The sequence below is a fragment of the Danio aesculapii genome, chromosome 10, assembly GCF_903798145.1.
Source record: "Danio aesculapii chromosome 10, fDanAes4.1, whole genome shotgun sequence".
Classification (NCBI taxonomy): domain Eukaryota; kingdom Metazoa; phylum Chordata; class Actinopteri; order Cypriniformes; family Danionidae; genus Danio; species Danio aesculapii.
The window spans coordinates 22,949,382-23,002,253 of NC_079444.1; the positions used below are offsets into that span (position 1 = coordinate 22,949,382).

The 52,872-nt window shown below is 35.8% G+C and overlaps 4 protein-coding genes and 5 non-coding genes across 11 annotated transcripts; 4 read left to right on the forward strand and 5 right to left on the reverse strand.

The window, feature by feature from the left end:
* Nucleotides 1-789: 789 nt before the first annotated feature.
* per1a (period circadian clock 1a) lies at nucleotides 790-19,312 on the reverse strand. Of its 3 annotated transcripts, none has more exons than XM_056466724.1 (20): nucleotides 19,160-19,312; nucleotides 16,696-17,128; nucleotides 12,302-12,555; nucleotides 12,079-12,200; nucleotides 10,849-11,050; nucleotides 9,710-9,901; nucleotides 8,038-8,116; nucleotides 7,852-7,958; nucleotides 7,617-7,770; nucleotides 6,242-6,485; nucleotides 5,041-5,149; nucleotides 4,812-4,950; nucleotides 4,471-4,589; nucleotides 4,118-4,288; nucleotides 3,707-4,027; nucleotides 2,536-3,476; nucleotides 2,287-2,455; nucleotides 1,986-2,169; nucleotides 1,542-1,692; nucleotides 790-1,173 (listed from the first exon to the last, which is right to left on the reverse strand). In XM_056466724.1, the coding sequence occupies exons 2-20, from the start codon at nucleotides 17,004-17,006 to the stop codon at nucleotides 976-978; spliced, it is 4,167 nt and encodes a 1,388-aa protein (XP_056322699.1). In that variant the 5' UTR covers nucleotides 17,007-17,128; nucleotides 19,160-19,312; the 3' UTR covers nucleotides 790-975. The 3 variants fall into 3 exon arrangements, with proteins under 3 accessions (XP_056322699.1, XP_056322700.1, XP_056322698.1); XM_056466725.1 differs by having other exon boundaries at nucleotides 4,118-4,285; nucleotides 4,812-4,953; XM_056466723.1 differs by having other exon boundaries at nucleotides 4,812-4,953.
* Nucleotides 19,313-22,147: 2,835 nt separating this feature from the next.
* vamp2 (vesicle-associated membrane protein 2) lies at nucleotides 22,148-32,351 on the reverse strand. The gene is made up of 5 exons (XM_056467011.1): nucleotides 32,076-32,351; nucleotides 28,700-28,802; nucleotides 28,441-28,599; nucleotides 28,184-28,235; nucleotides 22,148-26,472 (listed from the first exon to the last, which is right to left on the reverse strand). Coding segments are annotated over exons 1-5 (333 nt in total). The 5' UTR covers nucleotides 32,078-32,351; the 3' UTR covers nucleotides 22,148-26,455.
* Nucleotides 32,352-32,910: 559 nt separating this feature from the next.
* Nucleotides 32,911-32,992, reverse strand: trnal-aag (transfer RNA leucine (anticodon AAG)). Its single transcript has one exon. It is a non-coding gene; the product is annotated as a tRNA-Leu (tRNA).
* A 1,128-nt stretch (nucleotides 32,993-34,120) lies between these two features.
* On the forward strand, nucleotides 34,121-34,253 carry LOC130236867 (U8 small nucleolar RNA). Its single transcript, XR_008838491.1, has one exon. It is a non-coding gene; the product is annotated as a U8 small nucleolar RNA (small nucleolar RNA).
* A 228-nt stretch (nucleotides 34,254-34,481) lies between these two features.
* trnas-gcu (transfer RNA serine (anticodon GCU)) lies at nucleotides 34,482-34,563 on the forward strand. The gene has a single exon. It is a non-coding gene; the product is annotated as a tRNA-Ser (tRNA).
* A 224-nt stretch (nucleotides 34,564-34,787) lies between these two features.
* Nucleotides 34,788-34,861, forward strand: trnat-agu (transfer RNA threonine (anticodon AGU)). The gene has a single exon. It is a non-coding gene; the product is annotated as a tRNA-Thr (tRNA).
* A 164-nt stretch (nucleotides 34,862-35,025) lies between these two features.
* Nucleotides 35,026-35,107, reverse strand: trnal-uag (transfer RNA leucine (anticodon UAG)). Its single transcript has one exon. It is a non-coding gene; the product is annotated as a tRNA-Leu (tRNA).
* Nucleotides 35,108-35,349: 242 nt separating this feature from the next.
* Nucleotides 35,350-37,707, reverse strand: and3 (actinodin3). Its single transcript, XM_056466994.1, has 5 exons — nucleotides 37,664-37,707; nucleotides 37,442-37,496; nucleotides 37,303-37,344; nucleotides 37,036-37,190; nucleotides 35,350-36,136 (listed from the first exon to the last, which is right to left on the reverse strand). Exons 1-5 carry the CDS (start codon nucleotides 37,673-37,675, stop codon nucleotides 35,522-35,524), a joined length of 879 nt encoding a protein of 292 aa, XP_056322969.1. The 5' UTR covers nucleotides 37,676-37,707; the 3' UTR covers nucleotides 35,350-35,521.
* A 4,384-nt stretch (nucleotides 37,708-42,091) lies between these two features.
* ap4m1 (adaptor related protein complex 4 subunit mu 1) lies at nucleotides 42,092-48,869 on the forward strand. The gene is made up of 15 exons (XM_056466727.1): nucleotides 42,092-42,368; nucleotides 42,534-42,619; nucleotides 42,721-42,827; nucleotides 42,927-43,023; nucleotides 43,132-43,242; nucleotides 43,440-43,520; nucleotides 44,513-44,575; nucleotides 44,658-44,724; nucleotides 44,802-44,855; nucleotides 44,952-45,058; nucleotides 45,127-45,218; nucleotides 46,019-46,063; nucleotides 46,146-46,196; nucleotides 46,278-46,395; nucleotides 48,379-48,869. Exons 1-15 carry the CDS (start codon nucleotides 42,311-42,313, stop codon nucleotides 48,568-48,570), a joined length of 1,329 nt encoding a protein of 442 aa, XP_056322702.1. The 5' UTR covers nucleotides 42,092-42,310; the 3' UTR covers nucleotides 48,571-48,869.
* The last annotated feature ends 4,003 nt before the right edge of the window (nucleotides 48,870-52,872 follow it).

The window sequence follows — 52,872 nt, forward strand, 5'->3', positions numbered from 1 at the left end:
AGTACTGGGGTAGTTACTTTCAGAATAATGCAAAAATACAAATATGTGAGTACATGATTGCAATGCATCAGCAGCTTAGCTAGAAAATGTAAAAAAAAAAAAAAAAAAAAACACTAATTTTATATATATATATATATAAAACATTCCCTGCATAATTGAATTCCAGGATAGAGGCATAATGTGGTTGCCGGTAACTGGTAAGAGAAACTGGCATTTTTTTTTATAATAATAATAATAATAATAATAATGCATTTTATTTAAAGGTGCCTTTCTTGACACAGGACAGGTTCCCATACACTTGGCGTGAAAAGGTTGGAAAATTGGCAAAGGAACAGTGTCTGTTAAATAAGTGTCACACTTATGTTTTCGTTTCTTAATACTAAACTAAAAAACATCACAGTTTGAAGAACTGCCTAAAACACAAAACAGTCACATGGCGTCATGAATAATTATGAAACAGCACCTTTCATTGGATAAGGCCAGGCAGGCTCATGAATAATTATGAGAACCTGGGAGCATAATATAGTACAACACTATTCCTTAAACAGTCACATTGTCCAACAAATGAACAACTCAAAGGTGTCCCCAACCAGAAATCTGGTTATGAAGCTACACATTATTTATACCTTCAAGGAAGGATGTGAAAATATGCCCTTGATACCGTTGAACCTGAGCGAATTAAACATCATAAACTTCTCAAACTCAACAATGTTGAAAAAAGAAACAGCAAATAATTGTTGGGTAGCTTTCTTGTTGGTCATGTGCTGGTTCTTTGCTGCTTAAGACCAGTAAAGCACCAGCTAATACCATCCACATTGGTTCAAAACCATCTAACCAGAAAATGCTGGAGGGTTTTTCAACAGGGTACTTGGTCCTAAAACCAATGAGGCAGAAACATAACCAATCATTGTCCAGCAGTCTGTGGTCCTGCTTCACCTTTGCTTGTGATGTTGCATTCACCTCAGTAATGGTCCACTATGTGCTCAGGTTGGCCTGGTTGTCTCTTTGTTCATTATCAGATGATGGGGGGCTCAAGGGAAAGGCTGTTTCTGCAAGTTTATCTTCTTGTTTGGCCTCTTCTCTCAAAACTACATTGAGATCCATTTCATGGAATTCCAAATCAAATGGAGGAAGAGTGGAGGAATCTGGGGATGATTCACATCCTGTGCAAGACTGTGAAAGAAGAAACAACTTTTAACTTACAAGCAAGGTACGCAAAATTACACTTTTTGTGCGAAGTAGTGTTAACATGTTTATAGGCTAACGAAATACTCTTAGAAGCATAAACAAGCACACAATTTCTTCAATCAATATTCAGTGTTGAACACAACATAACTGAGAGTTAATTTCATCCACCATCTTGGATTAATACAGTGAATGATATTATTGTATATAATTACGGGTAATACCTCATTTTTAAATTATATACACATTAAGAACTGCATCAGAACTACATCTAATCAATCGAACTGCACTAGAAAGCAGAAAATAATTGATCTACTTTTAAATGCAGACTTTGTGTAATTCGAATAGCTACTCACAGTAACGTTGATGGCTTTGGGTAGGCAGCCAGTTTGAATCCACGGGTGAACCTGAGTTAATTCTTTCCTCTGGTCCTCAGTAAAGTGAGGCTGATGCTTCTGAGCTGCTTTCAGGGCATCTCTGTCTTCTTTCAGCACAGAATCTCTGTCTCTGTAAATACACAAATTAATGTAGTCTATCTTCCAGCAACAGTGTATACTCTCCTAAAGTCTACCAAAATCCCACTAAAATCACATTGTAATATTTACAAACCAGACTTCAGAATCAGCTTCGCCTCAATCACAAAAACCAGCTTATTACACGTTGCGGAGCAAGGTTTTGGTTATTTGTAATTAACCAGCAAGGGTGTCAGAACATGACCGGATCTGTACTCTGCAGTTGTAGTCAAAAAGCTAGACTTGTAAGACTGACTAACAAGTTTAACTTTGTTAAAATGGCCTTACTTGATAGGAATCTGGTATGTCATCATGATCTTGTCATCCGTGTTGGCCATGAGGAGCCAGATGGGGTCCTGCAGGACAAATTTGATAAACTGTTCCCCTCCCAGGTCTCCAGATGCTGGCTTGTGAGTGTGATCATTCTCTGAGGAGTCAATGCTTCCAAAGTACTTGCTAGTATTACTGCTCCCTAAGATTAGCATTTATAAAGGGGAAAAATGGAATTGCATGAGTGACCAGTATAACTGACAAGAAAGCTTAGTATTGGTGACTTTAAGAGCTTAGCATACAGGAACAAATTACTCACTAGTGCCACTTCCAGATGTGCTACATCCATTTGATCCAGAAGCAAAGGACCCAGACCCTGACCCGGACCCTGACGACCCAGTGCCCGAGCGGGAGTCCTCTTGCAGGAGTAGGTCCAGCATGTCACTGGATGTTGACAGCGCATCCTGGTTGGACTCACTGACTTCAGGCTAAAGTAAATTAGCTTAAATTAGCCAAGAAGCAAGGTATTGGAAAAACCAAAGAGTTTAAAATGGTCCTTAATACTTACATGGTCATTTAGTTTGGGATCTTGGGTGTTGCTGCGACTGCTGGAATTTTGCACCACTACCCCGCCCCCTTGTATTGCCCCACCCCCTGGAGGTGGAGTCTGTTGTGTAGCATCCGTTCTGTTGCTTGGCAATTCCTCAAGTTGTAAAAGATTAAGTGGGGAAGAGCATCGGGACTGAAACAAAGGAGATCCAGCCCCGTCCCTCTCACCAGCTTGTGGCCCAGTGGACTGGGGTGTGCTGGAGCGAGACTGTCCATGTGGTGTAGTGCTGACATTCGCAGCAGGCATTGATGGAGAGTTGGAAAAATTGAACTGAGGATTTGGGTTGTAGAACTGCTGGGGAATTATTGCAGGCATGGCAGGGTTCATTTGGGAGCCCAATGGATAAAATTGCCCCATTGCAGGATTGAACATTGGTACACTCATTTGAACAACAGAGGGAGGGAACTGGCCCAAGGAGTTCATTTGGGCGTTGAGCTGCGAGTTGGCTGGGTTCAACTGTGGTCCTGTATTAGAGAGTTGTGGAAACATGTAGTTGGGCATCATGAATGTCATGACTGGTGGCATCACTGAAGGAAAGCCTTGCGCTGGAAATCTAGGGACTCCTGTTTGCAGGAAAGGATCAGTTCCCATCTGAGTTACTGAGAATGGTGAGGAAGTTGGGAACATGGTCATGTAGCTTGGAGAAAAAGATGTCACCCCTGGAGCACCGCTGGTTTGGGATGCAGCAGATGGGGCCCAAGAGTTGGAAGAGTGCTGGACAGAGGGGAAGTTGGGTCTGATCTGAGCAGGACTGGGTCCTCTATAGGGGCCAGATGCAGAAATTGGGGGATTGTCTGGAATGTTGCCTTCTACTTGATGTTTCTGTCTTTTTCCACCCCTGCCATGCCGACGACTGCTGGTGTTGCCTACAGAAGGATAATTTTGGGAGCTGTTCACTCCTAAAATAAAAAAAAAAGGAAGTTAGGGATAGGCAATTTCAGTCCTGGAGGGCTAATACCCTACATCTCTATTCTTAATCAAACACACCTACCAATGATATTCAGGCAATCCTAAAAACATTGGTTCTGTCTTTTAAGGTGAGTTTTATTAGGGATGTAGCTAAACAGAGTTTTTCATCTTGTGCATTGGTCAAAATAACAAATTCTTGAAAACTACACAATTCGGGTACCTTTTGTTCCAGGTATAGATGTGCTTCTGCGTGGTGGTGGCGGCCCACAAGGTTGGACCATCCGCAGCTGGCTGAGGTCTCTGAAGCGGTTGAGGAAGGCTTGCTCTTCTTGTTGAGTATGTGCAGATAACACTGCTTTCGTGAGACCCTTCCCTGCGCTTCCTCCACTTCTCCTCTCTTTCTCCTTTTCTTTCTCAGGCACAGGTGCAGTGGGGGAAGTCATTGGTTGGAGATTAACAGGTATGGGAGAGGCAACAGAGGTGGCGGGAGCTGACATGGAAGCTGTTGGGGTGGTTGGCGGCTCCTCCATCATAACAATGTCTGGATGTAGATCAAACAGAAAAGATAGCTTCTTTGAGAATAGCACTTAATAGAATACAAGACCACAATACCATAGGTCATTGTCCAGACCTGATTCGGGTGGCTTCTTGTCACCAACGTGAACAATAGTACTGCTGAAACTGCACTGCGAAGTGGCTGAGACAACGCTTTCGGCCTTACAGTGTAGAGCAAGAGGGGTTAGAGGGTGTGCCGGTGCTGCAGGAACGACCTTTGACCCCTCGGTCACCACAAGTGTCTCTGCTATGTTTGAAGGGAAGAGTGAACTGAAGAGTGAATTCTGCACATCTTCACAAAGAACATTCATAAATAGATACTAAAAGAATGCCTAAATTTATTGGTTTAATGATTCTGCTCTGGCTCTGACTTTCTGAATACTTATAGGTAGTGTTGGGTGAATATTCCATTAGTAATTCTTTACTAACCTTGAGTTGCTCCAGCTCCTTCCCTTTGTTTATCATCATCAGAGGTAGAAGAGGTTGTACAAGAGGAAGAGCCACACTTCCTCTTCACTGTGCCAGGGACATTAAAGCTCTCCAAATATCTGAACAACACAGTGATGTACATAAGATCACTACATATTCAATGCACATACCAAACATACAACCTAAAAAGTTATTCAACATACTTTGTCTCTTAAAACGAGCATTTAAAAAATCTAAATGAAAAAAAGTAATTAAAAATAAATAAATGAAATAATAATAACAACATCAAAAATCACACAAGTTAAACTGTTTCTCAGCACTAATACAGACAAGAGACTCACCGTACAATGCCGTCCAGACAGTTGATCTGCTGGTATGAGTAGATCATAGGCAGCTCCTTCCTGGGTGGACTGGACAGTGCTAAACTTGCCAGACCATCCCTAGCAGAGGCCTCTGCTGTATCTGCTGCCTTTGCCAGTGCTTCTGAAAAATTATAGCAGTAACGTCACTCAAAATTTGACCTCAGGCTAAAGAGATAAAGTGAGGTGATTAACGATTGAAACTTTTTACCCAAGCTGCCCTGTTTGAGAGCTGTTGGTCGGTTTCGTGATTCAATGAAAACTTGCTGTCCGTTGGTCTTTACCATGTGCATGTCTTGACAAATCTGCTCAAATGTCATCTAGACAAGAGTGAATGAAGTAAAGGTTAGCACATTGCACAATTTTTACATAGGTGGTTGACATCTCTGCCTTTGGAAAGCTGACACATTCAGCATTGCAATAGTAAAAAACTGTTTTTTTTTTATGTTGATCGTGCATATAAAGATTCAATCAGGCCACAATTAATATTTATCATTTTTAAATATGTCCAGCATAACAGAACTATTACTGCTTACTGTATGTAGACTAGCATTCTAAAATTGGGGTAAATGTTTTATGAATAAATACATTCTTACATCATCAGGAATATAATAAATTGATCAAAAGTGACAGTGAACACTTAATAAATGAAATAATAATCCTGAAAAAAGTATAACATTTCGCATGTAAAACTTTAGCAGCTTTAGAATTATTTCTCATGTGACACTAAAACTGAAGTAATGGCTACTAATAATGTGTAATCATAGTAATACATTATAAAATATGGTAAATCCACAAATAGTCCTTTAAAGTTTTTGTAATAATATTTCACAACATTATTATTTTAACTTTTTTGATGAATAAATTCATCCTTGGTGAAACTTTTTTTTACGCAAGTATTTCATTATACAGTGCTCAGCATATATGAGTACACCCCTCACAAATCTATCTTTTAAATTCATATTTTTAATGGGAAGCTATACAATATTATATTGGTACATATGAATTAGATTAGTCAGTACTGAAGCGAAATCTGGAGCTTATCTAACAAAATAACTTATGATAACGGTCCAAAAATGAATACACCCAAATTTATGTTATAGAAAATTATTAAATTTAGTTAAACTTTTAAAAATTAAACTTTTTTTTTTATATATATTTTGCTTGAATTTAATCGTACTATCTTTCAATTTCTGAATGTGTTTGTTGACTAAAATATTACTTTAATAAATATATCTGTTTAATAAATCTGTTTTGTTTAAATGCACCAAAATACATTGCCTATATTCACTGATAAATGGATACAAATATTCATTTTCAAAATGGGGTGTACTCAATTTTGCTGAGCAATGTATAAATTCAAACGCTTTCATGTGTACACGATGTGGACTGATCAATATAAATGTGCTCACTGGTTTCCTGGGCTTGATCTGGTCCTCAGATGTATGTCCATTACTCTCAGAGGAGGAAGTGGCACTTTGCTGGTGCTCATGTGAGCCACTACTGCCCAGGCTGCCGTACCCCTGTGAGCTGCCACCGTGAACGGGCTGAACCAAGAACCTGTGGATCAGTTCATTCAGCTGCGGTACATCTGGAGACACGGTTTTCATCTCTCCACCCTCAGGAGCAGTGAACACGTCCTCATTCAGCGGACTCCTATGGGACGAAAGTGAGTTTTGTTACACCGCTTACCACTAGATCTCAGTTTTGGCCAAGGCTATTAGAGTTTTATATTTTTATTAGTTATCATTCATTCATTCATTTTCTGCTGCTTTTCTGGGGCCGGGTCGCGGGGGCAGCAGTCTTAGGAGAGAACCCCAGACTTCCCTCTCCCCAGACACATCCTCCAGCTCCTCCGGGGGATCCCAAGGCGTTTCCAGGCCAGCCGAGAGACATAGTCCCTCCAGCATGTCCTGGGTCTTCCCCGAGACCTCCTCCCGGTGGGACATGCTTGGAACACCTCCCTATGTAGGCGTGCAGGAGGCATCCGAAACAGATGCCCGAGCCACCTCAGCTGACTTATGAGTTGACTTTATTTGTTATTTTAAATTGATTTATTTACGTTTTTTTGCCTTGATTATGATAGGAGGTGACACTGTGGCTTAGTGGTTAGCAATGTTGCCTCACAGCAAGTAGGTCGCTGGTTTGAGTCCTGGCAGGGCCAGTTGGCATTTTTGTGTGGAGTTTGCATGTTCTCCCTGTGTTGGCATGGGTTTCCTCCGGGTGCTCCGGTTTCCCCCACAGTCCAAAGACATGTGCTATAGCTGAATTGAATAAACTAAATTGACTGTAGTGTATGAGTGTGAATGTAAGTGTATGGATGTTTCCCAGTACTGGGTTACAGCTGGAAGGGCATCCACTGCTTAAAACATATGCTGGATAGATGTCGGTTCATTCCGCTGTGGTGACCCAGATTAATAAAGGCAATAACGGCTTTTAATCTTTAATTGACAGGACAGTGGAGAGTGGAAACAGGAATGTGGAAGAATCGACAAAAATTCTCAAACTGTGAATTGAACTCCGGTCACCATGAACACCAGTGAACTTAACCACTAAGGCTATTGGTGCCAACAGGATGAATGTTTATTATAATATTTAAAAAAAATCTTTCATTTTCTTTACAATTAAGCATTTTTTTAAATTTCAGTTTTTCCTTCAGTAGGAAATTTACATTTGTTTTCCGTATACGAAAATGTCTTGACCAATAGTTTTAGCCTTCGTCTTAGTTTTATTTTAGGAAAATAACTTCGTTTTAGCTCATGAATATTTTTTATGACTGTCACTTACGTTCGAACTTTGTGGCGTCCCACTATGAAAGCCACCTTCCTGCTCCATGGGTTGATAAAGGAAGACCAGCTGGTATCAATGGTCAGATATTCACCACTTCTTGCACGCATACGCAGGGGCGAGTGATCAAAAGGTTGTCCGGCAAACTTAAGAACTAATGAAGAGAAGATGAAAATTTGATTAACAAGTCTTCCTTTGCAAACATTCACCACTGAATTCAGAATGAACGACTCACTTTTCTTGTGAATGGCCACCATGAGCAGTCTGTCTTCTGGATGCAGGTAAACAAGCACGGGTTTCCCAACCAAGTCTTGAGGCAGATAACCTAATAATGGCACTGCCCTGCAAACGATAGTGGAGTACATTATTGCAACTACTCCAAAATAGACGTGGATGGTTAAATTGTGACAAAACTGCGAACCTTTCATCAATCTCCTGGAAGAGACAGTTCGGGGTGTGACTAGTGGTAAATATTCTCTTGTCAGCTGGGATACGAGGCGCTGTTATAAAAAAGCAAAACACATCAGAACAGAGACACAGACAACGATAACCGAGAGTAAGGTGTGTTTAATTAGGTGTCAATATTACATAAGGGTGATTGTTCAATTAAGGGGACATTTGGCTAATAATAAGATGTAGTTAGAGTAATTAAAGTGATACTAGAACAATGTTTAAATCCATTATAATCTATAATAGACTGTATGGGAAGTTTCTTGTATTATTTAAGTGTGGAGATTATGCCTTCATGACAGCGAGTCTGGCTTTCAGTTAGCCAACAAAACAAGTATCTTAACAAATAGTCTTCTATGTTATGCTCAAAGCATTTATTACATTAAAAGAACAGTAAGAATAGTAATGCTGCGAACAACTGTTAGAATTTAAATGAAGTGTTTCCTATTATAATATATTTTATAATGAAACAAACTATTGTGCTCGTCCCACATTACACCACTTTTGAGGGATTCAATCCTTCAGAAATCATTCAAATATGTTAATTTGGTCTTTTTTTTTATGTATAGGCTTTAACATATATTTTCAGGCTCATTAGTGAGGGTGTCATGTTGCTCCAAACATGTAGTCTATTTCAGAACATTTCAGACTTCATTTTGGACATCCACTGAAGTCATGCCACCAACAATTCTGATGCTTCCATTCAAAACAAGAGGTTTAATCCAAGTCTTCCTAGGAGACAACATCGCTTTTTACGTTTCACTTTTGGATTTTATCTGATCTGTAAGTATTAACAGAAGCTCATAAGTGTCATACAATAATAAACCAAATTGGTTCCCACTTATCAAGCAAACAGGACTGACCTTCCCTGACCCAATCTGAATGCTGTAAAGCAGTGATCTCAAACTCAATTTCTGAAGGGTCACAGCTCAGCACAAATGATTAGACATTTTAAAAAGCGAGCGATTGGTCCATATTTTACATTTCTCTCCAGAGAGGTCATGTTATGATCTTCGATTGGTCTCACGCAATCATATGATGCAATTTCGCAGATCTTGCGTTTCCAGTCTGACGCTTTTGCGTGCACATGAATGGAAGTCTACGGGGAGAAAAATGCAGTGTGTCCTCAGCTTTAATAGTCTCTAGTAGTCTTGAACACCTTGATTGGTTGAATCAGCTGTGTTTGATTAGAGTTGGAGCAAAACTGTGCAGAGCTGCTGCCCTTCAGGAATTGAGTTTGAGACCTAGGTTTTAAAGATTGTTTGTTGATGGATGTATATTGACATCGATGTTTAAGTTTTGGATGGAGGGACAGAAATCACTCAAATTTTCTTAAAATAACCTGATCCCTTTTTTTTATTCTTAAAATTTTTGATCCACATTTGACCAAACATCTTGGGGATTTGACTTTAATATTTAAAATATAATATCTTTCATATTTTTTTACTTTAATATTTTTCTGGAAACCATGACATTTGATGAATATGAAGTACACAACAGCAGAATTGTTTTGTACCAGTATAATTGTCTTTAATGCCCTTGCTTAATAACATTATAATGCTGAATAAAAATTATAATCTGCCTGACCACAAAAATTTGAATGGTAATGTATGTGCCGTGTACATGCATGTGTCTCGTCTTACCCTCGTATCCGGAATGAACTCTCTCTGCGATGAGCAGGCAGCAGGGCTCAGGCTGGGACGTGTCTGAGTCTCTTAGGGTGAGCTGATATGGTGTGAGACGGAAGGGGTGATACTTCACCTCTCCATTGCTGTCTCTGCCTCTGCTGATCCGGCAAAACATAGACTTTTCCTCTGCACAGTCCACCTGTGAGCCTGAACACAAATGGTGCTTTAATACATACCGAATTTTTACTGCACAGTTTTGGACAACCTTTACAAAATAACAAAATATTACAATTCAAATTACAATTTGTTGTTGTTGTATTACCTCCTAACATACTTACATTATTTTCAAGCTCATAAGAGTTACATTCACATAAGTAATATCAGAAAATATCAGAAAAAAAGAAATTTAAATTCTCAAAATGTACATTTTTTTAATGGATTGCGTTTTCTCAGATACATTTTTTTCAGGGTTTCATTAAATCTGAATGAAATAAATGAAAGTCTAGCATGTTTTAAACATACAAATGATGAGCAAATGCAAACTAATCTTTTAACTAAACTGAAATGCAGTATGATGTATGTAATCAACAACCAATGAGAAAGGACAAAAACATCTGCAATATGATTGTGTCAGCAGCAGTGATATTTCAGTATCTTTTAGTATTATGGTTTAATTTATATCAATATTATGTTATATTAAAGATATTACATTTATATTATTGACACTATTACACAGTATGAATTATATTAATATTATGAAAGAGAATTCATTAAAAAAATGGCAAATATGAAAATAAAAACTTTTTTGTTTTTGTCAATTTCATCAATTTAATTTTTATAGAATTTAGACATTCATGTTAAATCTTTTTCTATTTATATCATCAATAACCGATTCCATTTGGGGGCATTTTCTTACCAATAATAATACAGAATCACATAATTTAACATAAAAAACAGGTTAGTGGAGCACAATCTTAACCCAAATTTCACTAGTGTACCCATAGGATATTATGCCTAAAAATACTATATTAGTGTGCCAATATTACCAGTTAAGGCACATGAAAACATGTGCACAGTTGCTTAATGCATTTATGGTAAAATCAACATATGCTTGTAATAATAAAATATATTTAAAAAAATTTAAGCCCACTCACTAGTTCCAGCACAGGAGGACCAAGGCGGCAGACGGCAGGGAGCAGTGCTGCTGTAAAAGGTGCTGACATCCTGAGGCGCGAGCAGCTCTGAAAACAGCGCCCCCTGCAGCCTCTCAGCTTTACAGCGCAACAGAGAGGCCGCCTGGGATGAGATGTACACCACTTTACCAGAGAGAAATGACACCGCCACCGAGAACGTGTCCTAAGGAGAAATAGAGGAAGAAATGAGAGGAATTCATGCGTTAGACTAAAATCTGAGACCCTTTTTGTCTATCTGGAAATAAATGTAAAGTTAATTAAGTATGTCATAGTTTATTCTCCCTCCACTTGTTACAAACACATGATATGAGTTTCTTTCTTCTGTTGAGCACAAAAGAAGACATTTTAAAGAATGTTGGATACCATAACGTGTAGTACACAGTTAACCTGCAGTTATATAGTACATAGGTAATGTCTATGTACACGTTCAATTAACTGTTTGTGTATTAAGTGTATGTCTTGCCCTTGAAGTCTCCGATGATTGACATAATCTCTTCAAAGTGTCTTCTTTTTTGAATAGACTTTGAAATGGTCTTTGATATGATGAAAATGTAATTACCACCTCCACAGTATTTACTTCAGAAGAAAAATATGATATTGATGCAAGCTTTAACTACTTCTGTTTTCCCACTTCAAACCAGACAGGAACTATTTTATATTAACCATTTTATTTTATAACATTTAGCTTATAATTTCCAAACAAGCCTGACAAAAAAAAGTTTAAAGAGTATTAAGTGTAAATGTTGTCCTTGAAGTCTTTGATGGTTGGTTTCATCTCTTCTCAGGTTTCTAACATTCTTCACAGTGTCTTCTTTTGTGTTCAATGAAAAAAAGAAACGCATGATGGTTTGAAACCACTTGAGGGTGAGTAAAAAGTGAATAACTTTCCATTTTTTGGATAAACTATACTTTTAACAGGCAATTTCAGTGGTGTGATCATAAATGATGGTCAAACAAGAGGTATTACCTTTCTGCCATGTATTAACAATTGTTTAAAAATGTCTTATGTGACCAAGATAGTATTCAGATTTAAATGAGACTCTTCCATATTATCTTGCCACACTCTATTTACACTACTAAAGCAATCTGATCAAATGTCTGACCAAAACTACCTCTAAGTGATCAAATACGGGCAAGCTTGCCAGCTGTAAACAATATTGTAGGTGTACAAGGTAACCTGTCTGGGCGTACCGTGTTTTGAAGGGTGTACTCTGACGTAACATTGTCTAGCTCTTCAATAGTAAACGATGACAGGTCCAAACAGCACCCATGGCTTTCTTCCACACTCCACTGATGGTAGTACTCTTGATTAGCTGCAAAACAACAAAACACACCCTTTTAATACACACTCAAACAAGGAAACGTAATCTTGAAGTTGTTTTATTTGGGGCGGGGTATTAGTTTTTTCATGTACCTCTGACTTGTTTAACACAGCTAAGTGCATACTGCAGAGATGCTAATGTGCTAGATCGGCCTTTCCTGCGCCGTTCTGCTGGCATGTGGATCTTCAGCTCACGCAGGACTTTTAGCAGCTCCCTCTGGGTCTGAAGTCGGGCTGGTTGGTCACTGTTGGATGCTTGGGACGTTGAATGATCCCGCTCTGAACTTCCGCTCAAAAGACTGAATGACACGGAGCTGCTCGGGGGAGACGGACTGTTTCCATTTGAGCTGAGGAAAGAGAGTTTAATAGTTGAATTTTGCCAATATTTTTAATACAGGAAAACATTTCATATATACAAAAATAGGACACTACGGCTGCACGATATTAGGGAAAACGTTTAGATTTTCTGCAACATACAATGGATATGAAACCAATTTCATTAGATAATTGAATAGCTCTATTTGTGAAAGAATTAATTACTTTTTTGGATGACTTTGTAAGGGAGTGTACTTGCATAAATGGAAGGGCTGGGTAATATTATGATAGCGCTAATTATAAAAATAGAATTCTCCCACGATAAAATAAAACATATGGTCTATAAATGGTCGATGCAATGTTTATGATTCATACCGTGCTATGCAAAGAGTGTTTTTCAGTTAGCATAGAAACAACACAGAGTTACAATTCAACATAGTATTGAGGCAATATATTCAAGCTTTTACATTTTGATAATATAGAAGATAATGTTCCATTTTAATAAAATTACAGCCAGAATATTTACATTTTTACAAATTACTGTGTTACTATAAAGTTACTCTGTTACTGAATATAGATTTGCAATGTGTCAGGGAACAAGATTTGATATCATTAGTTAATTTCTCTGTTAACATACTTTGTTAACATAAAAGGCTGCCCAAAGTTTACTCAGTGCAAGTTTCATAAATATATAACAGTGCTCAGCATATACGAGTACACCCCTCACAAATTAATCTTTTAAATGAATATTTTTCTAATAGGAAGCAATACAATATTATATTTGTGCATATACATTAGATTAGTCAGTACTGAAGCTTATCTAACAAAGCAGTTCTGGAGCTTATCTAACAAAATAACTTACAATAATGGTCCAAAAACTAGTACACCCAAATTTATATGTTATAAAACAATATATTAAATACAAATTTTAAAAAGAATTTAAAATAATTTGTATAATATTATTATTAGTATTATTATTATTATTATTATTATTATTATATGCATATTTAAATTTGTTTTAATAAAAACAAGTTTAGATTTGTCCATTTGTCGGGTTTTGGAGACACATGCATCCCCATATGGGCCATAAGAACAGGACGCGTGTTTGGATAAAACTCCACACTTCGTTATTATTGTTCATTTAGTTGTTTGCTGGAAATTAGAACTGAATTTAGAAATAGTTTTGAAACAAATCTTTGTGCGTAACAAACCAAAATAAATATGTACGCTAATGGATGTCTTTAGTGGAGTGTGTACAACACCGTTTCCTTACTCCACTAAAGTACAGGAGGCCGAATGGAGTAGGCTTGTTTTTTATTCTCGTGGTGCAGATGTTCTGTTTGACTGTTTTCTCGCTAGTGAAGCATTCAGTTTTTCCACGTACAAAGTCCCCCATGTAAATAGCAAATGCGGCGTGGTGCGACGCAACTGACTCTTAAAAGGAATGGGAGATGAGACTTTGATTGGTTTAATGTACATAACACTAAAAATACACTGCAAAAAATGGAAAATTTTAGTTGAAATTTTTTAGGTTGTAATTCTTTTTGCAATATTTTGCTTGAATTTAATTGTATTATCTTTCAATTTCTAATTGTGTTTGTTGACTAAAATATTATTTTAATAAATATATCTGTTTAATAAACCTGTTTTGTTTAAATGGACCAAAATACATTGCCTATGTTCACTAAGAAATTGATAAAATAATCATTTTTAAAATGGGGTGTACTCAATTATGCTGAGCACTGTATAATGATCAGTTTTGTACCTCAGATCTGTGAATCTAAGATCCTCTGATCTGAGATCTGGTTGATGTGTTTGCCATGTTTAAACAATAAAAAACTTTAACAACTGTGGTTTCTTCAACTTTCATTATGCATGTTAAAAACTATTTGGAATAAATATAAAGTAATTGAATGTAAACTATATGATGTGGTGCAGCATGATTGTGAATTTGTTCACTTAAATCATTTTAAAGACATGGCTACCAATTGAATAGACTTTAAAATGGACTTTGATATGATGAAAATTAAATTACCACCTCCAGAATATTTACTTCAGAAAAAACAAACATGATATTGGATGCAAGCTTTAACTACTTCTGTTTTCACACTTCAAACCAGGAACTATTTTAGCTTATAATTTTCAAACAAGCCTGACAAAAAAAAAAATGTTTAAAACTAAAAACAGTGCCTGTATAATTACAAATAGTTTTAATTTGCCATAAGAGGTTCATCATTGTGCCAACGCCTCAACAAGTCCTAAATGAAAACCTTTTCCAGGAAAGAAAATTGTACCAGGTTAAACCAAACTCCTGCAATTGGGTTATTAAAATTAAATATGTGAGCTATTTATATGTCAGACCTCCTCCCTATACACATTGTTTTTATCTTTTAGCTGACTAAAGTGGTTCAAAGGTAATACAGAATTATACTTACAGATTAAGATGCTGTGTGACTTATAATAGCATTCAAGCTATTTTTATCTTCGTACAAGTCAAACAAGTTTCCAGCACCAAAACAATAATAGTGTAATACAGCTTTGTTCTTAGTTTATCCTGGGTATATTCAAATGTGTCCAGCTTAATTTTTAATTCTGAGAGAGAGAGAAAAATTAACATTTCGACCATGATTTTCAGGCACTAACATGTTACTCAGTGTAACAGTAGTGATACTGAAAGTCTTGTTTTACATATTTCGAAAATGATTTTTTGACATTTTAATAAACTCTAATTAAGGATCACCGTGCAGAAACCAAAATCCTAAATAACTGCTTTATTTATACTTCCTTCAACTGTGCTCCTGAGGTGAGGTGTTTAGTCACCATAAAAGATTTCAAATTTCTTATTCTCTTATATAAAAGATATATGTAATAGATACATAATCCCTTATATAATTAAAGTACAGGTCAGAACAAGCATGTGGTTTTATATTTTGATATTTGGAGCCAAGTTAGGAGCTAATCTAACAAAATAACTTAGAATAACGGTCCAAAAATTAGTAGCCCAATTTTATTACTTGCGGGATAGGTTTTGGGGCCATTTGACTTATTTCTATTTATTTCTTTCATATTTTTAGACTGTTGGTTTAATTAGTCTTTTTTCATTATAGATGAAAAGAGGTCAATGTGCGCACATACCAAAGAAAATTACTTTAAGTAGATGCTTGAGCAAATGAAATAAAATAGTAAAAATAAATAAATAAATAAATTACAAATGAGTCTGAATCCCACCTGAAACTACTATCTATCCTAATTAGACAGTCAACCAATAAAGTGAGAAAAATAATACTTAAAACAAACAATAAGAATTATAATAAAAAACATAAAATAAATATTTTGCATAAATTTAAATGTATTATCTGTCTATTTCTAAATAAATATATTCGGTGACTAAAATTCTATTTTAATATACATGTATACACTACCAGTCAAAAGTTTAAAGTCATTTTTTTTCTTTAAATATTATTCTAATTAAATTATTCTGTTTATCAAGGCAGCATTTATTAAATGTTAATTTGTTAAATACTTATTTATTAAATATTTATTTATTACTTATTGTATGTAGTTTCAACTAAAATTATTACTCCAGTCATTATTGTTTTTTATTACTATTACCATTAATAACAATATAATTAATAATAACAATAATAATTAATATTGCAGTGATTTCTCAAGGATCATGTGACTCTGAAGACAAAAAATATCATCTTTAAAATCACTGGACTAAATTATTAAATTAAATAATAAACTACTTTTAAACAGTTTTTATAGCGCAATGTCATTTCACAATTTTCCAATTTGTATTGTATTTCTGATTAAATAAATGCAGCCTTGGTGAGCAGGATAGGCTTATTTCAAAACATTTAAAGATCCTACAGACCCCAAACTTTTGGTAGTATATCTGTTCAATAAATCTGTTTTTGGTCAAATGCACCAAAATATATTACCTATATTCACTGAGAAATGGATAAACATATTTTTATTCAAATGGGGTGTACTCAATTATGCTGGGCACTTTACATATTTATTTATATTATATCATATATATTATTTGTGAAGCTGCAGTAGATCATTTCCTGAATTCCTTAAACAGATAGTTCACCCCAAAAATGAAATTTTTAGTTGAGGATGAACAATCCCTCTAATGAAAATATTTCAACATAAACATTCCATACCTCTTGCTTTCCGTCGTCTCTGTGGTTGAGCCTTTTCCGTGCAGTGAGCTACAGGTTGAGGTTCCATGTCCCAAACGTACATCGTTCTCCCTCTCCGTTGAATCGATCCCGCTGGACTGGGCATCGGTGTCACCTGAATGTGTTTGCTGAAGTGCAGTCGTGATGTTCAGCTGACTGTCAATGTTCAGAGACTGGCTGTCGGTCATTGGAGGTGAAATGTCGTTTTGCCTTTCTTCTTCATCCATCTCCATTGCTGCTTTCTCTGCGAAACCGCCACAGCTCACAGGTGCTTGAAAGTTGTTATTACTCATAATGAGTTATCTATCACATATGTCTTGCACATGTGAACTACTAGGTCATCTTAATTGTTTGTTGAGCTGAAACAAGAGCGTTGCTGTTCATCCGTTTAGTTGTCTTTAAAGTTGCAAACCATCTGGTGGGAAATAATAATAAATAGAATAAGCAACAACAGAGATGTGATAAAAATAGTGAATACAGCACAGGACTTTAGCATGGAGTGAGTATTGAGTTTATTGCCATATCAACATCTTTGGCTATTTGATGGCAAATACAGATCAAAATTACAAACATTTAAAAAAAAAAACACTTTCCTATAATAAAAAAAATAAATAATACATAAAATAAAATAACAATGATTTAAACACCCATTTTGAACGGATATTTTCAACATTACACATTAAAGGGTTATTTCAGACATTACACATAAAAGTAAACCCTTCATCTGCACATAATACATTTTAAGGATTTTGATTTTAATTTTAATAAAACATTTAACTAAACTTAAACTCCATACTGCACTTTACATGACGCATTATATTGCAAATGGCATACTTTCTGAATCCTAGAAAGCAAATAGCATATTTGTTCATGAGAGGGAGCGTAACGTTGAAATATGCACTCACCAATTAATTACCAATTAATATGTACACACCAATGGAAAAAACTTAGCATTTAAATTATTATTTAAAACACAATTTTAGATGACTATTTTTAAAGTTAAAATTAAATAAAGATTTTTCTCACTGATTAATAATCAATTGTTCCCTATAGATCCAGAAAGTAACAATAAGAGAACCCACTCAAAAAATGTTGTCCAGAGTAGTCCGAATTTCCGCCCTTGATGATCTGAATCATTGGACTAAAAGTATTCTAACAATGAAACTGCTATATGATCCAACAGAAAGATCAAAATTCAGACATAGCTTTATGCATAATCTAAAAATACTGTGTATAGAAACATGCTTGTTTGCTTAGCATGAAACTGTAACATTGATTGAGATTTTCCATTACTAGTTTCCTGCACTTCCATTACTTCCAGCAGGATAACGTGCCATGTCATAAAGCGTAAATCAACAAGTGCAAAGTGAAAACAGTATCGCAAACTCAAGGTTGAATATATGCAAATTTTTTTTTTTAATTGCACTGCTTGATTTTTATTTGCAGTTCTTTTTTATGTTTTTTAAATTTTATTTTTATTTCTCAAAACTTAATTTTCCCTTAGCAGTTTTTAAAAAAAATAAATTTTCGCTTTGCGATTTTTGGAGATTTATTTATTTATTTATTTATTTATTTATTTATTTATTTATTTTTGCTCAATACTGTATTTTTTTGTTTGCTAAACTTTCTTTTATTTTGCAAGTATATATGGCTCTAGATTGACTCCATATCTTTCGAAGAAAAAACTTGTTTGACTGAAGTAAACGCGCTTGAGTTAAACTGAATGTGAGCCCTCTATCTGTAGACCTGTGTAATTAATGACATCATACATAAACACTTAATGAAACTACGACATTTTAACTGACAGGCATGCACTTTAACAGCATGCACATTAGGCTACATCTTACAAAAATCAGGTTGTTATAATTAAAGTTAAAAGGTCCTGCAACAAGCCATAAAAGCCATGGCCATACCAAAAACACATAGCAAAACGACCATAATTTTCTTACGACTGATCAGAGACGCGAAACGTTAGTGGCAGCAGGAATGTCCATAATAATGACATACTAACTTAAATATCTTATATTTCATACTCTGAATGAAAGGAACATTATTTAAACACCAATTTTGACTTGATGTTTTTCACAATTGTTTTTCCGGCATTATTTGTTAAATTAAACTCTACACATTAATATAATTAATAAGTGACAGGCTAAATTAAACAGATTTAAATGAACTTTAACTACATACCGCACTACACATTTTTTGCACATGGTATAAAGTACTTTCTGAATCCCACAAATAAAATAGCACGTGTTAAATAGAGGTACGGAAATAATAAACTACCAAAATTCTCATAAAAATAAGAGTTAACAGTTAGGCGTTTTTTCTCTGTCGAACGCAGATTCAGCTGTCACTTAACGTTAACGTTATAACTGTTACACATACGACGCAAGACTATCCAAACAATGCACAACATATCATCATAACACGCAGATTTTCTTACCTCATAGAAGTATTTTAAACACATGTGAAGTGTAGTTTAGGCAGCTTTTTGGAGGTTGTATCCGGATAAATGCCTGTGCAGTACAGTACTTCAGTACTGTAACTCCCGTATTGTCGAATATCATCAACCCGTGCACGGACACCACCATCATTCCTGTTTGCTTGAGAACAAAATTCACGTGTAGCAAGCAACTCTCTAAACCATCTCTCATTGGCTGATAACTTATCATAACCCCGCCTGTAGCGTGTAAAATCCACCCAGTAACGAAAAACTCGCGCTGCTATTGGTCGAGAGGGCGTGGCTGTTAATGTTCGCGTTTCCCTCTCAGCTGTACGGACGCGAGGAAACGCCAAGACCTAATTCCCCTCAACCGTACTAACTAATATAGAGGCGCAATTGGAGTTTCTGTTAAGGTGATACAAAACTAGTAAAAGGTCAAATTTAGTAAAAGTCAGGTAAATAAAATATTTTACTGTAGTAAATATCATAATAAGGACATATGTTTCGCTGTATCTTTTTCAACGGTTCTGGCGTTTGTTGTTGCGCGTCTTTTAGAATGATTACAACATAAACACTTGCTCTGAGTCGTGCGCTCGGTTCCTCGTGCCTGTGCCCGTGTCTGTCCACCTGCCGCCGACACATGTGGGTGTGTGAGGGCAATGCCAGCTACTACTGTGCAAAATCTCCGTGTCATGACAGCCCTCCCCTCTATACTGCTCCAATAGGCGGTTTGAGTAAGTAAATCGCAGCTGGACACACGTTTTGTGGCCTTTGAACAAACAGCAACAACATGGCAGTGTGATATGTAGATGAAAATGCCCAAATAATTGTGCTAAGTATTATCATTAATAATTGAATAATTTCACATTTGACCATTGTTTTGGGCGACGTCGCTTTCTTCTGGAATGTACTAGGGGGCAGTGCCGTAGTTTGTTGTGTGGGTGATAATAGCATAGTTCAGAATAGTGTACAGTCAGCTAGTTGTTATTATAGCATAATAAAGCATGGCTGGGTGATAAGAACAGCCGGCATCTTTATCGCCACCAGTTTAGCGCAGTCATGGATTTTCACATTTAAATCTTAAATAGGCCTACTTACATGTGTTTTCCATGGTGATAGGTGGAAGGGTTAGTCTTTATTATCTACATATCAGCATTTTTATTAAATAGATAGACAGTTGATTGGTAGACACTTCAATCAACTTGTTTATATTTATCCAGTTTTTGCTTTCCCTCCCTGCTGAATAAAACAGAGTTAAACCAGCCTAGGCTGGCTGGCTGGTTTTAGCTGGTTGATCAGCCTGGTTTTAGATGGGTTTTGACCATATCCAGGCTGGAAACCAGCTGGTTAGCTGGTCAGGCTGGGAGATGACCATAGGCTAAAAGATGAGATGACCAGTTAAAACCAGCTTGACCAGCCTAGCCTGGCTGGGAGCTCAGCCAAAACCAGCTATGTCCAACTTCAACCAGGCTGGTCAAGCTGGTTTCAGCTGGTAATTTTTCAGCCTAAGCAGCTAAGAAATATAAAAAATATTGATGTCCAATGGGCTATATGCACAGCTAGTACTTTTCAGCCAATGATAAACTTCTGGTGAAAGGTTTCTGTGACTATTTGAAATTTTATAAGGTTCCTTTTACAGCTTAGACATTAAAATGTAATTAAAATACAATCAGTTATATAAACCTAAGCATTCATTAAGTTGTTCAAGCATAAAAACCAAGATGATAGAGCATTGTAACTGCTAGCACAGTCAGTACCAGCAGGCTAGCGCTAAACTGATACTAAGGTAAAATAAATGTACTAAGGTAAATAAAATACTAAGGTAAAATAAATGTACCTTATTAAAATACTAGGTAAAATAATAAGGTAAAATAAATGTTCATATTTAAAGAGATGGCAGGAAAAAAATCTAATTTAATGTAGTGCTTCTTGTCTGGTCTGAGATCCACTTTATATCAAATATCTATCAGTTAGTGAAGATCCCCTTTTTTTTATAATGGAAAGACAGTTCACCTGAAGAGGTCGGGAATTGCTGGCTGAAAATTAAAAGTCTGTGTGCATATACCCTGATGTATTATTTGAGCTAACGTTACTGGAAAGCATCGAAGATTTGTATAAATCAAAGCTAGTCAAAGCTACTGTACTAGTCAAAGCTATTCCTCAGTCTTGAAAAGGTTGGCATCCACTTTTTTTCTTGATTGTTCTGATGAACATCATCACATCCTGCAAAATTTCTATATTTATTTTATTGACTGATGGCACAAAGGAGAAATTCCAGAACAGACCAGGAGAAACATTAAAAGTGATATTCTTTTGATTAAAATTGTTCATCTTTTTGATGCTGAGCCTGGTGGTTGCTCTTTTGCACTTCTGAAAGGTAGACCAAATTGTCTGGATACTTTTTTGTGTAAAAATCTCTAAAGTATTTGCTTGTAGCTTATGTGCAACAAAAACTACACAGTAAAAATCACCCTTTCTTCTTCAATATTATACAGTGGGCAAAGAACATGCTGAGTAGTATTACTGAATTCATAGTTGGCAAAAGTATGTGTATGAACAGCTGCTTGAAGTGAGCTTCCACTAGAGGTCATGGGAGAGGATTTGTGAATGACAGTGAAGTGACGCAGTTAGTATCTCATAATTATCAATTTTAATCATGATTTACCAAAGCATACACAACTATAAGAGTCAATGAGGTGTACAGAAAATAAAATTATTTAGTTTTTTATTTATTTTTAGAAAAGCTAATTTATACTGCAAATCATACATATTATTATACTTGCATTATATTACAGTTATACCAAAGTACTGTTACTTTTTATTAGTGCTGATAGCTGCTTACAGATTTTAGGTAAAATATCTTCGTTGAATGCTTTGAAGATGAAAAGTCAATCACTAAAATCACAGAGCATGTTTTTAATGACTAGAAACCATGCAGAAATAACATTTCAAAAGCATTTTAATTTAAATAAATGCAAACAACACAGGTTCATTTTTATTATATATTTATTTTATGTTGTCATTGTTTTCAAACACACACACATTTTAATTTCTAACTCGGAACAATAAACACAGGTCATCATAACTGTCTTTTTTTGCAATATATATATGTATATTTATATATATATATATTTCCCAAGATGTTGATCCATATAATAGACATTGACAGATTTACTCTACAATTGGTTTCATGTATGTCTGGTTGCCAAATGATTCCCTGTTACAATGTACTTCATTCTGTGTAATATGTAGTCCACTATAACTTATGACAAATAAATAAAAGTAATAAAATAACAACAACATAAATTCAGATTGTGAAGATCGCATTACCCGTGATCCTCCAGCCTAGTCCCTCCAAAGAGGCCAGACAAACAGGGGTAATACCAATCTAAATCCGTTCCTCTTCAAACAAAACTCTATTAATCAAATAAATAAACATAAACTGTTATCAATACAGCAAGTTGGCTGTTGGTTCAATGCGTTTCTAGACCTCCACGAAGCAAACCCCTGGAATTCTCCTTGCTTATACTCTTTATTCAGTCCACAAATCCTTCAAAAATGATTTATACTTTTGTAAAAGGTTTCTATGAACTAACAGATTAAAGTTGATATTTCAGTCTGTACAAGCTTTCTGAAAAAAATCTCTTGACACACTAACCTTTAATAAGGCAGGGTTCAGTTTCCAGTATTACTCTGATAATCTTAGGTCACCTTCTTATATTTAAACTTAAATTATAGAACAAAACTTTACCCTCTCCTGGCTAAGCACATTGAAGCTGTGCCACAGAGCACCACTGTAAAGCCTTATCTAATTTCTGCTTCGAATAAAGTAAACAACTAAAGACTGAACAACTGTATGATGTGAGTAATGGAGAAATCACTGTGGCTTTTGAGTCAGTCTGATAAAGTTCTGCATCTTCATTGGTTCCCTCCGAATAAAGAAGATGCAGCATCTTTAACAAGCTGGCATGACAAATCTACTCCCACCATCCCTCTCAAACCCACATGGTTTTAAACAAAACATACAGTGCGTGCCAAGACAAAAGAAAATGTCTTTACACGCGCACACAAAGAAAAACAAAATAGCACATACATTATTTTGTAGTCGTTCCCTATTAGAATCCTTTTAAAATGCTTTGAATAATTAGTCCAATTTGAATCCTACCCCAGTGCGTATTATTATTTTTATAGACCCCTTTAAAATGTTGACAACCTTGGGAGAAAAAATCAGATAGCCTAATATAATATAGTTTCTCTATTATTATATAACACTTTAGAATAATTCCAGATTGTTTATGCCTTAAATGTAAAATAAAATTAAAAAGGACCCCCTTCCCCCAGATGAAGCCCACACTACAACACAAAACGATACAGATTTTTTTTTGTTTGTTTGTTTTTTGTTTTCTTTAAACAGCTACAAAGAAATAGTTTCATACTCAGCATTACAGATAATGGAGAAGTTGTGCTATCGTTGTTTCAGATATAAGACCTGGGGTACATCCGTCAAATTGAGGTTTCCAATTGCTTTACCTCAGTGTTTCTCGACCACGTTCCTGGAGGACCACCAACACTACATGTTTTGGATGTCTCCTATGTCTGTCACACCCATCCTTTCAGTGTCTGCTAATGAGCAGATGATCTGAATCAGGTGTGTTTGGTTAAGGAGACATGGAATATGTGCAGAGCTGGTGGTCCTCCAGGAACATGGTTGAGAAACATTGCTTTTCTTGACGTCAGTCACTGCTGCTTGTTTACAAGTACATAATATTCAAGTAAAATAAACTTACACCTGAAAAATGCAAGGGATTTCTAATTTCTGTTTGCTGGATGAGAGCTTTTAAAAACCAGAGATTTGGGGAAATGTTGTCCCTTTACCTGTTTTGGATGGCAATTGGCAGTATAAGCAAGATATAACATGGTCTTTGGTCATTTTTTTAATATAATAGCTCAATGTGAATGGGGCTCGAAGTGAATGGAAGAAAAAAATGAACTAAGGCTATCTCCTTTTAAAGAAGAACAAATGAAAAATAAACAAGCAGCTTGCTTGTTTAGAAATACTAATAAAAATCTTTAAAGTAAACTTCAAGCTGTTTCACTACACTCTAGTGGAATAACAAATCTAGCCCCGCCCCCTCGACCAAATGGCTCCGCCTTATGTCACAATCAATTAGCTAATCTGTCCCCTCCCCCCTGTTTAAGCAAGCCTGTCTCCATGGGTACAGCCTTTCTTTACCTCCATAGGCTAAGCAGCCTAATCTGTCAGGACGGAGCCAAACTACTCCTAACACACACACAACCTCTACCTACAGCGACGGCTGGCTAGAGGCATAATCAAAGTGAAAAAAGCTAATGGCGCTAACTGGGAAATGAGAAAGGGAGGGGGTGCTCACGTGCAGACGCACACTTCACGCCTGGCTCGCTTCTTGTCGACAGATTGGGCGGATGAGTCTGAAGGGTGATGCTGATGGAGGCGTATAAATATATGCGTGAAAGCAAACCAGGAAGGGCACGGCAACAACAAAAAAACGAGAAGCAAAACACAAAAGGAGACAAGCATCCCCTCAGGTGCTCGGCAGTGTGTAAACTACAGCTGAACTCAACAGACAGGCACACAGAGAGCTGGATAATAGCAAGGGACACAAAAGGTGCTCGCTGTGCAAGCGGCAACAGCATCAAGTCCTGAAACAATGTGATCCCTTTCCTGCATGCTTCACACACAAAAATATACATTAATCTATTTGTAAAATTAAAAGAAAGGGTAAAGGCAGTATCTAGATATAAGAGAGAGAACCACAGCTGTGGAAACTAGCTCACGTTGAATAGTAAGATTAATCTGTGTGCTTTCTGACGGATGAAATCTTGTATGGGTTTGGCAGTAGTTCTGCTATGAGAAAGTAACACAGCGTTTGGTTCTCTCTCAGTTGCACCTGCAGAGTAACTATTTATTAAGCGCCATCGAAAACAAGCTTTTTGTGCATGATACGATTTCCCCTTATCGGATGACCTCCCCCACACTTTGTATGGAGACTCTCTGGCCTTGAAAATCTTTACCAGCAGAATGAATTTGTCGAAAGCAGGGGTGCCCAAACTCGTCCTGGAGGGCCAGTGTCCTTCATATTTTAGTTTCAACCCCAATTAAACACACCTGAAACAGCTCTTTCCCCGTATACTAGAAACATTTAGGCAGGTGTGTTGAAGGAAGTTGGAGCTAAACTATGCAGGACACTGGCCCTCCAGGACACGCCTGGACATCCCTTGTCTAAAGTCCCAATTTTTCACCTGCGGCACAATTGATTAATGACATTAATTGCTTTGCCACCCAAGTCAAAACATAGTTCGACTGTGTTACAAGTACTTAAGGTAGTTTAAGACCTATTTTTGGAATTCTTAAATACACTTTGTTTGATAGACAGCATAAATCTACACTGCTATTAAGGAATGTTTAAGAGATAAGACACTAAAGACATCAACTTAAGTTAAACATCTACAGTCATTGGTCCAGTCTGTTGTGGCAGTTCACTAATAGAGTAAGTACTGTTGGTGAGAAAGAAAGAAAGAAAGAAAGAAAGAAAGAAAGAAAGAAAGAAAGAAAGAAAGAAAGAAAGAAAGAAAGAAAGGGGTTTGAGGGGGCAATATGTAGGTCTGAGATAGAGTGCATGTGACAGGAAAATTTGGGAATATTGATTCAGTACCTCACTTAAGGGAGTCTATCGCTTGTGCAAAAATACACCAATACTCAAGAAAGAGTGAAATAGAGCGTGCAAGATACAAACACCCAGATTAAGAGGCAGTAGTTTAAACCTGAAGCAAAAATAAGTTTTACAAAACTTAAAAAAATATACAAATGCACACTCACACACAAACTACAAAAAACCATTATATCAGAATAAAACTCTACAAAGAACATTTGGAATATATACTGTATCATCTTATTGTACTCTAAGGGTTGTGATGTCTTTTTCTTTCTTTTTTTTTTTTAAATCGGTCATCATTGTCACAAGTAATCAGGAGTTTGGAGTATGAACAGTATTTCAGAAAAGCTGGAGGTATTTACATAGGAGACATGGCCACACACTCACGGACAGGACGAACGAGGAGTGACAGGGGCCCAGCTGGGAGGCAGTGGAGGCAGGGGACAGGGGGGGCTCAGGATTGGGGCGGATTTATACTCTTTGAGGGCAAATAAATTGATTCTTGTGAGAAGTCATTGTTCTCATCTTTTTTTTCGGGGAAGGATTTCTCTGTGGCTTGGAATTGGGCGTTCGTGAGCTCAGAGTGGGGTAGGAATGTTGCGCTTTAGGTGCTGAAGTACACTGTGAAGAGAAGCAGATGATTTATGGTCAATATTTGGAAAACATGTTGCATTACTCTTAGTAGAGTATTATTATGTTGTTAGGTTAGTACAATAAATTGAATTGTTGCGAAGTCAATTTTAGACAGGAAAATGTTTGTCGAGGACAATCAAAATAAAGTATTGGCAGATATTAAGTACACAGTTTGCTAATATTCTATCGACTCCTAGTTGACATATTGTTGCAAAGTTACTTACAGACTCTGTAAGGAGACCATGTTTTATTTCATACTCAGTCCATTTTTAATCATCATCTCTGACAAAGCCATTCATTTTCATTGGAGAATAGTATGCACTTTGCAGACTGCGACCAAATGCATATGTAACGTTTCAGTTCAATTTGAGCTTGAATGAATTAAAATATTTTCATTTTGAAAGGGTGTTTGATATTGGTAAAAATATATATTTGAATAGTTTGATCATACCTGCCAACATTTGTCTCTGAATATCCGGGAGGGGGGTTTTCGGGGATGAGGTCTCTGAATAACACCGGGTTAGTAACTGTACTGTGGTGTTAGTAAGTTAACTGTACTATGCAGGGGGTTTCAGATGGCCGCTACGAATGGATCCTATATCAAAGTTGGTGACCCGGGGGTGTTACAGGCAATACCAAAAATATGAGGACTGAGGGGTGGGGGGCTGCGGGGTGAAATTACGGGTATTTTCTGGGAGAAATAACAAAACCGTAGGATGGCGGGAGATGAGTCTGAAATACAGGAGACTCCCGGGAAATCTGGAGTGTTGGCAGGTATGTGTTTGATGGACTTTTTACAGTACTGATCATTAAACAAAATGTGTCGAGTGTGCCTTTGTACGGAAACCTCGGTGGGTTTTGCCTATAAGAGATGAATAAATATGACACTAAAGCTGTATGTAGGCAATGGTGATGAATTAATTATTCATATTTAAATGATTTTTTAAAAAGACTGATTCATTTGGAAATTAAGCAGTAGATTGTCTTTATGAATAGATCACTGAATCTTTGACTTAATTGAATCATTCAGAAGACGAATGTTCACCAAGGCAGAAAAAACAGACAGTATTGGATCAACAATAATGTAACTCACTCCATATTAACTCTGTGTTGAATTGAATTCACGTTTGTGATCACGGTCGAGTGCTGATAAACAGCATTTATGATTTATGTATATATAGCGGTGTTTGTAAAGAGAGATTTGAACTGCATTCTAATAATGGCATACTCGATGATAGCTCGCACATCGTTAAAACAACAATTACTGTGTTATCATAGATGATAAATATAGCACCCCTAATAGTATCCCAAACAGAATTATGATAATAATGAGGAAAAAACAAGGTGGAACGTGTGACAAGTATATCAAAGATAGTGGAAAGGTGGCTTTAATCATTAAGGATTATTCAATGTGTAATTCAATATCTAGCTTTGTATTGCTACTATCTCCAGATCATATTTCCGTATTTTCATAACTCCGACCAGTGACAATCAAATCAGGTATTTAATTTTGACAAAATGGAACAACACTTTTGCTTCTTTTCTCTAGTCGTGTAGCTCTGGTTTAACAACAAACTTTGCTTGCACAGATAATGAAATCAAAACTTAAATATTTATATTATTTCACCTTTTACCATCAAAATAATTGCCTTAATCTCAGAACATTCATTTAAAAATGATCCAAATTTTCATTGCTTACCAATGATTATAATGAGGACAATCACGCATATCACCCCCAGGATAATCATCATCTAAAGAAAATAGGTAAAATGGAAAGAGAATTGGTTAATAAGACAAGAAAAATGTAGACCATTTAACATTCAATCCACAATATATCATCTACTCATAAACTATCATTCATTCAGGCACTCTATTTTGAGCTTCACTGTTTGCTTTATTTAGATTTGTTGTCATGAAATTTTCAGCCTTACTCGAGGCACTTAGTGTGTTGTTTACCTTGGCATTCTTCCACCAGTATTTATTCTTGAGCTTGGCGGCGCTGGTCTCGAACTGTGAGGCTCCAGCCTGCAGGGCATCAGCCCGATCATCCAGTTCTGAAAGCTTCTGGTCCCTTTCCAGAACCTTGTCTACGTTTACACGCATAATATCCACGACCTGAGAAACAGTGAAGGTGACTCTTGGTAAACTGTGTCACACGTCAGTTCTGGAGATGCACTTAACATTAAAGGAAGACACAGAGATGGGGTTCACTCACCTCATCCACCTGAGCCTGTGTCTGCTGCAAACGACGATTGCTGGTGAGGTTTGGAGGAGCTTGGTTACCTCCTTCTGGGGCAGGGGCTCCGGCTGGGGCAGACCTGCAAACCAACACACAGTCAATACTACTACTAGTGGGATTTGTAACGGCAAGATCACATGAAAATCACTTATATTTTATTAAGGATGCACAAAAAGAAACTCTTACATTTAGTTAAATGTTCTGTACATTCTTAAAAATAAAGGATCTTTATTGGTTCTGTGAAGGAACTTTAACATCTATGAAGATTTTCCATGTAAAGTGTCTTTTAACCCTTGATGCACAAAATAGGTCTGAAGTGACCCGGATGAGTTTTTATGTTCCATCTTTGCAAAAAATTATTATCATTACTCATTATACCATAGTCAATACTTAATTGTTCCTTTTATACCTTTTGAATTATACATTACTTGCAAAATGACCAAATATTAAAGAATTCTATAAGAGTTTCTTTTACCCATATGTGGAAAATTGATAATAAAGTAAGAAAAGAAAAAAAGGTTATATGATTTGTGGAAATAAAATACATATACATGTGATTCAGATTCAGCAAAGAAACGTTCAGCTATTATAGAAATAACAGAATAAATATTGGTTGTTTTAGACCCATTTTGTGCATTAAGAAAGATTGCACATAGCTTGCACATCAAAGGGTTAAGAACAGCAAAAGGCCCCTTGAGTCCCTTGATTTTTTTTTTGCCAATTATGAGTTTATATGGTGTAATTCTGTCTTTATTTAATGTATATCTCAGAATTCATACACTCTCAGAAATAAAGGTACAAGAGCTGTCACTGGGGTGGCACCTTTTAAAAAGGTTCACATTTGACATTAAAAGGTCCATAATGGGAGCTCAAAAGCTTATATTTGTACCTAAACATTTTAAGAGGTAGACTTTTGTACTTTTTAGGTACTAATATGTACCCTTGAGGTATTAATAGGGACCCTTTGTGTACAAATGTGTAGCTTTTAAAAAGGTACCACCCCCAGTGACAGCTTTTGTACCTTTATTTCTGAGAGTGCACTTCATTAATACATATAGAAGCAATCCAAAACCGCAAAAGTCACAAAGTCACAATTGCCCAAATGTCACAATTGTGAAAAAATTTAATTCCGAAAATTACAATAGCAAGAAATCAACTTACTATTATGAGTTTGCAATAATAATATCTGTCAATTCTGATCTGTGCTAATTCAGAAACATAAACGTCGGTCACTATTGTTAGATATTTTTTTCCACATAAAAACAAGCTTACATATGATGAGTGTAAGTAAACAGGGATTTCTGAAAAGTCTTCTTGCTAATGCCAATCTCAGCCACCAGAGGAAGACAAAACTCTGTATAAAGGTCACCTCTGAAAGATCCCTGGATCTAATCCGTTTGCTTTCCTTACAGGCAAAAAATACTTTTCTTATAAAATAACTTCCCCTTGTCTTACACATATAAAAAGAGTGAGTCTGCTGGGAGTCAAACTGACCACGGATTTAATCTCGTTTAAAAGCCATATTTCTTCTTTTCATTTCACTTCCGCTCCTCATTTACAGTAATCTATATTTAGACATTATTCTTGGCTCCTGTAACCTTTACTGACAAGAAAAGATTTAATAGTTTAATAGTTCTTTTGGTCACAATTATTTAATTCATTTATATAATGTATCTGTCAATGGTCTGTCTATCTATGAGTTGAAACCAAATCTTTACAATCAAATAGCCTGCAATTTGATGATAAATGAGCAGTAGTCAGTGACAAGTATTCAGTGTGGGTGTAGCCAAAATCTCTTGTACTTTCATTATGATCAGTGTGGCTGTGAATATGCAAAAGGTCTCATTTAAAACAAAATGTGTTACATGTCATCACTGAGATTGGTGAAATTCTGACATTTCTAATGTGCCTCAACAGCATGATTATGCAAAGCCATTTTTTTCTGATGCTCACTGACAATTTTTAAATATGCAAGCGAGAAGGCGGTGTACATTTAGGCTACTATAGTTTTACACTAATAAGGGCTTAATAAATATCCTGTTTCTAGGCTCTTCATTACAGTCGAATGGTAAAGGCAGGGTCATATGAATGATGGGGACAACATCCCCACCCCCACACAAGGCCTTCATTAAGAGTGTGCGTGTGTCTCTGTCATTGTTGCGTCACAATCAACATACATTCTGTCAAATAGCTGGGCCAGCTGTTCAGACTCCACTAAACAATATGCATCTATTTGTACATTATGTAGACAAACGGTATAACATATAAACAACATATATTGGGAAATCAAAATACTACGCTATAGGCCCAATGATTGCCAAATAACAGATAACAGTAGGAAAGATGACATGGACATAGTATTGAAAGTGTGTGCCATTTACAGCCACGACGATTTAAACCAGATAAACGAGCGTGCCTGGAAAATACTAGTATACACGGCCATCTTCCGAGGAACACCTGCGCCCTTTGTGACAACCATTTGGGCTTCATTCTAGCCTACAATAAATTAATATCAGGGTCTGGTTGAATTAAAACATGCTGAACGGTTTAAAGAAGAATATAATTAGATATTAGGATAAAGCATGTTTTGCTGGAAAAAAAGCGAGCATAGCCTACGACCGTCCTCTTACCAACCCCCACGACTCGCGTGGATATCACGCCCCTAGTTTATCATATGTAAAGTGATGTTTTATGAAGTAACCTATATTTTCATTATATTCATCTAAATGTCATCTGTAGCTGATTTCAGGATAGGTGAGAACGGGCCTTGGGCTATTTGTGATAAATTCCCTTGGGTTTTATAATTGACTTAGAAATGATCGTCAAGACAGCAGTATTGGTGAGCAAGTATATTAATGCGCAAATAATAATGTCAATTCATAAATTATTTTCATTTTAAAAGCGCGCGACCAATTCCAGCCAAACCAGTCCAATCCGGTGTCTAGGCGTGATTCTATCACTCGCTTATTCCAAACGCCATAATAAACCGAAAAACCTCGGCGTTACAAATAAACTACGTCCGAGACAACAATTAACAATATACAGTCAGATTTTATGTCAGTAGTGGCATTAAATAGAAAAACACAAGGCATTAGGAGCCTATTTATAGATTATACAACTCGAATTCGGCGCGTCTAATGAAAAACGCAAAGATGTACAATAGTGCGAGTGTAAAATGAAATATAAACATTTAATAATAATAAATAAATATATTTTGTGCCTATATATGTTTATATGTGTAAATATTTATATGTTCTGTTACCAAACAATATATATAGTGTTCGTAATCAAGCAAATATGTGTTGCTAAAATGTCATTCGCAGCCAGATATAGAAATGTAAACCGTACTCACATTTTTAACCGGGTTTTATGTGCGTCTACAAGAAGTGTGTGGATGAACGCTCTGCTTCAGGCGTTTCTCCCCGTCTCCGGGATAAATAATGCGCTCTCCAGGTTATTCCAGTGAAGCGATAGTCCTTGTGTTTTTTAAGGTTTGTTTTTATTCTTTTCCGCCGGTGTGCCGCGCCTCTCGTTTATATTCCCTTAATAATAGGGCGCTCTACAGCTACTAGCTTCTGTCACTATGTACACATAAAAAATAGATGCTCGGATTAAGGGAACAAAGATGGCTCGTTGACGTCACTCGTCATCCGGGGAGCTGCAGGTTGGAAGCGGTGACCGTGAGAGACAGGAGATGGAGGATGCTTTGCTTGTTGACAGTTTCTTTAGACGGGACTGCGCGTGTTTAGGCTATCCGCGAGGAACGCTTTCAGCTGTATATGTAAGAGGACGTGGGTTTATTTGCATGGGATGTATTCACCCAACATGCATCGTGGTTAATTTATTTAGAATTCAAATAACTGATGAGACAAACAAAATGGCGGTCTGGATGAGTGGGCTAGGCTGCGTATGATTACTTTTACCTTAAATTGAAGATGGAAAAAATGGATATGCTGTTATTAAAATATCTGGCGCGACATTTAACTACTATAATAACGTTATGTTTATATAGCACATGCGGCACTCAGTGTCATAGATTATATAGATTAGTGGATTCACATTACTCTCTATAAATAATGATCGTAAATAGAGCGATTCTACTCATTTCGGCTTCTATTACTACCTTCTGTGTGGTTTGTATAACATTAGAAACCGTATTAAACAGATAAAATAAAATAAAACATTCTTGGCAGCGGTGGGATTCGAACCCACGCCCCCGAAGAGACTGGAGCCTTAATCCAGCGCCTTAGACCGCTCGGCCACGCTACCGATGAATGTAGGTTGTGCACCATCTCTTTAAAAGGGGTTACAGCCAAAGGAAAAAGTTTATTTCAAACAATCAAACAATATAACTACATATAATTAAACATTAAAACATGTTGACACCGATTTCAATTTGAATCTAAAAGTAAATCAAAAAGTCAAATCTAATAGCGCGTTCGATTTATAAGCTTCAACCAATAGATGGCGCTAAATTCATGTGGTATTTGTCATGATTTTAAACATTCTGATAACATTAATGCAACGTGTAATAACACTACTAGTCACCTTATACATAAGAAAATTAATGCAACGTTATAATAATAGTCAATACAGAGTAATACAAATAGAGTAAAACATAGTGTATTATCTAAATTACTTTACATACTCAATTAAAATATCAGTTTTAACAAAAAGTTGCTGATAAAATTATATTTTGAAAGATATATAAAATATATTTACATTTTTTAAAACTCATTTAGACTAGTCTAAATGTGTGTGAAATTAGGAATTCGTTCATAAATAGATACTCTTTTCTTCTGATAACTACTTAATTGATACTTTTAAATTAAAGTTTAAAAAGAAGACTTGAGTGATATTTTATTATGGTATCTAAACTTTTTTACGAGTCACCCTGCTTGTTCATACTTTAACATTTTAGTAGGGATGTATGCTGTTTCTGGTGCAGTTTCCCGTCTGTGTGCCACCAATGGCGGACATCCAGAGCTCCTCCTTCACACGCATGTGCTGTGCTTTTTAAAGTTAAATTACAGATAACTTCAGAGTTATGTAACTTATGTTGAATGATAATTATAAATATGTGTTATGTATCATAGAAATTTAAGAGTTACTCAAAAGAATTTGCGAAAAAATAAGGAAAAGAGAGGCACTTTCCAATCCGACCAATGGGATCGCAGGAAACGCCAGTATGTTAATATGACAACACAAAGCAACTCACTTTAAAATCTATAGTTTACCCGACATTTGATCTTTGAAACGTCTGTCTCCTCCACATAATGAAATATAAGACTAAGTACCTCATTAAAACGTGAAAACATTTAAACGGATAGGAAATCACTACCGTCGTTTAAAAAGCATGCGTGGTTTACAAATGAATTTGGAGGACAGTGGTTAGGCACATCAGTGAGGTACATCCTTACCTGTTACCTTAGCAATAAGGTTACAGAACATGATGATTGGGTTCTATGAATACGTGATTATAAACCGTATTTGTTCAGGGACTGCAACCCCTTTACGAATCCTGTCTGATACTTTTAATATGTGCAGCAAGAGTAGAACATAATAAGATGGCAGCTAGGATTGGGAATTGAGGTTGCTTTCATTCTGTCGATAAATGGAAGACGCTGGTCTAAGAATTAACTAGAAAGTTAATGTGTGTTTATTTAGCTACATAGTAAATCCACATCAACAATAGTTCCTTTTCAGATTTAAAATGAATATGATTTAAAAAAATATGATGGAAAATCGCCGGCGTGAGGACGAGGTGGCCGAGTGGTTAAGGCGATGGACTGCTAATCCATTGTGCTCTGCACGCGTGGGTTCGAATCCCATCCTCGTCGCATTCTTTTCAAGTTGTTGCCTTGTTACATGCATATATCAGGTAATACGGTGAAATGTCTTCCGCAGGAATTTCACGCAATTGGTTTTCAACCTAGAGCCATTCATGCCATTTATAAATCTGCAAATGAAGACATGAGAAATCTTTGTTTGAAAAAACCCGAATACAAATCTATAATCACTGTTGCGTTTATTCAAAAATAAATATTTTGAACAAGCGCATGGTGGCGCCGTGGCTTAGTTGGTTAAAGCGCCTGTCTAGTAAACAGGAGATCCTGGGTTCGAATCCCAGCGGTGCCTTTTGTAAAGAGACACGTCTAGAAAAAAGAAGCCATATTGCTATTTTTGCCTTCGTTTATATTGTAACATTTGCACTGTATCAATAGTTTTAACTTACCAATGGTTACCAAACTGATTATATATATATATTATAATATAATTTAAAATATATATAAAAACGTGTTTGGCAGCGGTGGGATTCGAACCCACGCCTCCAGAGAGACTGGAGCCTAAATCCAGCGCCTTAGACCGCTCGGCCACGCTACCATACCACCACTCTAGAAAACTCGCATACAAATGGATGCCCATATACGTGACACATATATTAATGTCAACGATCAATTGCTTTTCTATAACATTTACTCCCCATAACCTTATGGTGTCAGTGTGCCCACATAATTTTATTTGGGTTGAAACAAATATGACACAAATAGCTAAATGTATTGAGGCCACAATAAATGGAGTACATCAAAGTTGTTCTTGTGATAATAAAAGATGGAAGCATGTAATAACTGTGCCCATGTTCTTTATTCTTGTCTCTATGTTTGTTTCAATTAGAGACCATAAATCTTACATCAGCTATATAATATAAATAAGGCCATGGCTTAATTAATGTTTACTTTATATTACAACATCAATGTAGAGGAGATTTATTAAAATGCATATTTCCATCTAAATTAATTAGTGAGCTGGAGCAGCATGGCGAAAGGGGTCATACAGGTCTTGATTGAAGTCATATGGATCATAGGTTGGCACTGAATCGACTGGAATTTCCTTTTTCACCTTCTCATCTGGGAGCACTGATGACGGTTCAACCATCTTTACTGGCCTGGGAGGATTATCGATCAGGCAGTCGGGGTCCCAGTAAGGATCACAGTCATACTCCATTCCTTTGACAACCATTAGAGGAGGAGGAGGTGGTGGTGGAGTGGATTTATGTGTTGGTGGAGGAGGGACAGTTGTCACTGGTTCTGGGACAATTACAGGTGGCGAGGGAGAATTCTGGGCAGGACTTAGTTTACAGTTTGGGTGGTAACGTGGATCGCAAAGTACAGGCACCCCACCGGCAGGCAGGTAGACAATATGTGGCTTGCACTGGGGGTCTTTTGAATTACACAGGTATATAACATTCATCTTGGAGACAGGTGGTAAAGTAGGGGGTGGAGGCTGGGTTGTGGGTGGAGGTGTCGGCTTTAGACCAAGGGTATTCTGGTATTTGGATGCGTCAGGGCCATAGGTGAGCTCCAGATGACGCATTTGCTGGTAAAGCATTCTAATTTTGTCGATCTCATAAAGCTAGAAGAGAAAGAGAGAGCTGGTTGAACCATTGTTTTCTTTTTATATCTTTTGTATACTGTTGAGGAAGGCAATGACAAAAAGTTACTTCAACAATATCATTCCAAACCCTTAAGACCTTAAGCTTTGACAATTAAGAGCCCAAAAAAGTTTAGAAAGGTGTCAAAAAAATAATCCATATGAACGGAGTGGTCTAATCCTAGTCTTGTAAAAAGATATGTCATGAACATACTTAAATTGCGGCGTTTACCATGATTTCTGCAGCTTCTACCACTTTTTAAGACCAAGTCAGGACAATTTTCAGTATGTAAATTTACAAGGACCACCAAATCAATGTTTTTTTTTTTTTTTACTTGGGACTGGTAGATCTATAAGACAAGAAGTCTTGTTTTCTGTTAAATTGATCTAAATGAAGCAATTGTATTATTAAAATATGAACCATATCTGACAAAGAGTCCAGAAAAAAATCAACTTAATTTAAACAAAAAGTAATTTTCATATTGTACTGACAGGTATTTTTTATTCTTTTGTTAAATTTATCAAAAAATGTAAATGTGTCCTAATTTAAAGTTTAGATATTTGTTTTGCAAATAAAAGCATAGTATTATTTTCTGTGCATCCAACATTAAGTCCCTGACCTTATGAATTTAAAACTGCTCTGTTTCTTTTTAAGGTCTTCAACTGTTTAAGACCTACAAAGCTTTATGACTTTAAAACATTAAGTAATGATTCAGTTAACTGAAATAACACATGAAATTGGATTTAGATTTACTGTATTAAATTTAGAAAAACTTATTTAAAATTCTATTATTATAACAGTATCAGTGTTCATTTGTCTAGTGAAAAATACTATCAAAAATACTAATACTAGTGAAAAAATATATAATGACTTTTCTTACCCCTTCAGTGTGCCCAATACTATTATAGTAACGATAGTAGGACTGAAAGTCTGGATTTTTGCGATACCAGTTGGGATCCACAGATCTCCTTCGACGTGCATGTGCCAGAAACTCATGGGCATGTTTAGAGTCAATGTTGACGGCTGCATTAGATGCTGCAAGAGCAATAATTACTTAAGCATAAATAAAATGACTTTTATGAATGTCATGCTCAAATGTTGCTGTAATGGCAAAGTGGCACTAAATGTTAAGTAACTTGAATCTTACCTTGGTCATTGGAGACTTTTGCAAGAGATGTGGCCTGCGACACTATGAAAATAATAATAATAATAAAACAATACATTGGTTTTAGATAAATTTATTCATATATTTTTTAAAGAGAGCCTTTTGATGTAAATATTTATACCTGGCAGAATTATCAAGCACTGCAGAGCCACAAAGAGGCACAGCAGAGATATCACCTGAAAAAGGTTTTTAACATTTAAGTACAGTGTATTTTTCCACTTATTTATCTGATCTATTAAAATGTACTATGCAACAATTAATCAAAATGGCAACAACTACAATAGGGTCAGCTTTTTTTTAGCATGCAAATGACTAACGTCGTAAGAATTCAAATAAAACTCACCTCCTGTCTCATCCTTGGTCTGTGTTCGGATATGAGGTTTCCAAATGACAAAGCCCTTAAATACTTGTCTCAATACCAGCAATTGCATCCTTACATTTCATTGGCTCTGGAGACCAAGCGGTTCCTCCCTCCCATGTTGTACCACATTCATTTATAAAGACAATATAAAACCATTTAACAAAAAATATCACTTATTTTGTGTGCTGAAAAAATACCAAAAGCTAAACTAAAATTAGAGGTCAAAAACTTGTCAAATATATGATAAATGATTACAGATTTTGAATGTTCTCTAATGAATAGAATCTCACTTCTACAGTCTATGGCCTGACCTAGATATTTTGTACATGTGGGGTTTTACAAAAACTGCCCAGAACATCTATGTGCAATTGATCCTATGGCATAAATCACACCATTAAGCATCTGTTATGTTTATGACTTTGTAAATCTGATCCTTCTTGTTTAGTACAGGGTCAAGAAGTCATTATTTTAGCACTACATATTTTCAACATTTCTGCTGTCTGGTTTGAAAAATGGCTCAGATGTGCACATTCAGGTGATGATAACATAAACACCCCCTTCTTTAGAGACGCCGCGCAAAATTGAACCTTACAGAAACAGCTGGAGCTCCAACTTAGGATCAGAGAACAGAAAAACATCTTGAGAAGAATCTTCTGAACACTGATAATTTAAAGATCGATAATATTAAGATTTATGGAAAGTAAATGTAGGCCCCAGCTATATATTGACATACATAAACTTTTTTTTAATGTTTGAGTTGCATTTGTTGAAGCAGGATAGAAAAAGGGCCAGGATACTTGAAGGTGGAGAAAACTAGTGTGTAGTTTACGAAACAGGTGTGATCAAGCAAAGCTGGAATCTGAGATATGTGGGAAAACAGAGGGTAGATGGTAATAATAACTGCAGGACTCCACATCAAGGCGTTATTGTGCAGCTCCAATGTAGCCTCTGTACAATCATGATAAATAATGAATAATGACTCTGCCAGAATAGCATCCTATGTTCATCTCCCATTCCTGTCTGCATTTTCCCTTTACTGCAGTCATTCTGATTATTTGATAAATTGACAGGCCATACCACATATTAAAAGATACAGAAACATCCTAAACATAGAAAATAATAATACAGTATGTGCTGGGCTAAAGATGTTTGTCGTATATATACACATGGGATGGTAGTTTTGTGTTGTAACCTCATAAGGACCTTTGAAAAGTGTAAATGAGTCAGCCATATAATTGCTTCGTCTCACACACACAACGTTCTGCTGCAAAGAGACACATTTGGGATGGTTATGTTGAACAGTGATTGGCAGTTTTGCTTACTATGATGCGACAAACCAGGGATTATAAATGACTCTGTCCTTTAATGTTTGCATCCAGTGATATTATGGCTTCTTTAACAGAGTGAAGGTGCTGTGATGTCAATTTGTATGCAAAAACCCGGAAGCGAGTTAGCATTTTAGCAGTTACGGTTGTCTCATCCCAAAGTCAATGGGGTTTTTGAATAGGATTTCAATTAAATCGCTTAAATAAGGCTCGTCGTAAACAAAAACGTAAGATACTTTTAGGTTTTATTCTATGACATAAAACCCATCAGTTACATCCCACTCCTGATTTTTTAAAATCTGTTATGCTTCTTTTAAAAGACGGTTGCTTTTCACTTGTAAAGGTTCACTTGTAAAGACTGTCAAAAGAGATTCATTTGTTGATCATTCATTTTAATAAAACGATATCATGAACATACAGCTTACTAGTGCAGCCTGTCTCTTTCCTGCTCTCAGTAATGCAAATGTGTAAATAAATTTGTTAAAATTCATGCATAATAACTGTCATTTTAATAATTTAATAGATTTTTCGTCATTTTTTTCTTCATCTGAACACATTTAACTCTGTGTTATAACTGCAATATTTACACTCCTCCTTTAAATGTATAGTATATGGGGTATGGCCTGCTTTTTCTGTACTTCGTGAGAAAAAAAAAAAAAAAAGAATATTGAATGTAGTTCTGTGTCCAAGATGGAACTTGCCGGTATTTGATAGACTTGTTCCTCACGCCTCATTTCTGTCGTCTATTAGGGTAAGTGGGCTGTGTGCACGCTTATATAAATATGTCTTGTGATAATACTATGTAGGCACATTTATACATACAGTTTTAAAACTTTTACAACAACCGTAAAGCAGACAAAAATGTATTTCCCACGAAAAAACTATTCCAAAAGCACGTTGGTCTATACAAATGTGTTTTTGCGTATTTATTATAATATATAGCGTAATTTAAGAAACCAAAAGATTAAATCTTTGTCATGGACCATATTTCTAAGAATAAGCTTGAAAAGCCCCTAAGGCTTTTCAATTCTGGTGTTTGCATTTAAGATCCAGAAGTGCTTAAAGGTGTTTTATCGTGTGAGAAGTATCTGGTTGGACAAAACGTGTAAGTGTAATGAACTGTGTTTAAACACAGAGCTTATTATTTGAAATCTTCGAAAAGCCTATGGGAAATTCCTTTCCAGATGTCCACTAATTTCAATAATTTTCTTTTACGTTAATAATATAAATACCTCACAGGTCTCAATCTGCTTTTTTTTAGTGTGCACTAAGGTTCAAGTGTAAACACAACTTATCCATTAAGATTGCATCTTATTATGAACTCAATTATGACCAACTGCTCAAATTAGTTATCAAGACAGCCAAGAGGTATTCAGTTCGGTATTACTGTTTTCAGGCCCATAGTCAGTGGGGGTTCGGGTAGTTTGAAAGACCTACTCCCCACTGACAAAGTGCAGAATTTGGCCCCTATGTGAGCTAATTTTTGACTGCTATCATAAACTGTGAAAATAATCAATGGAAGAAGACTTTTTAATTATTGAAATGGCCAAATTCTGACTGAGGAAAGTTGAATGAGCTGGCCAGTTTGTTATTTGCCTATAAGCTACATTTTTTTTTACTTAAAACAAGTTTTATCGGATTCCTAATATTTCTTTAAACGATGAACGATAATAATGTTGTACCTTAAAAAAATATGTATTTTTTTCATATTTTGTTATTTTTAATGTTTCATTTAAAATTCTAATCTCATAACACTATTTATAAAACTGTAATAACTTTGTTTAAATGCACAGTTGCAAATAAATACTTTGTAGTAAAATAGTATGGTGAGCACTTTGTAGGAGAGCAATTCCATGCAAATGTCAACCATGTCATGGGAAAAAAAATTTGGTTTTCCAAAATAGTGAAACCCTTCCTGGGTTTTTTTGTGTAGTTTTGTATTTGACAGTACTGTAAAAATACTCAGAAAATGTTTGTCAACATTTTCAAACAATTATATTTGATTTACCAAAGTCACACAAGTGGAAATTTCAAATCTGCAACATCCATAGTGAAAATAAAATCAATAGTTTTTGTTATATCGAGCCAACTCATCCTTTTGATTGGCATTATTTCTTTTGGGTTGTGCAGTTTAATTCACAGAATTTCTACAAAGTATGTTGTATACTGTAAAATCCATAACGCATGTTTATTTTCCTCATTTAAAATATATAAAAGGTTTACAGACTGATTTTTTTCTGATACCATAACTTAGTGTTAAGTTCTTTTAAAACATATAAACAGCTGTTTCAATATAATGTTAACATATACTTTCTCTGTGTATTTATGTTTTAAGTTTTTATTGAAAATGTCACATCTATAGCGCTAGAATTGCTCAGTACATCAAAAACTGTGGTTATGATCTGACAAGCTAATCCAGCAAATATCTGTCACTAAAATGTAACATGTTAAACCTTTCAACTGAATAGAAAATGAGGTGATTAAATGCAAAAAATTTACACTTTTTTAGGAAAAACAACCACCTATTTCAATGGGCTTGGGCCTGGTTCTGAAATAAATTTCACAATTTTACATTTTTATGTAACCAACATAACGTTAGGAGGACCAGTCTTATGAGACCAGTTTTATGCATTTTAAATGTCCATATACTTTAAGACGTTAAAATGAACATTTAAAAATCAACAATGTTTTTGTTACAGTAAAGGTTAACCATGCTTTGGCGTATTGCTTATATATAACACAGCTTTACTACAAATATGGTTTGTTAGCGAAGAAAAAAAATTGTTTAACATAGTTTAACTACGATAACCGTCGTTTTTGCTTTGGTGGTTAATTTTCGTACGTTAAGTGGTTTAAGATATCAGCATGTTCGTCATGTTTTTACCTCACAAACTACTTCATCCATCTATTTCGCGCCGTCTGCCATCTTGTCACTTCCTTCCATGGATAAAAACGTATATTTATACATAGTAATGGAGATAAAAGTTTGCTCTGCCCGTGTTCTTGATGTCAAGAAGCAGCTCTTAATCCAGCTCAATAGATGGCAGTACGCGGTACTGTTAACACGCGTAAGACCTCACGAAGAAGAAAACCCCGGCTGTTTACTGCCATGACAGCATAGTCCTACACTATTTAAGACCTAAACGGGTTTATTTAGCCCCTTTTAAGAGTTCAAATGACGGTGGAGGAGAAAAAGGATATATTTAGCCATATTCCCGAATATAAGTGACAGCGGAAGAGGAAGCGGAGTGATTTTTAACAAACATAATCCTTTTAATAAAAGTAATCCTGTGTGCTTGAGAAAATGATCAGTCAAATTTTCATCTTGTCATCAAAAGGAGATCATCTCATATATAAAGACTGTATCCTTTCCTAGTAAAATGTGATGTGTTTATATCTGTCTGATTGATATTTTAACGAATCGTGTATATGCACTGATCTTTATATAATCAGAACGATCTATATTTGATAATCATGACATAAAATGTACGTTTCCTGCTTATGATTTTCTTAATTCCGCATATCAGTCCGCGGAGAGGCTAGTAAAGACTCAATAAATGTCTTCTATGAGATGGTCACAGCTCTCAGTGGAGATCAGCCTCCTGTTGTCATGGTACAGTGATGTTTTTTGATATACACAACAAAATTATGATTGTATAGTGTATTGTGTTGACTATATACTGACATACTGATATACTGTTTATCTTGCTGTAGACACACAAAGATCTTCATTTCATCCATGTAAGGCAGGGTGGACTGTACTGGGTGGCATCAACCAAAACAAACCCTTCCCCTTTCACCATAATTGAGTTCCTTAACAGGTTAACAAATATATATATTTTTTATCAGTAATGTGATAATATGATTTTCTTTAAGTGTGCAGATGGCATGATGATAAGTGACTGTTTTGTGCCTCCCAGATTAGCAGCTCTTACGAAGGATTACTGTGGCAGTTTGTCAGAAAAATCAGTGAGGATGAATTTCGCACTAATTTATGAGCTGCTGGATGAGATGGTGGTAAATGTTCTCTCTGTTTGCATATTATTTTTTTCTCAGGCCAAATGAATAATTCTTAAAAGCACACAAACTCTATTTATATTCTCCCTCTGTGTTTCTGATCAACAGGATTTTGGCTACATACAGACAACCTCAACTGACATCCTGAAAAACTTCATCCAGACAGAAGCTGTTTCATCCAAACCCTTTAGTCTCTTTGACCTCAGTAATGTTGGATTGGTAAATTGTTGCATTTCTATTGAATTTTTTGCTTCAGTTTACTTAATGTTTCAAAAAACTGTGTAATAATATTATGAATTCAGGTAAAATCTTGAAAGTACTCTGCTTTTAAGTACTGATTAATTAAAAAAAACATAACTATTGTTTTTTATCGTGAAGAAAACTCCAAATAAAAAAGAAAAAATCATATTTTGTAGTTTGGGGCTGAGACACAACAGAGTAAAGTGGCTCCTAGTGTTGCAGCAAGTCGTCCTATAATGTCCAGTCGAGGAGAGCAGGTGAGTTTTCCTAGATTCTTCAGTTTTACATCTGATCTGTGATGAACTTTAAATAGTATTATTAATCATAAACACCATGGCTATGTTTCAAAACATTATATAAATGTGCATACGGGATGTTATTTTGTCAAAACATAGGTAGCTCACAAAGGGTTAAAACATACCAATTGATACTAGCACCATCTGAAAATATGTTCGCCATGTATTAAGTAGTCTGGAAACATAATAGCAATATATTAATCAATGCTAGCATAGTGCAAAAGCATACTAAGTCATGATAACACTATGTTAAAACATGTAAGCCATGTGTTAAACATGCTGGAAACTTTCTGTTAGCTTATTAAGCAATGCTAGTATAGTGTAAAAACATACTAATTTATGCAAGCACCATGTTAAAATGTGTTATCCATGTATTAAATAGTCTGGAAACATAATAGCAACATATTAATCAGTGTTAGCCTTGTGTAAAAGCATACTAATTCATGATAGCACCATGTTAAAACATGTTAACCATGTGTTAAACATAATGTAAACTTGCTAACAACATATTAATTAATGTGGGTATAGTGCAAAACCATACTAATTCATGCTAGCTCCATGTTTAAACATGTTAGCAATGTGTTAAACATGCTGGAAACATTTTTTTAATATATTAATTAATGCTAATGTAGTGTATAACATATTAATGTATGCTATCACCGTGTTAAACATTTATTGCTAGCTCTATGTTAAAACATGTTTGCCATGTGTTAAACATGCTGGAAACCTGCTAGCAACATATTAGTTAATGCTAGTACAGTGTAAAAACTTGCTAATATATGCAAGTACCATGTTAAAACATGTTAGCCATGCATTAAAGCATGTTAATAAATGTTAGCAGCACAGTATTACAAAATGCTAATTCACATTTTTGCTATTTCAAACACTAACAACATGCTCATTAATGTTGGCATAGCATTAAAATGTACCTATGTTTGTCTTTTTGGTCGTAGGGGGGAAAGAATGAGATCTTTGTGGATGTGATAGAGAGGCTGTCTGTGGTTATTGGCTCCAATGTAAGTAAAACTCAATGAGAATCATGGCTTGACATTAAACTACTGATTATTTACATTTTTCACACATTATTCTTCTTTTCAGGGAGTTTTAATGAAATCAGATATTCAGGGAGAGATACGGATAAAATGCTTTCTTCCAACCTGTTCAGGTGAGTTTGCTACATATTGCTGCCAATGCAGATTGTGAATGGATCTTCACTTCAATGATTGTGTATCACTCTTGTAGAGATGCGGATTGGACTGAATGAAGAACTCAATATTGGAAAGTCGCAGCTGAAAGGTTGAATATGCAACACTGGTCTATATAATATTTGCATACACAACACTACAGGCTTTGTATGTTTAATTACAACTGTGTTTAAATCTGTTTCTTCAGGCTATAGTTCGGCTGTACGTGTGGATGAGTGCAGATTCCACCAGGCAGTAAAACTGGATGAATTTGATACTTTCCGAATATTGAAAGTTTGTCCAAGCCAAGGAGAGGTAAATTAGTGATATACAGATAATAATTTCTGCATGGACAGTTGGTGATATATTATTATCTTCTTCAGCAAACAGTGATGCAGTATCAGCTGTGTGATGAGCTGCCGTGTGCACCACCATTTCAGTTATTCCCCTCTGTAGAGAAGGATTATGTGAACAGGTGGGTAAGATGAGTAATGAAATGAATTGCCTTTTTTAATATAATACATACCCTTTAACTTAATTTAAATGAAGGTAGGCTTTAATAACTTGTTTCTTGAAAAAACATGTAAGAAGGGGTAATGTTTTGAAGCATCAACATTATAACACAAAAGGTAAAAATCTCGGGAGTTTCTCATAGTTATGACAGTATGTCATAGTTTCTTAATTATGTCATAATCTTATTATTATGTTTTAGATTCAAAGTTTTAAAAAATTAAGATATGAATAAAAATTATGAGATAAAAGGTAACTGCATGATTTTGACCTTTTCTTAGTGTTTTTGCCTTTATGTCGTTAGTATGACCATTTTATATCTCCTTTCTACTTCTTTACATGTTTTAGCATAATTTAAATAATTTAAAAGATTATAAAATACAAAAAGTAAAGTAAATTAAATAATTTTATCAAATTAACCTAATTTGTTCAGATCGTTTTAAAATCAAAAGTTAGTCATTTTACGTTTATTTTAAATAATTTAAATATAGTTTGAATTAAATGAACCAATTTATACATTAATTTAGTATGGTAAGTTAAATGTAGTGTTTAGCTTAAAATATTAGTTTATTTAAATTGAATTCATAAATTTAGTTCATTATTACTGACACAACATTAACAGCAGACATTGAACCTCATTCTGTTATTACATTGTGGATGAATTGTTATTTTGTTGTATGATTATTGTCACAAAATTGCTCCATTTTTTTCTGATTATTGCAGATTTATTACATTTTTAACATCTCTAATCATTTTTATTTGCAGGGTGTTGATCTTCCTTAAACTTCGATGTGATCTTCCACCTAAAAGGTTAGTGTACATACCGCATACTGTTTACAACAAGCAACCCGTTCTCTTGAAAATTACATAATGTTTTTACTTTGTACTGCAGTACGGCCCTTAATGTTTCCATCACTGTCCCAGTGCCAAAAGGATCTGTAAGGTAAGATCTTGTCAAGATTATGTGTTATTAAGTCTTATTGACCATCTTATCGACCACTTGATCATGCTCTATCTTCTACAGTATGTCTCAGGAGCTCAGTAGTCCTGATCAGACAGCTGAACTGCAGCTGAAGAACAAAGCCCTGCTCTGGGAGATCCCACGTTTTCCAGGAGGAGCGCAGTTATCAGCACTTTTCAAGGTGATGTTATGATAGAATTGTCCACCTTCTGCGCCAATAAGTTGATTATTATAAGAAAACTTAATAGAACGAAAAGTTGAAAAAAGTCTTCACTGCAATATTACATAAAAACAAGTTTTTGCAGTAATATTACTTGAAACAAGTCTTCACAGCAATATTATGGACATAATTCAATGTCCGTCCAAAAAAAGTGACACCTAGATTTAACTAAGCAAATACGTAAGAGCCTCTCATTAGACAATTACATCATGGATTATTATGTTTTAACTGTTAACAAGTTATTTAACCCTATTAACCCTATTTAACTGATTCAGATGTTAGCTTCTCATTTCTGTTCTCTTTCATACAAAAGTTCCAAATACTCCAGCTGACCCTGCTGTGTGAGGTTTTTTATTGTGACCATTATTTAGAATGCATTGATTTTAAAGTTCCCAAGGCAACGCATCTAATTTATCACATGACACATGACAGTCCCAATGATTCACAGATATGTTGTTTTTTTGCTTGTTCTTTCTTTTTTCTGAAAGTATTGACAAACGTCCTGATTGTATTCGAAAATATCTGATATTCTGATTATCAGATATGTGAAAGAACATGTATTTCATCTTTTAAACAGGTTAATAATGATCATATTATCTGATATATTACTGGTGATGGGCACCACCATGTCTGTGCTGCAGGAGAGATCAGAGATGCTTCATTTAGAGCATGTTTGTTCATAATTTTCTTCTGAAACACATTAAAATAGATAACTGTTTAACTGGGAGAGGAATCGCTTTACAGCAAGACAGTTGCTGGTTCGAGCCTCGGCTGGGTCAGTTTGCGTTTCTGTGTGGAGTTTGCATGTTCTCCTTGCGTTCGCGTGGGGTTCCTCTGGGTGCTACGGTCCATAGACATGTGGTATAGGTGAATTGGGTTGGCTTAATTGTCCGTGGGTGTGAAAGAGTGTGTATGGATGTTTCCCAGGGATGGGTTGCCGCTGGAAGTGCATCTGCTGCTTAAAACGTGTGCTGGATAAGTTGGCGGTTAATCCAGCTGTGTCGACCCCGGATTAATAAAGGGACTAAGCCAAAAAGAAAATGAATGAATGAATGATTGGGAGAGGAATAGAGTAAATGTTTTAGTAACATAAACAGTCTGTATCTTATGTGAATAAAGTACATTGTTTAGTTATATTTCAAAATAAATAAAAATTATTACTCCATAGACATCAGCGTATATTTTACTAATCATTAATGTTTTGCTATTTGAAAACACTGATATTATGTGATTTATGACAAGCACCACATAAGTTCTCTACACTGATGTGATCATACACTTCAGGGACCAGCCTATGCTGATCACACCGGTGTGATCATGCATGTTAAAAGGTACATAAGGATTGGTCACCATAGAGTCCAGACACTTAGCCTATTGAGACTCTTTGGAATGTGCTTGATACATCAACACAAGATCTTGGTCAAATAAAACTATGCAACTCTGAATGATAATAAGAGTTGTGACATTGCAGAAGCATTTTAAACCAATGCCACAGTGAATGCAAGTCATAATCAAAGTTAAGTCAGTCCAGTAAAATGTTCCTGATGTTTTATTTTTTGTACGGACAGTGTATTATTGTACAGTATAGAATAAAAAGAGAAAATAATCTAAAGGAAAATTCCAAAAAGTTAAATCAAAAGAGCTTTGGCCACAGATATTCTTATGATACCAAGATCACATTAAAATACCAAACATAATGCTATTTACATGACAGATACAATTTAAGTTCAAAGCCAAATGTACCTCTGTTGTGTTTATGGGTTATTTAGTGCACCTTATTATTTGTGTGTCTTATTAAGTGATTTGTTTCAGTTTTATGAATGGAAATTCCCCAAACTGCAAGTCCAGCCCCTAATTTGATACGCAGTAGACAAGTGTGAAAAAAGGAGAATATGATTGACATAAATTGTCATTCATCTCTAATGGTTTATTCTAATGTCATAGGTGGAGGTTCCTGGACTAAGCTCTGCCTCTCTGCTGGAGGTCGGTCCAGTCAGTATGTCATTCGAACTGCCAAAGCAAACCTGCACTGGCCTTCAGATCCGCTTCCTCCGACTCTCTCCAACACAGACTGGACTGTCACAACGCTGGGTTCGATATGTCACTCATTCTGACTCCTACACCATACGGATCTGACCCAGCCAGATGGAGAAAACATTTAATATATGCTGCATATCACTAAAGGTTGAAGAAGCAACTATGTGCCTGACTAGTCCACAAAAGATGTTTGAAATGTCATTTTATTTTGAAATTGGTGAGTATATTAACATATGGAGTTTACAGTTGTGACTTTTTTATTTGAGAGAGACTGAACAAAGAGATCTTTGGAGATAAAATAGTATTGTGTACAGTTTTACTGTGAAAAAGTCCTATCCTTATGAAGCATGGTCCATTTGTATGCCTTATATTAAATAAATTAAAATAATCCATGTCATGTGTATGTCAAATAAATGATTTATTTAAACTTTTAAGTTTGTAGTTATATTTTTTGCAATTTAACTGCATGTAATAGTGAAGGAATGGGTATAATGTACACTACCTGACAAAAGTTGTTATCGATCCCAGCTGTGAAAGCATCAAATAATAACTTGACTTCTAGTTGATCGTTTGGAAAAATGGCAGAAGGTAGGTTTTTCTGATCAATCATCTGTTGAACTGCATCCTAATCATCACAAATACTGCAGAAAACCTATTTGAACCTACATGGACCCAAGATTCACACAGTTATCAGTCAAGTTTGGTGAAGGAAAAATCATGTTATGGGTTACATTCAATGCATCTGCAGAGTCAATGGCGATGTCAACAGCCTGATGTATTAAGCCATTTGTACTGCCCATTATATTACAAACCACTGGAGAGAGCAAATTCTTCAGCAGGATATGCTCCTTCTCATACTTCAGCCTCCGCATCAAAGTTCCTGAAAGCAAAGAAGATCAAGGTGCTCCAGGATTGGCCAGCCCAGTCACCAGACATGAACATTATTGAGCATGTCTGGGCTAAGATGGAGACATTGAAGATGAATCCAAAGAATCTTGATCAACTCTAGCAGTTCTGCAAGAACACTTTCTTTGCCATTCCAGATGACTTTATTAATAAGTTATTTGAGTCATTGCAGAGATGTATGGATGCAGTCATCCAAGCTCATGGGAGTCATACACAATATTCATTCTTTTTCCACTGCACCATGACTTCATATTCTACACTGTACAATATTTCTGTGACAAGACGTTTGTCTAAGCAAAGTCAGACCTCACTGTCCTGATTAGATCATTAAATACTAAGGCATGATCATTTTATTTAAATAAGCATAATCTAGAAGCCTTTGCCTTTCATATAAGCCACTTCTGATTCATTGTTCCTAATTTGTTGTTCCTAAAACTTGGATAGGCGACAAGACTTTTGTCAGGTAGTGTAATCATCATATTTAGCAAGTAAATCATATTTTGTAAGTTAATATTTTGAGATAGAAAGTTTACATTTCAAATATGACCTCATAATATGCATTTAAATCAGCCATTTTATTTTTCATAATTTTGGCCTTTTGTCTTGTTAATAAGTTTTCTTGTCTTATTGTATGTTTATATGACAGCAGTTTACAGAAGTGTTTTGTCAAAATGTTGTCAAAAAGGTCCCTTTTACACAGATTCACAATAACAACTAAAATGCTTCATTATGCAGGCCCGGACAGAAGTCAAAATGGTCTAATCACGTTAAAAAACATGTTACCTATTTCCTGATAGTTGATGGAGACCCTTTTTGTCACAACACCATCATCATTTTTATAGTTCACATAGATGATAACTAAAGTGATAGTTGCCCACAAAATGTCAAATTCCTCGCCATTTACTCACACTTAATTGGTTTTATGAATGTCTTTGTATTGTTAAACGAAAAACAAGATATTCTGAAGAATACTGGAGAAAAACAGCCATTGGCATCCATAGTAGGAACAAAAACAAATGCTATAGAAGTCAATGGCTGCTTTTTTCAACATTTTTTTATATATCTTCTTTGTATTCAACATAAGAAAGAAAGCCAAACAGGTTTGGTACAAATGGAGGGTGAGTAAATGATGACAGAATGTTCGTTTTTGGGTGAACTATCCTTTGTTATTCAAAAAATAGGTCTTTAAGTAGACACAAAATGCAGCTGGGTCTAACATCTCATCTGAGGTGTAAAGATCCATCTGACAACGAGAGCAAAAAGAAATTCCCTATCTCTTTAAACTGGTGTGTTGTGAAATCTTTGCAATGTTCTGTGAAGTTTGTACCTCCAAGCTATAATTATAAAGAAGAAAAAACAACCTCATAAACAGCCCACCCGAACAATCATGATTGTGGTGATAATACACTGTCGGAAAATCCTCTGAGAGGAAAATATCACTCCTTTGATGTCATTCCACACTGCTGCTGGATAAAAATACATCAAACGCTTTGACATGTTTGACCCCCAGTGTTATCAAAGCACAGGTGAGCTCTTATATCTTACCATTCTCATGTGAACTTTGCAGTATATTTTAGTTTCATAAAAAGATGATGAATAATATATAGTACATTAGTATAATATTACAAATAGATGTTGTGTGGTCAGCTAGGAGTTACACTGACAAACATTAAATAACCACTTCACTTTTTCTGGAATATAGGCTCAAGGCTCAATATAGGCATTGTTTTCATGGGGGCTTCCCACACATATGGCCGGTTTCCACCGAGTGGTACACTACGGTATGGTAGGGGTCACATTTATCAGTCTTGCGTTTCCACTGCTAAAAGGGTACTCTTTCGTACTCCAATCGTACTCTTTCGGTGGGTGTTGGTGTATGACAGAAATTTTCAGTCAACATGATTTTCGCTTGAGAAAATGTCTACAGTAAAGCTGTACGGGTCATTCACATATCATAAGAGAAGCACTTCTCACAAAACAGATGCTTTATACACATACTTCTGTATAAATGTTTATTACTAACTTTTCTATGAACATAATTTGATTATAACTTTAGATCAATGACAGTGCGAAGTAGGCTACTGTAACATCTGCAATTATATAAAATAAATAAATAAATGCAACATATATGAACACATACAGACCCTTACAGTCTCCGATATGTTACCAAATACAACACACATTTAGTCTTTATTTGGGTTCAAAAACAACACGCAACATATAGCCCACAGTCAGTGCAAACCTCTCATCTGTGTCTTTAATCTTCGCCTGCACATGTAGCCTTTGTTAGAAAGTAATTCCATCATTCCGAGTTCATAATAATCCAAAAGGTGATGATAATAGGTAAACATAGCAGTTTTTTTCATGTTTGCTGAAAAAAATAATTTGCTTATTTGTTTTTTTGTACGTTACTCTCGCGCTTGTCAGGATCGGGTTTCAAAAGCGTGTATATAATAATCAAGCACACGTTTTTATCATCAGCTCAAGAAGTTCGTTATTTCAAATATAGACGAGCACGCGAGCGCGAACAAGAAAGCGAAACCGCTCGTGCTTTAGACTGGCTTGTAAAAAACTATGGGGCACATCAAGACGACGACAAGCTTTGTTTGGGCTCAGGTTGACCATGGCTCGTTATTATATGTATATACTATTACGGTGTAATCTCTTGGCTGTGTTTTTAAAACATGGCGGTTCCTTTGTTTTCATTCTGGCTAGTTGTGCGAGCGAATGACGTATCTCTGTAAACCAATAGCGTTCAGCTGAAAATTTTGGTACCCTTGGCACCCTTTGCAAAGGGTGACCAAAAAGTGGTATGGTACGGTACGGTTCGGTACGCCATAAACGGCCAAAAAAGTTAACCGAACCGAACCGTACCACTCAGTGGAAACAGGCATATAGACTTTACTTGGGCGGACCGCCCAGGTATATTAACAGCTGCCCAAGTACATTTGGTGGTGACATAAATAATACTACTATCATCCTTTTACACTTTTTTTTGCATCCATCCAAGAAAGCCAAACATTCACGATCGATTAACCAGTGGAAAATCTTCTCTCGCTCTGCACATTTCAACACTCACACATCACGTGCTCTGCAGACCCACAAAGACGTGCCTTTTGCACCAAAATGTGTCCTACCAAAGTCTCCTAAAGTCTCTGAGTCTCCTAAAATATCCGGGATTCAGAGAGAGAGAGAGAGAGAGAGAGAGAGAGAGAGAGCAGATTTTACCTGTCAGTGGGTGCACATGGCTCCTAAATAGCATAAAAGTAAGAGAAATAGTGGATTTCTTTTATTTCAACAGCCTGTATTCTTTCATAACTTTAACCCACTGGAAAGAAAAGGTGCATAACAGTGTCATAATAAATAAAAATATAGTTAAAATCACATTTTTTTGTCGAATGTAGTTGACTATTTATGTGCTGTGGGTAAAAGGTGTGTTTCAATCAGGCTACCACCACAAGTATATTTCAAACCAAAGGGAAGCTGCATGTTGTT

Coding starts and splice junctions, on each gene's coding strand:
- per1a (XM_056466723.1), bottom strand. CDS start 17,006: ATGAGTAATAACAACTTTCAAGCACCTGTGAGCTGTGGCGGTTTCGCA. Junction 7,959..8,037: donor TTCCAGGAGATTGATGAAAG/GTTCGCAGTTTT, acceptor TATCGTTTGCAG/GGCAGTGCCATTATTAGGTT. Junction 1,174..1,541: donor CCAAAGCCATCAACGTTACT/GTGAGTAGCTAT, acceptor CTTCTTTCACAG/TCTTGCACAGGATGTGAATC.
- vamp2 (XM_056467011.1), bottom strand. Junction 28,600..28,699: donor CACAGGCTCAGGTGGATGAG/GTGAGTGAACCC, acceptor ACTGTTTCTCAG/GTCGTGGATATTATGCGTGT. Junction 28,236..28,440: donor ACTGGTGGAAGAATGCCAAG/GTAAACAACACA, acceptor TATTTTCTTTAG/ATGATGATTATCCTGGGGGT.
- and3 (XM_056466994.1), bottom strand. Junction 37,191..37,302: donor AAAAGTCTCCAATGACCAAG/GTAAGATTCAAG, acceptor TTGCTCTTGCAG/CATCTAATGCAGCCGTCAAC. Junction 36,137..37,035: donor GTATTGGGCACACTGAAGGG/GTAAGAAAAGTC, acceptor TTTCTCTTCTAG/CTTTATGAGATCGACAAAAT.
- ap4m1 (XM_056466727.1), top strand. CDS start 42,311: ATGATCAGTCAAATTTTCATCTTGTCATCAAAAGGAGATCATCTCATA. Junction 43,024..43,131: donor AGCTGCTGGATGAGATGGTG/GTAAATGTTCTC, acceptor TCTGATCAACAG/GATTTTGGCTACATACAGAC. Junction 46,396..48,378: donor AGTTATCAGCACTTTTCAAG/GTGATGTTATGA, acceptor CTAATGTCATAG/GTGGAGGTTCCTGGACTAAG.